This window comes from Rosa rugosa, chromosome 3 (assembly GCF_958449725.1).
Source record: "Rosa rugosa chromosome 3, drRosRugo1.1, whole genome shotgun sequence".
Lineage (NCBI taxonomy): Eukaryota > Viridiplantae > Streptophyta > Magnoliopsida > Rosales > Rosaceae > Rosa > Rosa rugosa.
This window is the reverse complement of record NC_084822.1, coordinates 12397610-12456004: the sequence shown is the minus strand read 5'-3', so window position 1 is coordinate 12456004 and position 58395 is coordinate 12397610. Positions and strand designations below refer to the sequence as shown.

Here is a 58395-nt window from a genome sequence, read left to right as displayed (position 1 = left end):
GTAATTAAATGTTTTTTTTCTTTTCGAAAATAGTAAATTTTTTTCTATCACACACTCACACTGTAAATATAAGGTATGGCAGCCTTGCCACCAAAATCTGTGGTACTGAAGAACGGGTTTGACCTCAACCTTTTTGGGGCTATTACGAAATATTCATTTTATTTTTTCCCAAACAAATAAAAAAAACGCGGTTCGATGATTTTGAAATGGTCATTTACACATTATGTATCATATTTAACGGAAAAATGACAGAGATATCAAATTGTTTTGCACAAGTTACATAACCATGACAGCTCAAGGACCAAAATACTTGGATGTTAGTTAGCTGCAGTGTCTGTAACTTTTACGAAAATATATATATTTACAATAAGAAAACAGAAGAAATAGAAAAATATTTTCACTTCTCCCGATCTGTTAAGCGTAATTTAAAAGTCTTTTGATTAAAATAACATAAACGGTAACGGCCTCATTGAAAATTTTAAACCTTGCTCAGATAAAATCCGTAGGAAAAACTCTTAATCGAAAACAGTATACCATCTGCAAACAACTAAGGGCTAGTTTGGGATTGCTGTGACTTTTTAAAAAGGTGCGGATTTCCAGTTTTTCCCCACTTTCCGATCATATTTTCACATCTTAACCGTTCAATTTTTAGATCCTAATGTATAGATCACTTCTGCAAATTTTCAGCCAATTTGATGATCGTTAAGGCATCCAAAACTGCAAGGTTGTATATATAGATCCTATCCAGAGCGGAGCTCCGCTTTGAAATTAACATGTGAAGTTCGAGTTTTTGGTCACTTTTCGGTCGCACATCCACATCTCGACCGTTCAGTTTTTAGGTACTAGTGTATAGATCATCTGTGAAATTTTTTAGCCAAAATGATGATCGTTAAGACATTGATAACGATCCTATCCAGAGCGGAGCTCCGCTTTGAAATTATGATATATATATATCTGTGAGGACAAATGCATATTAACCACATGTATTAAATATAAAAGCAGAAATTATAATAACTTAAAACTGTGCATTTATTTTCAGCCATCAGATTCATTTGTCCCTCATAGTCCCTTAAAAACTGTCCCTTATGTAAGTATGCCTTTATTATATATTATATATATGCATTGTTGCTGCCAACATATTTTTTTACTGCGAGAGAGTGAGACAATTAACCTAATATACTTTGGGTAGACATTTTTTTCTCAAACTCTAGTTGTATTCTCTTCAATTGATTATAGTGGAATTTCTCGCCGGCTCCGAAAGTGGACGTAGCTCAATCGTTTGGTTGCTCATCTAGTTCCATATCAATATTGTGTTTGTTACGCTTCCGCACAACACTTCAGAGCGTGTTTTGATCCACAGCAGCTTCTAAAAGCAACCTTTAGGCTGCTTCTAAAATCTGCTGCCAGCGACTATAATTTTCAATTAAAGCTGTTTTTTATTTATTTACCAAACAAATAAAATTTAAAACTTTAGATAAAAGCTGATTTTTTTTTAAAGCGAAGCAATCCCAAACGGAGCCTAAAACGAATTATACAAGTGTAGTTCATATTCACTAGATAAAAACTGAAACATCACAGTGCATAGACCAACTCAACTGCTGCCACCAAATATCAATGGCATTTGATAGGGACAGTATAACCAAATATCAAAGCACCATGGAACAATTCAGCAGAAATCAAAATCGATGATGGTGCGCATGGAGATAATAATTTAAAGCTCGCGCACTGTGCTTGAAAGTGTAAGTCTTCGAGTTTGATTCCAAAGGAAGCAATGAAGACTTGTAGAAAGTCACTGTAGTCTGGAGACTTTTGGTCATGCAAAAAATTTAGTCTCTCTCTCTCTCTCTCTCTCTCTTTTTGGGTCTGAACAAAAATTCATAGTTCACGGGTAAGCAAAATCATGTGGTCATGTGGAAATTACTTCAGTGACTCGAACCTTCTTAAACTCGGAAACAATTCCATTTCTATGATATAAGAATGCTCTACCAAAATAAGCAAAAGAACAAACCGCAGCCTCTTACTTGCTACGCATGCTGAGTATGTTTTAGCCTTCAAGGTAAGGAAGAGAGAAAACATATTCATGCAGGTGTGAACGATTTGACATGCATGATGTTTAATGTTGATTCTTTATCAAACTATCAACATGTCAATACATCTTGTAGGAAAAGTAGAGAATTGACTCATTTTTATCTATTATACATACATAACACTCACAACAGAGGGTAGCATAATCTTGTAGGAATTGGAAGAGCTTCATGATTCCACATAACACTAAATACATACAAACAGATGACAGACGTGATACGATACAATACGAAATGGAAAGTTACCAAAAGTGCGAGTACCATATTTCTCGGGCTACAAGACCTTAAAGATCACAAATTAGCTCAAACTGATGTTACAGTTGATCGATGGCTTCAGTTGTTCAATATGTGAACAACAATTCTGTTTTCCTTTAGGAACTGAAATTGGCACTGACTGCCCACCTTGACTTGGTTAGCAACTGCAAAAGCACCCCACCCTTTAGTCATGAAGACCGTGTTACGGTAACGGGAAAGCTTCACTTTGTACCATTTTGTTCCCTCAGAATTTTTCAGGTAAACAACTTCACAGTTTCCTGAAGAAAGATTTTCCCCATAGAACGGTTTGGGCATGTACTGCATAACCAACACACAATCAACACAGAACCAACCAGAGAAAAAGAAATTCAAGTAAACATTCAGAAGACTACAATTCATTCACAAATGTAGTTGCCTGGCTTGCTTACCACTTGACTTAGCCTGTTGATTTTGCATGTAAAGTATTGCAATTTGGATTTGAACAGTTCACCAGATCCTTGGTAATCTTCTTCCTCTTCTTTGACCTCTCTGAGTACATCAAATTCAGAATTTGGAATGTGCTTACCTGCAGCTTCACATTCAATATAAACAAGCAGAATCAGAGAGAGCCACAAGTTACATGGGTATTCCAATAGTATGTATATATAATATCTGATTAAATTACCCGAGTCTTTACACGTGACAGGATATTTTCTTGGTCTACCACGAGGCCTCTTAGTACTCTCAAAAGTAGTTTTTGCTGGTGTAACAGGAGGCCTCTTAGTACTCTCAGAAGTTTTTTTTGTTGCTCTAACAGGAGGCCTCTTAGTACTCTTAGAGGTAGGTTTTGTTGGTCTACTGAGACGCCTCTTGGTATACTCCTCAGTAGTTTTTGTTGGTCTACCACGAAGCATTTCAGTACTCTTAGAAGCGCATTTGTCTGTAGTGTTATTGCAATCTACTTCCTCTTCTTTAACCTCTTTGAGCTTATCAGCTTCACATACAAAGTATAACATACAAAAACATAATCATGAGTTGTATGAGATCGAGTAGTAATAATCTATATAGCAACATTTAACCACATACTGACATACCTGAATTGCCTGTGCTAGATTTTCTTGGTCTCCTAACAGGCCTTTTAGTACTCCTAGATGAGGTTGTGTGTTGGTCTGTTTTGATGTCAGGAAAATCCATTCTCTCACACCCATTCTTGTCGTAAACCTTTATGCTGAAACGCATTTTTCCGTTGTATATGAACACTAAAAACTCTTTGTCACCCAAGCAGGCATCTCTCAGAAACTCCTGCCATCCATCTTTCAAATACACATCTCCTCCCGATTTTCTCACTTCAACCTTCCATGACCACTCTTGGGATCGCTTCAACTTTAATGTCACCCTTTTAGAAAGTTTGTTCACAATGTGCTTCCGGAGGAATCTCGGTGGGATTCTCTTCAAGACACAACAAAAAGAAAGGAGAAACCAGTATTACAGATAATGAAATTCAAGGAGAAGTGAAGAATGCTTATAACATTCTAAATTAAACAGCTGCAAAACATCAACAGCATTTAAGAAAATGCATGAAAATTGATTACCAAATGCTCAGTGCTGTAGCCAGGTAGAATAACCTTGAAGAAGCTAGGCTTTTTCTCCTCAACACCATTCCTGGATATCTTCACCATTTCTTTTCCTATGTCAAAGTAATTGACAATTTGTTTAGAAAGAAAAAAAAAATAAGATACAAAGGGGAAGATCCAACCCAAAGCACAAACAAACCAGCAATCTTTCTTTCTTTGGACAGAAATCACAAAACAAGAAATCAAACTGGAAAACTCAGTTACTTGACATGATATTAGCGCCCTCTAGGAAAAACAGAACCAGAAGAACATAGTATACTGAAGAATTAAACATCACAGAACAAGAAAATTCACTTGATCATAGATACTATTAATGCCCTGGAAATTAAAAAGTATTTGAGGCATGGAGGAAACAGAATAAGCATTCAAGACCCAGAAAAGAAAAAGTTCACTAAATTAAAGAACTCACCCAACAAGGCTTGAACTTGAGAGAGCAGATAGTGAAGGGGTATTTGACAATGGCTTCTTTGTTTGGTGAAAAATTTGTTATGAGTTTGAACTTGATCTACTGCAACTGGGGAGACCCCATCAGAGTTTAAAGGGGTTCTCTCCTTCGTGGAAAAATGACAATTCACTCATAATTTGCAGTGAAGAAATGGAAAATGGGAAACATGATTAGGGACCCGTATAGGTTACTTTGTTATTATTTATGGTAATTGAACACATTTATGGCAGTATTTCCATAAATGTACATTAGCAGCCTAAGATTCCAATTCATATTAAAGATGGGTAATTTTAAAAAGCAGTGAGAGTAAAAAGTTAATATTATCTTTTCCTAGATGCATCACATCTCAGTGATCTCACATGGGGGTCACTGTTACATGATTTTGACCATGCATATGAATTTGCAAATATTTCTGCCTGATTTTATGGTACTGAAATGAATAATGGAGGGCATGTATGAAGTCGAAGGGTGGCTATTCCAGAACAGAGTGGTTATTTCATATGGCTCACCAAATCTAAATTAACACTTATAATCTCATACACCATTTCGACACTAAATACAGCATAATCATCCCATAATAAGAAATAATACCAACATATTAGGTGGTGAGAAGAGAACCCTAAAGTTAGCTCACAAAAAAAAAAAAAAAAACTGCTTAACTGCAGCTTCAAAATGATCAGTGGTTTTGCCTAATTATGTGAACCACCATCTTGCTTTTGCTCTTGAGCTCAAACAAGCAATCATCTCCTATTTCAACTCCGTTACCCCGTGCAAAAGAAACCCATCCACATGACAACATAATTGTATTATTGCTAGGAACACCATTCACTTCCCATCTGTCTCCCTCTGTATTTTCCAGGATGAATTTGTAGTAGTCAGGAGGAAGAAGATGCTTCCTACAGAAGCCTGTGGGCAAATCCTGCATGAAGAGCATCAAATCTATCAATTTAACATGTAAAGATCTAATATTCATAAGATTTTTCTAATGTAAGGTTATGAATTGACTCTAAGGGTACAAATTGAAGGCTGATGGGCAAGAAGTCAATCTGTTTGAAGCTTACAGTTGTACTAATGAAAAATGAAAACAAAGTAAACAGGTTGGATTGCTTACCACTCCATAGACTTTATTAATGGTTCGGATAAAAGCGGGGGATCTTGATTCAGTATGCTCTATGGGAATACTGGATTCACCATTTGGAGTGTGTTCAGCTGCAGTTTCACATATGAAACTAAACCCTCAGCAAATACACGAGTTATTTTAATCTACTAATAATATGCACTTAGCAACATGTGGTCACACAAATATACCTGCATCACCGCTCTTTCTTGGTCTACCACGAGGTCTTTTAGTACTGTTTCTGGATTCACCATTTAGAGTGTGTTCAGCTGCAGTTTCACATATGAAAGTAAAACATTAGCAACTATATGAATTAGTTTGATCCACTAATAATATGCACTTAGCAACATGTGGTCACACAAATATACCTGCATCACCGCTCTTTCTTGGTCTACCACGAGGTCTTTTAGTACTGTTACTGGATTCACCATTTAGAGTGTGTTCAGCTGCAGTTTCACATATGAAAGTAAAACATTAGCAACTACATGAGTTAGTTTGATCCACTAATAATATGCACTTAGCAACATGTGGTCACAAAAATATACCTGCATCACCGCTCTTTCTTGGTCTACCACGTGGTCTTTTAGTATTGTTAATAAAGGTGGATTGTTGATGCCTTCTCAAAGCAGGAGCTTTGGTTCTCTTACAACAATCCTTCTCAAAAATATCTATGCTGAAATGCATATTTCCATCATATCCAAACACCAAGAACTCTGAATCACCTAAGGAATTATCTCTTAGAAACTCTTGCCAGCCTTCCTTGAGATAAATATCCCTTCCTATCTTATGGACTCTGACATTCCATGAAGAATCTGCAGAACTGCTCAGAGTCAAAGTTGCCCTTATAGAGAGTTCATTCAAGATGTGCTTCCTGAATGCTGGTGGGATTCTCTTCAAGAAATAACAAAAAGAAAGAAGAACTTATAAAATCAGATTATGCAAATGGAGGAAAATGCATTAGCAATATTTTAGGAAAGAGCTAACATTTCACACTGATCAAGAGACAATATATATAGTTTAACCTTAATAAAAGGAAAACATATTATGCAGTAAAAATCACTACAGATCCTTAAAAATCAAACACTGCTGACAAACCCACAAGATCTCCAACAGCAAATATGTTATCATCAAAGAAATATAATGTCACGCCCCGAATTTTGAATAATCAATTCAAATCCGAAACATGAATAATAACAAATTACAACTAACATCCTGAATTTTTTTCTCACAAACAACCACACTTCACAACTCTCAAATTTACAATAACCCAAATCCTCAAGTTATTTATTACAGCACACTCCCACCAAATCAAATTGTAATGCTCAAATGAGCTTAACTCGCCTCACTATTACAATTGCTGTAAAACTATAACCATTGCTCTAACCGCACGATCACCGTCCTGGTTCTCCTGTCCTGTAGGATTACCCGCTACACAATTTGAATAGTGTACCGGGAGTTGCAACAACACAAAACCCGGTAAGCTTTTTACAGCCAGTATGAGTAAACAAGAAAGAACTGTTGATTTATTAAATTACAATTCAAGTAAAATTCAACAGTATTACGTCTGCAAAGAGACATCAAACCACTCATGGAAAACCACAAGGAATACATTTTCACAATCCTCAAATCACAATACACCACACTGGTCCTGCAAACACCCAACCCACATAACACCACTCTGGTCCATCCCAATAACACGTTAGAGCTCTAACTGCCTCGTTACCTCTGACACCTTGGCCTAGGGTCAAGCAACGGCAAAAATACTTCGGTTAACACTATAACCGTCGCGCTTTGGACATCCCCATCCTCAGCACCATATACTTCGGTTAATAATAAACCGTCGCACTTTGGACATCCCCGTCCTCGGTACACAACTTCGGTTAATAATAAACCGTCGCACTTTGGACATCCCCGTCCTCAGTACACAACTTCGGTTAATAATAAACCGTCGCACTTTGGACATCCCCGTCCTCAGTACACAAACACTCCGGTTATCCATAACCGTCAAACTTCGGACACCTCGTCCTCAGAATCCTACATTCTCCAACTCTATACATACTCCAATGTAAATCATGAATATTAACAAGAACTCATCAATCATGATCATCACATATAAATATGATAAGTCAAATTTCAAACCATAATAAATAAATCATCACAATTCCACACTCTTCAATGTCACACCATTCCACATATAATCACGTAAATATATATATATATACGTAATCACCCACTCAGGAATGACCACTAATACCAACTATAGTTCACACAAGAAAATCATGAAATTCATTTTGTATAATTAAATCATTTTACTTACCTATGGACCGTAGTTGATCAAGTCCATATGATTTAAAACAAATATTTATTCCATAAATATTTTCACACAATTACTACAGAAAATAAAGTAATTAAAGGTACTCGGTTCGTAATATGAACCACGTGAGGTTTACTCACCTCTAATCCCGCTGCGTCTTCTTAACAGCTCAAAATACGATTCACAATCGTCCGCCAACTCAAACCGTCAATCACCTAATCAAACATGACCTTAACTTAGCCAATAACTCAAAAACATAATCAAACGACAATCCAACGGTCGGATTGAAATTAAATGATGATCCAACGGTCGGATCCTCACGGATCGCCTTCCTAATCACTGTTTTGCATTTATACGAAGATCCAACGGTCGGATCTTCGCCCATGACCACACAAAGCCACTGGGACAGTCATAAGATCATCATATCAAAACTACAAGTCCATCTGACGGTCCTAACTTCACAGATCACAAATCTAACGATCGAAATCGATCTAAACTTAAAAATTCATAACTTAATCATACGATATCCAAAAATTGCGTATAATATATCGAAATGATCGTATTGAAATATAGAATCTGAAAATGTACAGAAACCATATTTTTGATCCCCGGAGGTGGCCGGAAAGGGCCGCCGGAGTTAGTGGCAGAGCCGCCGCCGACCACCACCAATGGTGTCGGGGCCGGGCTGCTCTTCTTCCTCTCATCATGCTTAACAACTTTCATAACTAGCACGAAGTCTGAAAATGACCGGAAGGGGTCGAAAATTACCTTGAACAGTATGAAGGTGGCCGGAATTTTCCAGAAACCGGCGAGAAACTGCAGAAAACGGCGAGCTCCAATTCGACGTAAAAACGTCAATTTAAGGCTTCGATTCCTTCTGAAGAGTTGTTAAGAAACTCAAGAAGAACTCACTGGTTCAAGAATCACAGAAAAATATGGTCTGTAGCTCGAGATATACCGATCGAAAGCTTCGGTGGTCGGAAAAATTCCAGAATTTTGCAGAATCCGGCAAGGCTCGATTTCGACGTCAAAGATTCAATTTCAGGCCTCGATGCCTTCTAGAGAGTTGTTAACAACATCAAGGGGAACCCACTGGAAAAAGAATCAATCAAAACGATGCACTACAGCTCGCGATATCTTGATCGAAAGTCTTCGTGGTCGGAAATTTTCCAGAATCCGGCGAGCTTGAATTCCGACGTAAAAACTTCAACCTCAGGCCTCGATCCCTTCTTGAGAGTTGTTAATAATCTCAAGGTGAACTCACCAGGCCAAGAATCACAAGAAAAGGTGGTCTATAACTCGAGAAAATCGGATTCGAAGGTGGTTTTCGAATTAAAGCCGGCCGAGCTCCGACGAACGTGAATCCGGTCACTCCAGGTGCGATCCTTCTAGGATGATGATCAGCATGTTGAGGTGAGTTCAGGGAGCTAAGGATCGTGAGTTTTGGTGGCCGGAATTAGGAGAAAACCGGCGTTGACTGTTTTTGGCTCAAACCTTGCAGCTCCGGTTTGCCGGATTTGAGGCCGTTCCGGGGAAAGTGGTCACGTCCAGTAGCTAGACGACGTCGAGGCGAAGCCGTGGACACCTCGAGAGCGGCTTGAGGTGGCCGGACGGTGGCGCTGCTGGCAGAGGAAGAACGCCCAGAAAGAAGAGAAAAAGGTCGGGGGAGAGGAGAGAGAAGAGAGAAAACCGGGGGAGAAAATAGAAAGAATAGGAAATTTTGGGATTTAAGAAAAATTCCAGAAATTCTCCATATTTATAGAAAAAAAATCCCGATTTTCAAATATTCATAACTTATTCATACAAACTCCGAATATTGCGTTCAACATACGCACGAGATCGTATCGACGAGCTCTACAACTTTCATGAAGAAAGTTTTCCCAAATTCTGTACGTATAAGAAGTCACTTTTTAAGACCCCCTAAATAACGTTCGTTTTCGAAATAAAATCGTTCGAACTAATTCCACAACTCCTTCAAGCTTCGTATTCGTGCCCACGCCTACGAAATCATTTCCAAAATGACATCGGACGTTAATTTGAATTTTTCGGGTATTACAATCTACCCTCCTTAAAGAAATTTCGTCCCGAAATTTAAGCGCAAGTTAATTCCTCTCGATTAAGGTTGACCTAACCATAGAATCTCCATCTTTTCCAAATCTGTAGTAATCTACAGAGCCTCAGCTCTTTGTATAAAAATACATTCCTATGGCCACTAAATCCTTTCATCACAAACGTAAACTCACACAACAACTGCTCAACAACACTCCACATCACATACACAAAATCGTCACATGGATCATCTCATAGATCCTCACATAGATCAACACTTTGTACTGGCATACAAGCACAGTAAACACTCCCACAAAGTGTTTCGCTACTCAATTAGCATCACGGTAAGTCTCTATAGTAAAACTCAAGCATGCACCATTCTACACAACAATAGAGATGCATCACTCAAAACAATTCGTCCCCAAAAGCATGCCAATAAAATATGTTACCCAGTGATGATGACTTGGGCTTGCTTAATCCTTGGGCTAAGCATTAGGGCTGGCCAATTGGGCCGAAGAAACCGAACCATCCACATTTCGAACCGGCCCGAACCAATTTGGGTTTAACATTTGGGCCTACCATTCGGGCCGAACAATTGGGCTTAACATTTGGGCTTACCAATCGGGCCGAACAATTGGGCTTACTATTTGGGCCTACCAACTTCCAGCTCGGCTACGGTATGAAATTGTACATACCGTATATAAGTATGTATACCGTACAGACCGTATATACGTATGCATACCGTACAGACCGTATATACGTATGTATGCCGTACATACCGTATATACGTCCGTATATCAAGCATATACGAGATCCAAAAATATTTGTAAGAGGTAAGGTTCGAACTCCCGACCTCGAACACGAAGGTTTTGCTCCCAACCACTGAAGCAAGAGCTGCCTTCATTAATATATGCTCACGTGTTATATTTATTATGTCATAAGCGACATAAATAAAATAACGGGAGAGGCAAGGTTCGAACCTCTGACCTCTTGTACAAGAGCTTTGCTCTTCAACCACTAGAGCACCAGCTGCACTCGTTATTCTCCATGCAACTCCTTTTATTTATTCTATCATAAGCGATAGAATAAAAACAAACTGTCGGTACACTCCACGTGCCACGACACGTCGCTTTCGTGATTTACGGAAAGCAGATCCCTTTCGGCGAAAGCTGTCTGCCACAGCGTCTCGAGATTCGCTCGGTCCCCCTACACGCTCTCCACGCGCCCACAACTTTTCCGTGTTTTTGGGCGACTTTAATCCAACGCGTAGTTTGAATCTCTGAGATCGTCCATCCAACGATGGAGATCTGCTCACCTTGTTCTATAAATAGGTGCATTCGGGGAATGAGACTATTCACACCAAAGAAAAGAAAATTTCCCCAGAGTTTTAGCCATCCTCTCTCAATTCTCTTCTTCCATCCGATAACTCAAATCTCTTCTTCCATTCTCACATTTTCTCAACCCTATCTTGTGCTCTATATAAACCTCCTTTTATCTCCTCCAGATTTTACTCGGTTTTGTCTAAGCGTGCAGTTTCAAATTCCTTCTCCTTCATCATGGTTCGAACCAAGATTACCGCTCGCATGAGCGTCAATCAACGCTGTGTTCTCTCTTTAGAAGAAGAGGGTCGTCAAGCGGCCGCTTGCGCTGGCCTCACTCGTCCTGGAGACCATCGTCCTATACGTGAGCGTAGCCGCAGTCCCCCTCCTCTGCCTCGTCGTTCTCCCAGACTGCATCCCAGCGAGTCCTCTTCCTCCCTAGCTGCTCGTGCTCCTCGGCCTGTGGCCACCCTGGAAAGCTTGTCAGACTCAATTGATGCACTGCGTTCCTCCCTCCGTGATGGTATTATGGTGACGGATTGGCGAGTCACATTTATGATCGATTACATCACTGACATGAACCTCTCTTTGATCCGTTGCCACACCGCAATGAACAAGCTTGCTCAGGAGGTCAATAACATGCAGTGTCATCCTCCTGGGTTTCCTTGCAAGGAAGTTGTTGCGTCACTCCACAAGGACCCTCCTCCTGCGGCTGAAACCAGCAAAAGGGCTGCCACTCGTCCGCGCACCGCTCCTCATGTTCCTTGGGAAGATCTTGACTCAACCAGTAGTGACTCGCAGGACAGTGAAGAGGTCGATGATCAAGTCACCAAACTCAGGGAGGAGATTGCTGAGCTTTCCCAATCAAAGGGGAAGAAGTAAAAACAATTCATCTTTTAGTTATTGTATTTCTTTTTCTGCATTTTAACTTTCGTTGTACAATAACTTTATTTTGCTTTTGACTTGTAATAAGACTGAATGTATGTGGTAGTCTTTTCTTTAAAAACAACCAACAACGCCACCAAGAATCGAACCTTGGTCACCCATTGCTCTTTCAAAATTAGCCAGCTCTGCTGCACTCGTACTTCTAGTAATTCCTTGAAGTTTTCTAGATTAGTCTCCAACCTTACGTAAGACATATCTTGATTCACCAATCAATACTGGTAAAGCACCTAATATCTCACCCTAACTATACCCCCGTTCAAAATCCTATTCTCACAACATCTGTTCCAAGGCATTGATAATACAACACTAGCACCCCTAGGGTTGCAAAACAACATTATCACCTCAGCTCATATGTCGACACAATGTCTCTTCACAATCAACCCTATCACAAGGTCGTATAAATTTTTCCATATGTCAAACCATACACAAAATCTATCATAGAGATATATCCCCAATAATCACTCTCAAAACGCAACTGTAAATCAAGTCACACAAAGGTCTAGCTAAAATCAAGGAATAATAAAGCTAAACACTTCCCAAGCTTTGCATACAACTTTTCTTTTCTTAGAATCTCCAGCACACACCATAGATGCTATTGCTACAGGTACCATACTTTTCCTCACATCGATAATAAACTCTACTACCCTCCTTATAGGTAACCTAAGTATCTCCCAAATTACATCACTACACTCAAAAATCAATATAGTCTTGAGAATTCTACCCCATAATCTCTCACCCTCCTATCATCTTGAGTTAGTGAGATCAATTCTCATTCCAACTGCTCATATATTCTCAATTTATACTAATAACTCAATCTCACACAAGATTAGTATAGTTACCTCAAAGCCACTTTAAACACATCACCCATGCCAATTACCAAAACCCCACTAAGACATCTCGTTACAAAACAAGATATCTATTATTTGACATGTACATCTCATCCAAAAACATATGTACGTCCAACTTAAGAAGGCAAACTTTCTATCCATTAATACTCGTATCCACACTAGGTACGTGCATAGGTCCACACCATGCCTTCAACCAAACACTTCAACAATCAAAAGAACCTCATTTCCATAAAACAATTCTCACTGACTCAACAGAGTTAAATCCGAAGGTTTCCATTCCTTAAAGATTATAACTCGCGGCAACTGAACTCATTCTAATACGAACTTCCAAAACAACTTTAAGGTTCAATGTACTACCCCTTTCGAATATCCATCACCTAAGAAGTATAGTATGCTTGGCTAATACACGTATAGCACTTAAAACATGGCATGAGTCAAATACAAGTCCATATTAGCCAAGTCAATACTACAGGGAAGGTATTCACGTTCCTAAAACGACCTAGCGGCCTAAACAACTCCCAACACTCACGCATACCCAATGACTTAGCCAATACCGAAGAGCACACGATGGGGATCCGCTGCAGACGGGCCATCACTCGGAAAGTATTGACACATCACCAAATATGCACCTTACGCTCTGATACCAAACTGTCACGCCCCGAATTTTGAATAATCAATTCAAATCCGAAACATGAATAATAACAAATTACAACTAACATCCTGAATTTTTTTCTCACAAACAACCACACTTCACAACTCTCAAATTTACAATAACCCAAATCCTCAAGTTATTTATTACAGCACACTCCCACCAAATCAAATTGTAATGCTCAAATGAGCTTAACTCGCCTCACTATTACAATTGCTGTAAAACTATAACCATTGCTCTAACCGCACGATCACCGTCCTGGTTCTCCTGTCCTGTAGGATTACCCGCTACACAATTTGAATAGTGTACCGGGAGTTGCAACAACACAAAACCCGGTAAGCTTTTTACAGCCAGTATGAGTAAACAAGAAAGAACTGTTGATTTATTAAATTACAATTCAAGTAAAATTCAACAGTATTACGTCTGCAAAGAGACATCAAACCACTCATGGAAAACCACAAGGAATACATTTTCACAATCCTCAAATCACAATACACCACACTGGTCCTGCAAACACCCAACCCACATAACACCACTCTGGTCCATCCCAATAACACGTTAGAGCTCTAACTGCCTCGTTACCTCTGACACCTTGGCCTAGGGTCAAGCAACGGCAAAAATACTTCGGTTAACACTATAACCGTCGCGCTTTGGACATCCCCATCCTCAGCACCATATACTTCGGTTAATAATAAACCGTCGCACTTTGGACATCCCCGTCCTCGGTACACAACTTCGGTTAATAATAAACCGTCGCACTTTGGACATCCCCGTCCTCAGTACACAACTTCGGTTAATAATAAACCGTCGCACTTTGGACATCCCCGTCCTCAGTACACAAACACTCCGGTTATCCATAACCGTCAAACTTCGGACACCTCGTCCTCAGAATCCTACATTCTCCAACTCTATACATACTCCAATGTAAATCATGAATATTAACAAGAACTCATCAATCATGATCATCACATATAAATATGATAAGTCAAATTTCAAACCATAATAAATAAATCATCACAATTCCACACTCTTCAATGTCACACCATTCCACATATAATCACGTAAATATATATATATATATACGTAATCACCCACTCAGGAATGACCACTAATACCAACTATAGTTCACACAAGAAAATCATGAAATTCATTTTGTATAATTAAATCATTTTACTTACCTATGGACCGTAGTTGATCAAGTCCATATGATTTAAAACAAATATTTATTCCATAAATATTTTCACACAATTACTACAGAAAATAAAGTAATTAAAGGTACTCGGTTCGTAATATGAACCACGTGAGGTTTACTCACCTCTAATCCCGCTGCGTCTTCTTAACAGCTCAAAATACGATTCACAATCGTCCGCCAACTCAAACCGTCAATCACCTAATCAAACATGACCTTAACTTAGCCAATAACTCAAAAACATAATCAAACGACAATCCAACGGTCGGATTGAAATTAAATGATGATCCAACGGTCGGATCCTCACGGATCGCCTTCCTAATCACTGTTTTGCATTTATACGAAGATCCAACGGTCGGATCTTCGCCCATGACCACACAAAGCCACTGGGACAGTCATAAGATCATCATATCAAAACTACAAGTCCATCTGACGGTCCTAACTTCACAGATCACAAATCTAACGATCGAAATCGATCTAAACTTAAAAATTCATAACTTAATCATACGATATCCAAAAATTGCGTATAATATATCGAAATGATCGTATTGAAATATAGAATCTGAAAATGTACAGAAACCATATTTTTGATCCCCGGAGGTGGCCGGAAAGGGCCGCCGGAGTTAGTGGCAGAGCCGCCGCCGACCACCACCAATGGTGTCGGGGCCGGGCTGCTCTTCTTCCTCTCATCATGCTTAACAACTTTCATAACTAGCACGAAGTCTGAAAATGACCGGAAGGGGTCGAAAATTACCTTGAACAGTATGAAGGTGGCCGGAATTTTCCAGAAACCGGCGAGAAACTGCAGAAAACGGCGAGCTCCAATTCGACGTAAAAACGTCAATTTAAGGCTTCGATTCCTTCTGAAGAGTTGTTAAGAAACTCAAGAAGAACTCACTGGTTCAAGAATCACAGAAAAATATGGTCTGTAGCTCGAGATATACCGATCGAAAGCTTCGGTGGTCGGAAAAATTCCAGAATTTTGCAGAATCCGGCAAGGCTCGATTTCGACGTCAAAGATTCAATTTCAGGCCTCGATGCCTTCTAGAGAGTTGTTAACAACATCAAGGGGAACCCACTGGAAAAAGAATCAATCAAAACGATGCACTACAGCTCGCGATATCTTGATCGAAAGTCTTCGTGGTCGGAAATTTTCCAGAATCCGGCGAGCTTGAATTCCGACGTAAAAACTTCAACCTCAGGCCTCGATCCCTTCTTGAGAGTTGTTAATAATCTCAAGGTGAACTCACCAGGCCAAGAATCACAAGAAAAGGTGGTCTATAACTCGAGAAAATCGGATTCGAAGGTGGTTTTCGAATTAAAGCCGGCCGAGCTCCGACGAACGTGAATCCGGTCACTCCAGGTGCGATCCTTCTAGGATGATGATCAGCATGTTGAGGTGAGTTCAGGGAGCTAAGGATCGTGAGTTTTGGTGGCCGGAATTAGGAGAAAACCGGCGTTGACTGTTTTTGGCTCAAACCTTGCAGCTCCGGTTTGCCGGATTTGAGGCCGTTCCGGGGAAAGTGGTCACGTCCAGTAGCTAGACGACGTCGAGGCGAAGCCGTGGACACCTCGAGAGCGGCTTGAGGTGGCCGGACGGTGGCGCTGCTGGCAGAGGAAGAACGCCCAGAAAGAAGAGAAAAAGGTCGGGGGAGAGGAGAGAGAAGAGAGAAAACCGGGGGAGAAAATAGAAAGAATAGGAAATTTTGGGATTTAAGAAAAATTCCAGAAATTCTCCATATTTATAGAAAAAAAATCCCGATTTTCAAATATTCATAACTTATTCATACAAACTCCGAATATTGCGTTCAACATACGCACGAGATCGTATCGACGAGCTCTACAACTTTCATGAAGAAAGTTTTCCCAAATTCTGTACGTATAAGAAGTCACTTTTTAAGACCCCCTAAATAACGTTCGTTTTCGAAATAAAATCGTTCGAACTAATTCCACAACTCCTTCAAGCTTCGTATTCGTGCCCACGCCTACGAAATCATTTCCAAAATGACATCGGACGTTAATTTGAATTTTTCGGGTATTACATATAAAATTTGGCCATATAACCTTATCTCAGAAATATAGTCCTTTTCCACTTCACCCTTTCAAAGGTAGTGTATATCAAAAAGTTAAAGATGGACTTTACACAAGAAATAGCCGGGAAAGGTGAACAGAAAACAGACATCTACACCTCATCAGTTCATAATCAACAGACAGATCTCATCATATGGCCAAAAAGAAAGGAGTTTCATTATCAGGACGAATATGGTTTCTACTAATTTCTCCTCAGGTTTCTTGGTATTCAAAAGAGAGTATCTACATATTTTACTACATAAAATCCAATTAGCGAGAATGTATTTTAAAGAGATCTAAAATCTAACGGTGATAGCTACTGTCCGAAATCCATAAACCTTTTTTGTACAACATCCAAACCAAAGAAAGACACAGGCACATACATGTTAAGACATGATCTAGTAGTAACAAAGTAATCAGAAACAAAAACAGGAAATTAAAGACATGGACTTGTAAAAACAGGTAGAGCTTGAAATTACCAGATGATCTGTGTTGAATCCGGGCTTGATTATCTTGAAGAAGGTACGACCCTTCTGCTCCTCCATACCACCATTGTTGAATCCTGCTCTCGCCATTTCTTGGATGCCTTGAACAGACTCAAAGTTTTACTCTTATATCTTAGTTACTACACGAGAGAACAAGATTGAGAGAGAGAGAGAGAGAGAGAGAGACCCGCGCAGGGGGTTTCAGTTTGGATTGGGTTAAATATTACAAAATGCATATTCAAGACTTATAAGCCTAGTTTAATTTAAAAGACATGAATAGCTTGGTACTGCTGTTAATGATTACTGCAGATTTAAGAAAGGAGTGAACAGAATCAAAAACCTAAAAAAAAGGAGCAGTGTCTTAAAACTTCTCTGATTGCACGAACATACTTATCAATATATAAGTACCAGCACTCATTAAAAAATAATGCTATTACAATTCCAAACAGACAAAACCCAATTTTAAGCGTCAACAACAATGAAAGACCCTCTCGATGGGGTCTAGATGAAACCAGAATTTGAACCTTGGTGTGCTATAACATCAACCATGACATGAGGCAAACCACAAACAATAATATCAACTTTGCCAAGACCTAAAATTAACCATCAGCAATTATTCAAGATGCGAATAGAACTACGCACCAGGAAACATGGCACAACAAATTCACCAACACTAATATGTCGAACACGATTTGACTCAATGGAAATCAAGAAAAACATTCACAAACTTACGTAAAATTTGAAATCTTGAAATTGATTGCAGTTGTTTACTAAATATATCCTAAATACCAAAGTAAAAGGAAGAAGAGCATACTTGCAGTGAAGAGTGCAGCTTTCAAGTTTTCTTTTGCTGATGGATTGTATCAGTGAGTAAGAAATTTCTTGCAATGAAGTTGTATCTGGAGGATGAGCCAAAAATGGGGGCTTTAGGTGAGGCCTGACGACGTCAATGCAACTGGTAAAAGATGTGGGACGGAATAATATCATTAAATCAGGAAATACAAAGCAATTGTATTTGGAGTAAGCCCCTTGCTATTGTAGAACTCAATCAACCAATAAATCCTTCAGAAGACAATTTACTTTGAATATATGAATTATTGCTTCCCTAAAAAGAAATCTAACTCATATATGAGTTCCCTACAAGGGTTTATATACAGTAGTGAAACTAATAGATATTGATCAGTCTATATTAGCCCATGATCTTATCTAAAGCACAATTATCAACACAGCACATGAAGGAATCCAAACCAAAACTTATCTCAGCTACAAATGGTTGAGTGGGATATTAATACAGCTATCCCCCATTCAAACAACAAAACTAGAAAACAAAAAATGCCCATAAAAATTCTAGAGAAAAATTCTTGGAAAAAAAAAAAAAAGAAGAAGAAGAAGAAGGTCAACAGGCCAGAAACACTACCATGAAATTACCTGAACAATTGCTGGTCTGTGTGCAATTCTGGGTGGTTGCTGTTGTGTTGTGTTGTGTTGCTGAGACAAAGCGGGTGGGGAAGATGAGGGAAGCAACACATTCCTCAGTCTTAGGTTGTCCCTTGCTTTCAACCCTACTCTTGACCAAAACAAATATAAAACTAGGCTCAGTTCTACTCTACTCAGAAAGCAATAAATGCTTTTCTTTATCCAGTGAACAATAATTTGAAGCTCTAGCAGGTGGCACTGCAATTACTACTCATAAAGTATTGAAGAGTGACCCATCATCCGCAGAGTTGGTTTATGTCATTCTAATTTGGGTAAGCATCTAACCATAATGGAGACAACCTCTATGCAATAAACATCGGTTACCTTTTTGGGTAACAATGTGACCATGACGTTCTACAAGTCTGACTAGTCAAGTCATGGGCTATAGACTTGTCATCACTAAAAAGCAGCAAGGTGAATTCACATGTAGATTTTATCACCCATTATATATGTCTTCATGAACAATGTGGCTAACTTGGTTTTTTGACTAAAAGATAAACAGGTAATGCCATCATCTTAATTAGGACACAAACAACTCTTAATTCAATATATGTTCAAGACTATAAAGGTAAGCGCAAGTCTAAAATAATAATTACATATTTGATGTTTTCACGATTAAACGTCTGCAACCCTATATTAACTCCTACATTAACTTGGTCCAATACATCATTGAAAAGTAATACAAGTACTAATAATGAAAAGAAAAGAAAAAACTTCAAAATCTCACACCTTATATTACCATACTGTCATTAGCTACAAACTCATCGGTTTTGAAAAATGTAACTGCCATCTTGTCTCTAATCACTAGCTCAAGTAAATCACCCCAAGCTTCATTTGGTTACCATGTGAAAAAGTAGTCCGCCCAGCAGAAAATTAGTGCGTTCAAATGGAAGATGGCATGTACTGTCTAGGTCTCTTCCTTTGAATTACTTTTGAAAGCATTCTCCGTAGACCTTGTAGAGATAACTCTGGGGACAGCCTGCATGAGTCATCAATCCAAAAGGTTATATATCATTCATAAGACCTTTATTTTTCTATATGGCAAGGGTTTATAGAAATACGAAGGGGACTAATTGTGTCTAGAACATAATGGCTAATTACAGTTCTCACTCGAAGATATATGTTGATGTTTTTGGAATCAGTCACATACATAAACTTATATGAAAGGAAATGAAAACAAAGGAAAAGGTTGGCTTGCTGGCTTACCAGAATATTATATTTTCTAATAATGCTTTTAAAATGAGGGAATTTGGATATGATATATCCAGCAGCTTCCCAATTCGCAGTTATGCTGTCTTGGTACTTTTCTTTCTAATGTCTTTGAATTTATCTGCATCTGATTTCACATGATATGATGTTAGACACCACTGATCCTCAAAAACTTAAGCTTTAAGGGTAATGGAATAACAATCTATCTCAATCTAATACATGAATGTGGTTCTGATACCTGGATTATCATAGAGGTGCTTACTGCTGCTGACGGGGAATTTTGTTGTCTACCACAAAGGTTTTTTTGTTAAGCATACACTTTTCTTCTTGGTCAGCCACAAAGTCTTTTACTCCTCGTGGAGGTGAACTTTTGATGTACTCATGGTATCGAGAAAATTGACTCTCACATCCACTCTTTTCCAAAACTTGGATGCCGAAATGCATATTCCCCTCGCATCTAAATACTAAAAACTCATGGTCACCTAATGTGTTATCGTTTATAAACTCCTGCTAGCCAAACTGAATACTCATAGCGCCGAGGAGGGGGATAACGAACCTTCAAAGTGTTGTTTTGTCATTACCAGATTCCTTTCTTGATTTCATGTTTGTGCCCCTCGGATATTTTGAACACTCAAGTTTGTCCTCTCCCAAGTCATCACCAGCCATGCCCTCGTTCCCAAACTCATCACTCCTATGCATAGGCATGTTGAACCACACATTAGTCTGCTCTCATTCTTCTTGTTTTTCACAATTTGAAGAGCAAGACGAACACGATGGACTGCAGAATTAAACTGAAACCAACCAACATTTATTCAATGAAATTCTCCATGGTAGTTCTAATATATGCACATGCAATGCAGTCAGAAAGCGAATAGCCATATTGAATCAATGCTCCCATATCATGAAATTCCATTGTCTCCCACAATTCGCTTTGTGCCTTATAACATAAACACTACAGTCACAAGTGTTGTTCTGTCTTGGATTAAAGTCAGGAGTAATGATAGTAAATGTTGCGAACTGAAACACTAGGTCCAAAAATACCATGATATCATCTTTGTAAACAAGGTCCATGTGAATCAGCTGATAGTTAAACAAAATTATAAACAATATTTCATGAACAATCTGAAGAATCCTTCAATTTCAGATCATCACTTTCAGACAGTTTAGTCACTGTATACTTCCAGAATCCTAACGGGATCATCTTCAAGAAAGATACAAAAAACAAAGAAAGAAAGTAAACTTTCAAAACTAGGAAAATTTTCATATACAAGTTAAATTATGAAGTAGGTAGCTCTATTGTTTTGTTTTTATGTAACTTGTCTACACTACAGTTAAATGCATGACCAGTGACCAAAACATAGAAATAAAGTTCTATCCATTTTAAGATTTTGGCTCTCACCCTATATTCAAAAAAGACTTCAGTTTCTCACCTTCTTTTTCTTAAACTTTTCCTTAACCACCTCATGTAATGGCCTGTAGGGATTAGGACAAATTATACTTTCTTTCTGAAGATCTGTATAAAAATTATAGAGATGGTTGCTGAGAGTGCTATATTTCTGATAAGGCATAGTGAATAAGCAACAAAGACAGAAACAATAGACAATGGATTAATGACCATCTAAAATTACTCATAGGTTACCTGTTTCCTTAAAATTAGAATGAGGTAAATCAGGAGCTACCTCTGGATCGACATTCATTCTAAGAGTTTTTGGCACTCCAGACCTACAAAGGCAATTTAAAGAGTAAGAAATTATACGTCATCAAATCAATTCTACAGTGTATCCTCAAAGACATCTTCAAAATGAAAGAATAGGGAGAAGGAGCAGACAAGAACTGAATACATTCTAAGACTTTAACTGAATTAACCGTGTGGATAACCATTAACAAGAACTGAATACCTAACAGAGTTTATACAGTGGATCACCAAACCAACCCAACTAGGATAAAAACCGAACTTAAGAAGGCAAGGGAATTTATCAAATCACTTGTTCTTAACACTGACAAGCAAAATGGAAAGATCTATTTCAAACACATTTTATCCTGATGGTTTATCGAATCTATAAACAAACATCAATCAGTACTATATAAAATTAGGCAAAAGAAAATAGTGCAAGCATGAATGGATGGAAGGATAGATCAAACACGTTTCATCCCAATGATTTATAGAATCAATAAACATCAATCAGTAGATTCAGTACCATCAATCTCGGATGTTAATGTTCTTCCCACCATTCTCCAACTTTTTTCTGTCCTGAAATTCAACAAGCGTGCATTAAATATTGTGACAAAGCATGATGCTATTTCAACAGATAATGAATCACATGCAGTTCCCTTCAAATTGAACACCATAACATCTCATTTGCAAACTGAGATCAACTAACACAAGAAACTGAGTCTTGATATTAATTATTTGCAAAGACTACAAATATGGATGTAATTACAAGAAATGCAGGAATATCAAATATTGCGAGAGAAGTTTTACTTTGCATTGTTCCTAGTTACTAGGAATTCGAGGTACTGTTTCACCATTCCTACATGTTCTTCCCTCCATTTTTCAAATGGGATGATGATGATCTTTGGAATTGAATGATCGAACAACAAAAGAATTGAGACGAACGGCATCGGAAGAGATCTAATTTTAGACAAACTAACTAGGAGATCATAGAACAGAAAGAAGTGTGTGGATGAGCTGCTCTAGAAACTAGAGTTGTACAGAAAATGGACGTGAATATATTGGCTGAAGTGAACTACAGAGAGTCAGAGAGAGTTGTTAAACAATTGACATAAAGCTGCAGAGAACAGAGAATTGATTCTCTGCGTGAATCGGACAACTGGTAAGAGTTGTTAAACAATTGACATAAAGCTGCAGAGAACAGAGAATCGATTCTCTGAGTGAATCGGGCAACTGGTCTTTTGACTTTGCTTCGTACAAGTTGACCAAATCAGAAGTAGGGTTTGGGTTTTTTTTAACCAAAGAATCGACAAATTAAATCGAACCAAACTGACAAATATTTAAACCAAGTTAAATAAAACTCCCGGTTCAGTTATTACAGAGACCTGTAAATGGACTACGTTTGGAACATATCAACTTAAATCTAAATCTGTTTATTAACAAGAAAATCCAACTCGACCCAATCCGATAACTTGGCGAATCATCAATAATTCAATCCAAATCCATATCTAGCTAATGGATACGCAGTCCACTAGTTCTATCTAATTATTATAATGAATATTCTTTAATTTTAAATAATAATTTTATTTTTATCATGATAGTGATGATACTACATAAAAATTCAATAAACATTAAAAAAAATGAAGAGTGTCACTGAATGTTGAACAATACACTAAGGTAAGCAAAATATTGTGTTTATAATATATACTAGCCTTCCTGCACGCGCGATGCGCGTGCGGAAGGGCCGCGCTCGCGCGTGCGTATTGTCCTTCCTCTTTTGCTATGCATATTTGAAATGTTACTCATGAGTGCTATACATTTTTCTGTGTTGCTTATGACCTAACTCTTACCCCATACAGATATTATAAAATATTGTATATGTATTTAGCAATCCATCAGTAAAAAACATAAATGGTTGGAACAAATATGTCTTTAGCAATCCATTGTACAAAAATATGCGCTGGTATATACAAATATATATAATTTTAATGGTTGGAACCCAATCTACTTATTATTGAAATTGGTTAACTACCACAAAATAAAAAGATATTTAAAGGATTTTAACCAAATAGTAGTGTCCTGTGGTCTAAATAGTATATGGACCACAGGACACTACTTTCAGGTTATTTAAAGGATTCCAAATAGTATATGGATCCCTAATGGATTGGTTATTATTCCGTTAAAATCTTGACGTTGTCCGAGACTTCGAAATGTTTGAACAAATGGATTGTGTTGATTAAGAATTTGTTGTATCTTTTCAACCATTCCCCTCTCCAAAACTTCGCTTTCAGACAATCTATTCTCAAGGTCATGCTCAGTGTCGTATATATAAGCCTGTAGATATCGTGGTCTTCTCCCGTCAATTGGTAATAGACCACCAATTTTATGATATATAGAACCTTGTGCACGAAACGTATAAGGTCCACGGCCTTGGATATTAATTGTTTCATCAACATGTACGCCCATTGAAGTGAATGCAAACACATTGTTGTAGGCCCTAATATTTTGTCTGAATTTTCTGCCCTCATCCGTTTGATCAGAAAAGAGGTGAACCATTTCTGGGGGAGACTGTATTAGTGGTAGAACAATATTCCCCTTCAAGCAACACAAACTAAAGGTCTCTCGATTAAACAACAATGCATTGCAATATGGGCATGTTTTTAGTGGGGGCAATTGACAATCATGGACACCCATTTCCTCATGAAAATCTCTAGCAAAATTATTATTTATTCTTGCCCTCCTCATACGCCGTACTTGATGAATGTTGTTACGACGCTCCTCATGATTATTCATGGGCTCACTTTCATTGTCTTCCTCAATGTTGTTGGTATGTTCCTCATCATTATTCATGGCCACATTGTTGTTGTTATGCTCCTCATGATTATTCATGGTAGCATTAGGTAACTCTGGATATAAGTAAAAATATTGATCCTTATCAAAAGTTGTTTACAACAATACATACACATGATTCGCTATCAATAAGTTTAATATATTAAGCTCACCATAGCGAGTAGAAATTCGTCAACTCCATCGCTTGTTTCTGATCTATTCGAACGTGCCATTTGTCTTATGCGAGTTAAGCGAACCCTTGAGTAGTCTTGTTCGGGGTTGTTGGAATTTGAAGAAATTCTTGAACTTGTGCCTTGATTGTCAAATTCTTCTATTAACACAAATGAATTAGCAGTTTTTTGGAGGAAATTCCTATGAGTGCATAAATCTTAACAGTGTAATTGTATTGAAGAAGTTCATGTAATTGAACTATAAATTATAGCTATAAAATTGAGCAATATACTTGGAACATTTGATTAAAGAAGTACCTGGAGCTTGTTCAGCTCTGTTACTTGGGCTAGTTTCCACCACGGGTCGCTTTTCTTGAGCTATTGCGCGTCGTCGTGCCAAGTATGCTTGACGTTGTGAAGAACTCATTGACTCTCGCCATTGTCGGTGCCGAGCATGCACACGCTCCATTTGGTCCATGAGTCGTTGGCGTTTGCTTCTACAAAAAATAATAAATCTCTTTAGTTTTTTTTTTCAAATGATTTTTGGTATAATAAATTTTTCCATTCTATACATCGCAACCGGTTTGCATTTAAGAGTTGCTATATATTTTTATTTTATATTTTATTTTGATCAGAGTCTTTTATTTTACTTTAGTTATCTTACGTTAGAAAGGAAAAATTTTATGAGTTAGAAAAGAGAATAAATAGTCACGTCAAAAAAAAAAAAAAAAAAAAAGGAAAGAAGAAGAGGTAAATCCTTCCCATCCACCGGTAGGAATACTTTTTTTTTTTACTTTCTTTTTTTCTTTGTTTCGTCCATATGTTTTCATGGTCTGTTTTCTTTGTTCTCACCATCACTTGTTTGTAAGCCCCTAGTCTTCCACGTTTGATAAGGCCCAATTCATTCCCTTCACCTAATCATGAAATATTCCCTTCATTTCCCTTTTGGTTCGATTTGGTTGATCTAACCAACCATGATTTATGTTTTCTTATTTTCTCTCCCACCATGAATTCAACCCCACCCTCTTTCTCGTCTGTAGCCACCTCGTCCCCTCCCCCACGATCACCCATCAAAACTCTGCTATGCTTCCTCCTTCATTATATGGTCATTTTGGGGACTTGACTGACCACCACCACCACCTGACTTTGTCCTCCTCCGCCGCCAACGGCAACATCGACCGCGTCCTCTTCCAAGAGCTCATCGAGATCATCCCTCTTGTCCAGTCCCTCATCGTAAGCCCACTGAATCCAACACTCAATTTCGCAGAGTTGAAGTTTTCCATCTTCTAATTTTCAATCTGATTATTCAGGATCCGGAAGCCAGCAGTTCATTTACGCGGCGCGGTTCGGTCACCTACAGCAAGACACCTTCGAGAGGCTCCTTATCCAACAAAGTAAGAATGATTTTTTGTTTGTAACTTGTCAAACAACACTTTGGCAATCCCAAATTGCTTTTACAAATTTGTTAAATCATGTAGCCATTGGACTAAAATGTTCTACATTGGCAGCAAAATTAAAACGAAGATGTTGGAAGAAAAGGCCGAACCAATAAAGCATGTCATTATCAAAGCTTACAATAGAGTACAGGATCAAAAATAGAAGAAATATATCTAAATGCTATCTTCTGTATGAGTAAGCATTGACCGAGAAGGTACGGGTTCATCTTTCTCTGTTATGTGATCTGATTACTTTGTTATCCACCACCTTAATAAAACTTTCTATAGTAGTATTACAATAAAATAAATAAGGCCAATATGATTAACCTGTGTGCAGATAAGTGTCCCTCCTTATGTAATTGAGTAGTAATGCAAATTGAAGTGGAACTGATGTGATTCACTTTTTGCACCCGTGTCGAAGCCAAAGCCAATCATTCATCTAAATAACCTGAAAGAACAATATATAGTTAGTAGGAAAAACAGCAAACAGAAACCTCCTGAACCTTAAGGAAGTAATGATGTAAGAAGAATAATTTAGTTCGATCCTTTTTTCTTTTCTTTTTTCCCCTTTAGTTTCTTTCTTTGTTACCTGCCATCAAAATTGGATCTGAACCGTTATGATTCACCTCCATAACCCGTCAAGAAGCCAAAGCCAATTATTCATTTAAAGAATCTGTGTAGAAAGAACAGTCTATAGTCAGTAGCAGAAAGATAAAAAAGAAAGTAGACATAGTTTGGGATGAGGAATGAGAAAATTCATCTCAATAAGCTGCGCACTAAAAACTGGTAAGCTATTGAATAACATTAGATATGCATTGAAACTTATTTATATTTCTATTTTGTATGCAGAAGGTGTGCAACACGTTAAAAAAAGGGCTGGGCATTGGTCGAAAGATTATCAGAAGATGGAAGCTTCAAAATTGGCCATGTGGTTTTCTTTGTGACTCACCTCCAAAATCAGTGAAGAACCTCTGTAAAAAGAACAATATAGTTAGTAGCAAAAACAAATAAAGACGTGCTAGCAGCTGTGAAAAAGGTCTTCATAGATATAGTTGGTACCTTCAAATGGTTGTGTTTGCAGTGAGAAGGAGGATGAACGTAATTACTTAAATTTGGGCATAAATAAATGAATTGTGGCAACTGGTATGTAGTTAATTGTGGATATTTGTAATCCATTTGTACTTGCAGTTGGAACTGCAACTTGCAGTTGAGACTTGGACGTGGTCATAAATCAAGGAACGTGTATATGCTCTTTCTGTTTTATTTTTTTTTTAGATTTGGACGTGGGAATGGCTGATTGATTTTGTTATTATCTGCTTTTTTTTTTTTCTTTTCTTTTTTGTTTCCTTAATACATGGCTTATCTATTCGGAACGTGGCCAAGGTTTGACAGTTTGACCTATTTTCTAGCATGTCTGATATCTTTCTTTCAAACATTATCTAAATCCATACGTTTGGTTTACTTGTATGCCCTTGAAAGAATAATATTTTAAGTTTAAGCAATTTAATAAACGAAGGGCAATTGCTGGGATAAAACCATTAACAGCTGCGAATAATGATTTTGACCGTAGTATGGTTTGCATGTGCATCACATCTTCATTTCTAATAAAAGCCAAGTACCTAAGATTGACAAATATTCTACCAACCTTACAATTAATCAAGATTTGATAACTTGGCCTCTTTACATTCTCTTCGGTTTTTTTCCTTCTTTTTCATGCTTCTTCAACCGTTTCTTCTCGGCATCATTTGTTTTCTCTTCTAATCTCTTTGGTTTTCTCCTCCCCCTCTTCTTTTGCTTTTTTTTTTTTTTTTTTTTTTTTCTATTTTCTGCAATGACCCAAATGATCTCACTATGAGAGGGATTTTTCTAAAGGAGGATCAGAAAAAATGTGTTCAAATCAGCATTAATTACTTAGGTAGTGTATAATCATATTAAAAACAAAAACAAAAACAAAAAGACATTACAGACCTGGTTAAGTCGAAGGATTATTTGTCCATAGAAAAAAAGCCCAGGCAGGCCATGATTATCATATATGCAGTTTATCCTTATATCAATGAAGGGGCTACCAAGGCAGCAACTCCAAACCTCAGAAGGCAATATAACATAATTAAGGCAGAAACATAATACCTCTAACCCCTTCCCACTACACTTAATTAAGGCTCACGAACTGAAATTTCGCCATAATGAAAGTCTAAAACCATCATTTGAAGAACACTAATTATATTGGAGTTTCCTGTAATCAAATTGTTAACTTTCGTCAATAGAGTCACTCGTTGCTTTAACACTACCACAATATCTGAAGCACAAATCAAAGCCAAAGTTAAAAAATATCATTGTTTGAGATGAAATTCGAAACTGTTGGCACCATTCCTTTGCCAGTCACTACTTAGTTTTCTCATTTTTAATATGCTAAACAAAAAAAAAAAATCAGCAAAACCAACCTTATATGAACAATCTTCCTCTCCCAGAACCCTTGTGAATTCCACCTATCAAGACAAAAAAAAAAAAAAAATTGTGCAAGATCAGTTCAAGGATGATTAATCATCCCAACATAACAAACAGTTGCAGTACCGTAGAGAGATCACACAACCAAAATTGATGACGCAAAAGGAAACCAAAAGGGAAAGAATTTCTTATCTTAAAGTACGTAATTGCCATCAATCATTTCACCGGGAATTTGCTAAACACAATTGTGATGGAAGAGGTTAAAAGTATAGAGCTATACAATACAATTGTTACATGTAAATTAGACAAAAGAACCTAGAGCTTTGCATAGTCTATAGTAACACATCACCCGTGGCAATGTTTCCATCAAGAGGACGAAGTTCTATTTGATTAATTTTCTCGTTGGGGACTTATTCTATCGATTGAAGTCTACGATCTTGAGCGAAGATTGCTTGGGAAAGAAAAAGAAATTGTTTTCTGCTCGCCAATAACAAATCTTGCAAGGAGGAGAGAACGTAAGAGAAGAAAACTGCAAATCAGTTTTTATTCCTCCAACTGCTTGTGGGAGAGTTTGTGGGAGAGAAGAAAACTGCTTGAAAGTGGTTTCTGTTTGTTATCTTTTTACTCTTTTATCCTCTTTGAATAAATTTCTCTATATTAAGCAACTAATAAACCAAGGGCAATCGCAATTTCAAAATCAGTTGCGAATTATTGGCGAAAACGGAGAAATCACACGTGCGACTATCATCAGTTAACCAGTTCTGATTTACCTGATTACCTGCATATACTGTAACTTATTAGTCTTTAATGTCATAGCAGGTAATTCTTGTACAACGGACAAAATCATGCCTCATATATGCAGTTTAGCAAATCTCTAATGTTCCTGTTAAATTGTTCAAGTACTCCATTTAAATCTTGTAAGAGCCTGTTTCGGTTTGCAATATCACCAGATGAAGGATAATCTTCCACCATAAAAGGAAAAAATTCAGAACTGGTATAAACGAACCAACATAAGACTAATGTTTTCGGCTAATTTAACCTTTAGCGTAAGGCTTATGTTTGCTAAAGGCAGACTAAAGATACTATGTTTGCGTAATTTAACCTTAAGCCTTACTGGCTTAATTAAGATACTATCATCAGTTCTGATTTCTCACCTTCAGATGGTGAGACGCTGTATATTCGCCCAATAACCTTGTAGTTTCTCCTTCTTTTCACCCAAATTTTGTTGCTACTATCCCACCTGTAATGTTCAGGAATTTCTCGATACAAATATGCTCTGGCATCCTCATCCATTCGATTTATGGTGAAAAACTCAGTAAGCATTGACATTTGTGCGTGCTCATCTGCCAGAATATTCTCTACTGTTTCATCAACATCGAATGTTATCTGTTGCATGTTGGGAAGATGTATTTGTAATCGCTCTACTGTCGGATATATTCTGTTCATTGCAAATTTGAAGATCCTCCATAAAGCCTCCGGTGCACAGACCCACCTTGCATCAACAAATTGTCTAATTTCATCAAACTCTGGGTTTGATTGCAGCTCAAGTGCCACTCTGTCAGGACCTTTGTAGATATACTTATATAAGTACTTGACACTTTTTATGCTCCCACATATTTCAACATTGATGTGACAATTATACCGTAATAGTAACCATGGGTTGTAGGGAACTACCCAACTGTTATCCACCATCACATCTCCTCGTCTACGCAAAGGTATCGGTAAACGACTTGCCCGTCTCCGATATACAGGATATGCATCATTTCCTTGCACAGTGAAATTTACAAATGGTTTTGGGTAGCCTTTATTGCAACTCCCATTTTTCATACATGACTGCCTTGGGTTAAGAGTTCCACATGGACCATGAATCATATGTGTACACACTGCATCATAAAGTTGAGGCTCCTCGTCCTCATATGGTATTTCAGCTCTAACAATGCGATCATATTCATCAGGGTTATTAAGCTTGTCATTTTCTTCTAACATAATCAGCATATGAACATGTGGTAGGCCTCGTTTTTGAAATTCAACAACGAAAGCATGTGCAGCCACTTTTCCCAGCACCCCCTTGTTGATGATGTCTTCTTTTAATTGCTCAAATTTGGCATGAAATACCCTGGTGACTAAATCCGGACGGTCTTGTGGCGTTTGTCCAGGGAGTAGTTCACTTCTAACTTCTTCCCAATTGGGGTTACAGGTCATGGTGATAAAAAGATCTGGCCTACCATATTTTTGAACCAAAGCCATTGCATCTTGATATCGTTGGTACATGTCACGGGGGCTTCCAATAAACGATGATGGCAGAATTGTTCTACGACCAACGTTACCTGTAATGTCTCAAATTACATTTAATTTGTCTTTCTACAACTATAAATAAAATGACGCTAATTATAAGATCTTAACATCAATCCAATACTAAATCAAACCTGCATTATTTTCTCCTGCATGCAGAGAGTCTTGAAGTCCTTGACGAAATTCTCTCCGAAATTTTTCTTGATTACTACGAAGCCATCTGAGCTTCTGTGATTCAATCTTTACATAATTATCTACAACATACTGTTGTAAGAGGCGTCCTCCTCGATGTAGAGGATTTTCATAACCTTGACGCATCTACAAAATCAAGATTTTAAGCATGCATTTTAATGCCATATTCTTAGTGATAGAAAATTTAAACTAAATAGAGTAACCAACCTGTAACATATATGCGTAGTAGTCGCAACATGACATTGGTCTTCCATTATTGCCATGAGTATTAATGTCCCATCCGTATGTTCCATAAGGCAATAATAACGGATACTGCATGGGGTCATAATATCCAACTGAGTCTTTGACATTCCAAAGTTGTCCACTAATTGTTTGAACAATAAAATCTCTCCCATTTGGATTGATATCGTCACCCCCTACTATAATAGCAGCAACTTGTGATGCAGATGGCAAATTATACTGACGGCGGTTGGAAGGCTGCTCTCTGATGATGAGTCTGCAATTGGGCAAATCTTGACGCTGTCCGAGACTTCGAAATGTTTGAACAAATGGATTGTGTTGATTAAGAATTTGTTGTATCTTTTCAACCATTCCCCTCTCCAAAACTTCACTTTCAGACAATCTATTCTCAAGTTCATGCTCAGTGTCGTATATATAAGCCTGTAGATATCGTGGTCTTCTCCCGTCAATTGGTAACAGACCACCAATTTTATGATATATAGAACCTTGTGCACGAAAGGTATAAGGTCCACGGCCTTGGGTATTAATTCTTTCATCAACATGTACGCCCATTGAAGTGAATGCAAACACATTGTTATAGGCCCTAATATTTTGTCTGAATTTTCTGCCCTCATCAGTTTGATCAGAAAAGAGGTGAACCATTTCTGGGGGAGACTGTATTAGTGGTAGAACAATATTCCCCTTCAAGCAACACAAACTAAAGGTCTCTCGATCAAACAACAATGCATTGCAGTATGGGCATGTTTTTAGTGGGGGCAATTGACAATCATGGACACCCATTTCCTCATGAAAATCTCTAGCAGAATTATTATTTATTCTTGCCCTCCTCATACGCCGCACTTGATGAATGTTGTTATGGCACTCCTCATGATTATTCATGGGCTCACTTTCATTGTCTTCCTCAATGTAGTTGGTATGTTCCTCATCATTATTCATGGCCACATTGTTGCTGTTATGCTCCTCATGATTATTCATGGTAGCATTAGGTAACTCTGGATATAAGTAAAAATATTGATCCTTATCAAAAGTTGTTTACAACAATACATACACATGATTCGCTATCAATAAATTTAATTACTAAGCTCACCGTAGTGAGTAGAAATTCGGACAACTCCATCGCTTGTTTCTGATCTATTCGAACGTGCCATTTGTCTTATGCGAGTTAAGCGAACCCTTGAGTAGTCTTGTTCGGGGTTGTTGGAATTTGAAGAAATTCTTGAACTTGTGCCTTGATTGTCAAATTCTTCTATTAACGCAAATGAATTAGCATTTTTTTGGAGGAAATTCCTATGAGTGCATAAATCTTAACAGTGTAATTGTATTGAAGAAGTTCATGTAATTGAACTATAAATTATAGCTATAAAATTGAGCAATATACTTGGAACATTTGATTACAGAAGTACCTGGAGCTTGTTCAACTCTGTTACTTGGGCTAGTTTCCACCACGGGTCGCTTTTCTTGAGCTATTGCGCGTCGTCGTGCCAAGTATGATTGACGTTGTGAAGAACTCATTGACTCTCGCCATTGTCGGTGCCGAGCACGCATACGCTCCATTTGGTCCATGAGTCGCTCGCGTTTGTTTCTACAAAAAATAATAAATCTCTTTAGCTTTTTTCTTCAAATGTTTTTTGGTATAATAAATTTTTCCATTCTATACATCGCAACTGGTTTGTATTTAAGAGTTGCTATATATTTTTATTTTTTATTGTATTTTGATCGGAGTCTTTACTTTAGTTATCTTTCGTTAGACATGGAAAAAAAAATCTCTATTTTTTATGAGTTAGAAAAGAGAATAAATAGTCACATAAAAAAAATAAAAAATAAAAAAAAAAAGGAAAGAAGAAGAGGTAAATCCTTCCCATCCACGGGTAGGAAGACCTTTTTTTTAAATTTGTTTCCAGTACACGTGTTCATCCATATGTTTTCATGGTCTGTTTTCTTTGTTCTCACCATCGCTTGTTTAGTTGTTTGTAAGCCCCTAGTAGTCTTCCACGTTTGATAAGGCCCAATTGATTCCCTTCACCTAATCATGAAATATTTCCTTCATTTCCCTTTGGGTTCGATTTGGTTGATCTAACCAACCATGATTAGAGAATTCAACCCCACCCTTTTTCTCGTTTGTACCCACCTCGTCCCCTCCCCCACGATCACCCATCGGAACTCTGCTATGCTTCCTCCTTCATTGAAAGTGGCATTAAATCCAGGTTGCTGCTGAATCCGGAATGGCAAACCCAACAACAATTATATGGTCAATTCGGGGACCTGACTGACCACCACCACCTGACTTTGTCCTCCTCCGCCGCCAACGGCAACATCGACCGCGTCCTCTTCCAAGACCTCGTCGAGATCGTCCCTCTAGTCCAGTCCCTCATCGTAAGCCCACCGAATCCAACACTCAATTTCGTAGAGTTGAAGTTTTCCATCTTCTAATTTTCAATCTGATATGTTCAGGATCCGAACGCCAGCAGTTCATTTACGCGGCGCGGTTCAGTCACCTACAGCAAGACTCCTTATCCAAGAAAGGTAGATTGATTTTTTGCTTGTAAGTTGTGAATTTTGAGGTTTTATACTTGTTGGCTAATTTGGAATAACATGCTGGAAATTTTGAGGTTATATGTTGGTGCTTTGTTAAACAACACTTTGCCAATCCCAAATTGCTTTTCCAAATTTGTTTAATCATGTAGCTATTAGACTAAAATGTTCTACATTGGCAGCAAAATTAAAACGAAGTATATTGAAAGAAAAGGCAGAACCAATAAAGCATGTCATTATCAAACCTTAAATAAGGCATGCCATTATCAAAGCTTACAATAGAGTACATGATCAAAAATAGAAGAAATATATCTAAATGCTATCTTCTGTATGAGTAAGCATTGACCGAGAAAGTACGGCTTCCTCTTTCTCTGTTATGTGATCTGATTACTTTGTTATCCACCACTTTAGTAAAACTTTCTATAGTAGTACAATAAAATGAATAAGGCCAATATGATTAACCTGTGCAGATGAGTGTCCCTCTTTATGTAATTGAGTAGTAATGCAAATTGAATTGGAACTGATGTGATTCAGTTTTTGCACCCGTGTCGAAGCCAAAGCCTATCATTCATCTAAAGAACCTGAAAGAACAATATATATTTAGTAGGAAAAACAACTGGCGATACTTCCAGAACCTTAAGGAAGTAATAATGTAAGAAGAATAATTTAGTCCGATCCTTTTTTCTTTTCTTTTTTCCCCTTTAGTATTGGATCTGAACCGTTATAATTCACCTCCGTAACCCGTCAAGAAGGCCAAGCCAATTATTCATTTAAAGAATCTGTGTAGAAAGAACAGTCTATAGTCAGTAGCAGAAGGATAAAAAAGAAAGTAGACATAGTTTGGAATGAGGAATGAGAAAATTCATCTCATCCTTACTCCTGTTGCCATATTCGAAATTCATGTCTCCCACTCCATTGTCTTCCCGTTTTCTCTCTCTCCTTAGTTGTGGGAATTTGGGAATTCGTCTGCCTTTAGAAAGTTAATCACAATAACCTGCGCACTAAAAACTGGTCAGCTATTGAATAACATTAGTTATGCATTGAAATTTGTTTATATTTTCATTTTGTACGCAGAAGCCAGAAGGTGTGCAACACGTTAAAAAGAAGGGCTGGGCATTGGTCGAGAGATTACCAAAAGATGGAAGCTTCAAAATTGGCCTTGTGGTTTTCTTTGTGACTCACCCCCAAAATCAGTGAAGAACCTCTGTAAAAAAAAAACAACATAGTTAGTAGCAAAAACAAATAAAGACGTGCTAGCTGCAGTCAAAAAGGTCTTCATAGATATAGTTGGTACCTTCAAATGGTTGTGTTTGCAGTGAGAAGGAGGATGAACGTAATTGCTTAAATTTGGGCATAAAGAAATGAATTGTGGCATTTATAGTTAATTGTGGATATTTGTAATTCATTTGTACTTGCAGTCGGAACTTGGAAGTTGGAACTGCAACTCGCAGTTGCAACTTGGACGTGGTCATAAATCAAGGAACGTGTATATGTTGTTTCTGTTTTTTTTTTTTTTTTTTTTTTTTTTTGGGATTTGGACGTGGGAACAGCTGATTGATTTCGTTATTATCTGTTTTTTTTTTCTTTTTTGTTTCCCTAATACATGGCTTATCTATTCGGAACGTGGCCAAGGTTTGACCTATTTTCTAGCTTTTTTTTTTTTTTTTGAGAGATACCTATTTTCTAGCATGTCTGATATGTTTATTCCAAACATTATCTAAATCCATACGTTTGGTTTACTTGTATGCCCTTGAAAGAATAATATTTTAAGTTTAACCAATGTAATAAACGAAGGGCAATTGCTGGGATTTTAGAAAATTTAACCTTAAGGGTTGTTTGCTTAATTAATAAAGGTCCTGACGCAATTAAGCCAGTAAGGCTTAAGGTTAAATTACGCCAACATAAGCCTTACGCAATTAATAATGACTGTAAATCAGAACTGGTAACTAAAGATTTGCCCTTCTGCACCTGGTAAACTTATTGCACTAATCAGTTACCAGTTTATCATCAGTTTACGATCTCGTTGGGGACAATCATGATTTTGAATGTACCATACTCTTTCAAAATCAGCTCACCTCTTAATTACTAATTTTACCTGCGTGTCCTTCTTAATCATGTAAGAGGTCCAAGATCATTTCGTGATTTGCTTACTGTTAATGGTGTTCTACAACCAACATTCAAGCAAGCAGCAGAGAAACAAGGTTTGCTAGAAAATGACAATAGTATCCGACAGTGTTTGTTGGAGGCCTCTGCAATTAGGATGCCATCAACTTTGAGGAGATTATTCGTCACAATTTTGGTGTACAATGAGCCAATCGGTGTCCGAACATTGTGGGATGAATTTTTTCCTTTTATGGTGGAAGATTATCCTTCATCTGGTGATATTGCAAACCGAAACAGGCTCTTACAAGATTTAAATGGAGTACTTGAACAATTTAACAGGAACATTAGAGATTTTGACCTGCCTGAAATGACAAGGGAGCCAGAAGAAAATTCAAGAATGCCGAGGTGTATTGAAGACGAACTTTCCGTACATATCTCTCAAGAAGACATTGATGCAATTGACCGCCTTAATGAAGACCAAGGGGTCGCCTTTAACACGATCATGGATGCAGTTCAGAGAAAAAGAAGTGCATTATTTTTTGTTGATGGTCCTGGTGGAACTGGGAAGACATATTTAACCTTAGAAGCCTTATTTAACCTTAAGCCTTATTTAACCTTAAGCCTTATTGAAGGACTAATTTATATATATATTACATAATTAAAAAAAATATCAGATCATTAACCAATTCAATCAACCTAAATCTGTGTTTGATCCGTAAAATAAACACAGTAACGGGTCCATAGCATTACAGGATCAACGGATCAGATTTTCAATCCAAACTCGTATAATAATCACATATCCGGACCAAAGCCAAATCAAAATCTAGTCCATTAACATGTCTATTGTAATACCCCGAAAAAAATCCAAATTAAATTTTGTGGATTTTTAGAAATGATTTCACAATAGTGGGAGCGAGTATGAAGCTTGGAGAAGTTGTGGAATTAGTTCGAACGATTTGATTTTCGAAAACGAACGTTATTTAGGGGCTCGCGAAAGTTGACTTTTTATACGTTCACAATTTGGGAAAACTTTCTTCGTGAAAGTTGTAGAGCTCGTCGATACGATCTCGTGCATATGAGGAATGAGAAAATCGGAGTTCGTATGAATTAGTTATGATTTTTCGAAAAAGTTTCCAATTTGGTATAAAACTTCCATTTTTGGACGTTTCCAAAAATAAAAATCATTTCTGCTGTTTTTGGAAAACCGGTTTCTCTCTCTTCTCTCTTCTCTCCCCCGACCTCTCCCTCTCTTCGGCCAAAGCTTCCTCCACCGCCACCAACGCCGTTCGGCCACCTCAAGCCGCCCACAAACTATCCACAGCTTCGTCTCAACTTCACTGAGCTGCCGGACGTCGTCTTTTCCACTGGGCCGGCCTCAAATCCGGCGAATCGGAGCTGGAAGTTTTGAGCCGAAAACGGTCAACGCCGGTTTTCTCCTAATTCTGGCCACCAAAACTCACGATCCTTAGCTCCCTGAACTCGCCTCAACCTTCTGATCATCATTCTAGAAGGATCGCACCTGGAGTGATCGGATTCACGTTCGTCGGAGCTCGCCGGATTCTGGAAATTTTCCTCCACCACCGAAGCTTTTGATCTGTATATCTCGAGCTACAGGACGTCGTTTTGAATGTTTCTTGGACTGGTGAACTCAGAGTGAGGAGCTGAACAACTTTCCAGAAGGGATCGAGGCCTGAGGTCGAAGTTTTTACATCGAAATCATAGCTCGCCGGTTTCTGCAATTCTTCGCCGGTTTCTGGAAAATTTCCGGCTAAACCCAACTGTTTAGGTAATTTCCGACCACTTCCTTTCGTTTTCAGACTTCATGCTAGTTATGAAAATTGTTAAGCTTGTTGAGATGAAGAAGGGCAGCCCGGCCCCGACACCATTGGCGGTGGTCGGCGGCGGCTCTACCACTAACTCCGGCGGCCCTTTCCGGCCAACTACGGGGGTCAAAAATATAGTTTCTGTGCATTTTTAGATTCTATATTTCAATACGATCATCTCGATATATTATACGCAATTTTTGGATATCGTATGATTAAGTTATGAATTTTTAAGTTTCGATCGATTTCGATCGTTAGATCTGTGATCTGTGAAGTTAGGACCGTCAGATGGACTTGTAGTTTTGATATGATGATCTTATGACTGTCCCAGTGGCTTTGTGTGGTCATGGGCGAAGATCCGACCGTTGGATCTTCGTATAAATGCAAAACAGTGATTAGGGAGGCGATTCGTGAGAATCTGTCAGTCGGATTTTCGTATAAATTTGTGAAGATGTTAGTAAGGGACGATTCAGGAAGATCCGACCGTTGGATCTTCGTGATAATTTTGGAGGATAATCCTAAGGGCGATCCGTGAGGATCTGACCGTTGGATCATCGTATAATTTCGATCCGACCGTTGGATCATCATTAATTTAGAATCCGACCGTTGGATTTCCATATATGTGTGGTTTATGAATGATTCCTAAGTCAATGTTTGACTAGGTGATTGATGGATTGATTGGTGAACGATTTCGGATCGTTGTTTTTGGGATATTAAGAAGACGCAGCTGGATTAGAGGTGAGTAAACCTCACGTGGTTCATATTACGAACCGAATAAATTTAATTACTTTATTTTGTCGTAATTGTGTGAAAATATTTATGAAATAAATATTTGTTTTAAATCATATGGACTTGATCAACTACGGTCCATAGGTAAGTAAAATGATTTTAATTACAAAATGAATTTCACGATTTTTATGCTTGAACTATAGTTGGTATTAGTGATTATCCCTGAGCGGATAATTACGTATATATATATTTACGTGGTTATATATAGAATGGTGTGGCATTGTGGTATGTGGATTATTGAATTGAACATTTACATATGTCGGAAACATATATGTATTGGTAGAATTGTTGTGATGCAAACAATATTTGTGAGTGAGTTCATATATTGTTTTTGGGTATGACTTTTCGGGAAACAATATGTCGTGGGAAATGGTATTTCTATTGTTTTGAAAAGTGTTTGAGGATTTGGGGAGTTGCAGGTTGTGATTTCTCCTTTTGGGTTGGGAAACATTTTCAGGTCCGGTATGACCATTTTAAATGTTTTAATCTGACGACCGGTGGTCTGAGGATTTGAGAGTCACAGCTTGTGATTTCTCCGTTTGATTTGTTTTAACATTTTGGGTCCAGTGCGACTCGTTTAAATGTTTTGATCTAAGGGTCAGGTTGGCCTAAAGATCCGGGGTTGCAGGTTGCATCCTCAGGCAATGTATATCGTAAGATTGAACCTTGGCCGAGGTGACAGGTTACGATATATTCAGTTAGAGCTCTAGTCTATCTGCCAACGTGTCCAGGTTGGACCGGATTTTCATAATGATTTGTTAGGTTAACATTTCCTATGATTTTGTCACGATGTGACTTGTAAGAGTCCTTTTGGTAAAAGGTGTTGAGTTTTGGATGGATTTATTAGTGTGAGTTGATGATGTCTTTAATTAATTTCCTTGTTAACTCTTTTGTTTAAATTTCTATTCTTTTTATCTTTTCTTCTTTTTCGGTTATATTGTTTATTATCTCTATTTATTTTCCTTGATCATTTCTATGGTTCGATTTCCCGTTTATTTCTCTTTTTCATTTTATTGTTTGATTTTAATGTAATCTCTTGAACTAAATTATATGCAGGGATTACTATGACTTCTGATTTTATGCGTGTTGGTTATTTCCTGAATTAATTTTCTATGCATGATTAATGTTCTTATTAGTTTAATTGGGGAGTGCAGTGATGGGTGAGACTCGTAGAAAGTTGAGAAATATTATTCCGTATTGTGGGGATAAATACATCTTGTTAAGAGGAGAGATGAGTGATTCATTTGATTTCTTTGTTTGAGATTTCAAATGATTTGGAGTTAATGATTTTGGTGATCGATTATTGAGATTGTGGTTTTCTTGGTGGATGTTGAAATTGTTGGTTGTTACTTGAGTTAAAAGTATTGTGTTATAATAAATCAACCATTCTTTCTTTTTACTCATACGGGCTGTCAAAAGCTTACCGGGTTTTGTGTTGTTGCAATCCCGGTACACTATTCAAACGGTGTAGCGGATAATCCTACAGGTTAGAATATTGATTATTCATCATCGAAGCCAAGGTGGACTTTCCGGGAACGGGGGCGTAGAAAGTGCTTATAGTTGTAGTCTTCCGCTGTGTAGTGAGTTGGTGAGTGTGTTTACATATTGAATTGATATTCGGTTATTTGTAAACTCTGAGAATTGAAATACGAGTGGCTTTATGCTTGGTTTAATTTTTTAAAAAAATTCAGAGCATTTGAACAGGTTAGTTGAGTTTCATGTTTTCGGATTTGAATTTGTTATTCAAAATTCGGGGCGTGACATCTATATTTAACGTGTGTTTCACACATGTCAATTTTTTTTAGGAAAAAAAAAAAAAAAAAACACACACACACACAGTTTTAAATAGTTTGTTAAGGACATTTCTCTTTCCCATCCTCTCCTAATTTTGACGGGAACTTGTCCTTGTATTGTCGAGAACTCAAGATAATACATTTATTTTTATTATTATTTAATTATATATTATTGAATTACTATTGTGTCTTCACATTGTTTGGACCCAAAATGAGCATTTTGGCCTGACAAGGCACGTCTTGGAGAAATTGAGTCAATGTCAATGGCTCAAGCTATATATTGTCGACAAGTTCGAAATATATATTTAGAGGCTAAATAAAGCCTACTATGGAAGCATGAAAGCATGAAAAGTCAACTTTAGCACATTTTCCTACTTCGGCTAGGAGAAACCGAGCTAAACAAGGAAGGAGGGGCGGCAGACTAACCAAACGAAATTCAAATGAGCTGAAACTTTCCAGATTAAATCTAGAAAGACCAAGGATCATTTCTTATGAAGAGTGCCAGAGCTAGTTTTGAGTGGAAGGCCTTCAAACAATCAGTCAAATTTTCTGCAGAAGCAAAACTGGAAAACTGGACCTGTAAGAGGTCCAGCAGCGTTTCCGGCCCAACCACTATATCAAAAGCTCTGAAATTTTACCAGGATGATCTACACTCATAGTGGAACATTTCTTATGAAGAAGTCACGGTCAAAATCTGAATGCTTGATGGAGATATAATTGAAGGAATAAAGGAGCAGAAAGTGCTTCCTTATCTCCAAAATTCATCATTCCTTATCTCCAATTGTGCCTCCTTATCTCCTTATCTCCGAAATTCATCATTCTTTATCTCCATTATGCTTCCATATCTCCAAAATTCATCATTTCTTATCTCAAATTAATGCTCCACTATCATTTGTTTAATGCTAAACACTTTGGCATGGTAGCCTATAAATAGAGGTTACAATGAAACACTTAAACACACAATTCACAACAACAATCTCTAAGATTATCCAAGCCTCTCTAGAGAAACCCTCTCCTTCTCTTACCGGTAGTCATACTCAAGTCCTAGCCTCCTCACGAGCCGACTGTTAGTGCTACCAAACCTTCCAGCCAAGCTAAAGTCACGCTTTAGCAAGTTCTCCTCACTTCCTAGTAGTTCTCGCTCTGCTCGATCTACAACATCGAGTATCGATTGTGATTTTGAAGAAGCTCAGCAAAATTCCTCGCCACGAGGCACAAAGAATCCCACGACGAGGTTGGTGCTCTCCTCGTCCACAATCGCTTGAAAGAAGTCAGGTCAAAGGACACCCCCGACGACCGCACCTGAACGGTGCTGGCACGCCCGCGCAGAAAAGAGACTGTTGACCAGCTGCAACAAAATTGGAGCCAAACACACATAAATAGTTTATTTAATTGATTTTTGATTAAAAGGGTATTTGTGGAGGTTCAAAAATTTAGCCATCCCTCTATATACTATAGAATTGGCTTAATTAATAAAGAGTACATCGAACTTACCCTTACGGTGCAATTTTTTGTAAATTCTTATGAAAATTGAACTACATGCCGCTAGAAAATAATTAGTTAAAATTTATATTATTATTAACCTTATTAGTTTTTAATTTAAAAAATTACACACAAATGTCATTTTGAAACTTTAATTAGTTACAAGGCCACCTAATTTTTTTTTTTCCTTTACGCATAAGGCCACCACTTGCATCTTTAAATGATCTCATTTCTAACAATTTAACCCTTCCACCTAAGAATACTAACCGCTCGACCTGTCTCTCTCTCTCTCTCTCTCTGGCGAAATCTTCTCTCTCTCCGTCAGACCCGTCTTCTGTTCCTTGTTCTGGTTTTCTAGGGTTTTCTTCAATTGGAGTCGTCCGGCAAGGGATCTGAGAGTAGCTTCGAATGGCGTCGAAGCTGTGGAAAATCAACTTCAACGAAGCACTGAAGTTCGATTGGCCAGGCCAAGGAATCAAGTGCAGCAATCCGAGTTGAAGTAGGCCGGAGTTGGAGCTGAGTTCGGATCGCCGTAACAACAATTGAATTCTACAGCTCACAGAGGTTCAATTGGCCAAGCTGGGGAAGCAGGTCCAGTTGTTAGAGTCGAAGCGGGTCAAAGCCTAAGTTGAGTTCCAATCACCGCATAGACTCAATAGAACCGTCGAAGCATGCAGGAGCCGGAGCCGGAGCTTTTCTTCTTTAATTGCTTCGCAGATCAGGTTAAAATCTAGAATTCTAGTGGTCAAAGGCTGTTGAGCACAGGAGGCCAGAGGAAGGAGACTTAGCCCGACCTCTCCTATTATCCTCCAGTGGCGGCAGCGACAACATGAGCAGTTTCTTGGGCTTATGGCGGACCCAAGCCTCCTTGCTCTTCTCTGGCGAGCGACTAGCTCAAATTTTTTTTTTTTTTTTGGAATAATTGGGACTACAAGTCCGTGATTTGATTTGGTTTGATTGGGAATAATTGACAACACGAACATGTCCTTAATTCTTTTATTTTTGTTTAAGATTTGAATTGTTTTGTATGAGGATTGGTGATCTCTTCTTCTTTGGTTGATGATGAATGTTCTTCCTGGTATGAAATTATAGATTTTGTGGTGATTGAGTTTCTTATTTTATGTGTTCATTTGGTGTATGGTAGATTCAGATTCATTTGGATGTTCACATGTTTGTGTCGATTTAGATTCATTTGGATATTCATTTTAATGTTCTTCCTTATATGAGTTTGAGTGATTTTAAAAAAGAAACGAAAATTTTCCTTTCCTAATGGACTAGTTGTTCTTAGTTTCGGACGATTTGGCTAAATTTGTGCCTAATTGCAGTGTGTTTGGTTGAAATGAGATTGTGTTTCCAAGTAGCTTTTGTATGAGTTAGTAATAGCTATCTTAGATGATAGGAGTAGCTTTGATAGCTGGGAATAACCTTCTCAATCTACGTAAATAACTTTCTTAGTTCGGTGAGCAGCTTTTGTTTTACTTGGTAGTAGTTTTTGGTATCGGTGATACTAGCTTTTGAGATTGGTCAGAGTAGCTTTTAGTGTTGGTGTGAGTAACTTTAGTTGATGTTGACAGTAGCTTTCTGATCTTAGTGAAAGTAGCTTTTGGTGGCGACAGTAGCTTTTGTTACTAGTAAGAGTAGCTTGATGTTGTTGGTGAGAGTAGCTTTTGATGCTTGTGAGAGTAGTTTTTGATGGTGATAGTAGCTTTTGTTACTAGTGAGAGTAGCTTTTTGTTGCTCATGAGACTAGCTTTTAGTGGTGACAGTAGATTTTGACACCTCAACGAAGTTCTTGCTGGAAATTTGGCCAGAGACCTCACCTGAGTCAGTAGTTTTTGTTGCTGGTGATAGTATCTTTTAGTGCTGATAACAGTAGCTTTTGTGACCTTACTGAAAATGACCGGAGATCTCACCGGAGTTGGCTGGGGGTAGGCCGAAGACCCGCCAGAGTCGGCCTCAGCCCCGCTGGAGGTCAGCAAGAGACCTCTCCGGAGATGGGAGAAATAATAATTGTTGACATTTTACTCTAATGGTAATGTAAATGTTAGTTTTTATATCTAAAATATAACACAATTTTTAATGTAGTGGCCTTATGAGGGGGAAAAAAAAAAGTTAGTAGCCCTATAGCTAAGAAAACATTTAAAAATGGTCATATATGTAATTAGCCTTTTAATTTCTGTTGTTGGATATAAAGTATGGAAAGTTACCAAACAGTCCAAACTGAATAGGCATAAAGGTATACAGCTAAGCATAAAGGACTCGGATCATTTCCTAAGCACATTTCTCTCTTAGCCTACCTAAGCTTTCACATGAGATGATGACACGTGTTAATTTTCATATCCAATGATCTACAACAAAGCTATCTTTTCTTTTCATTTTCTATTATCTATGTTATTCTTCTCTTCATTTCACGCCAAAGTGCTGATCTCCTCTCTCTCTCTCATTCTTCTTGTACTCCTTCTCTCAACACCAATACTTACACGTTACACCAACTGCTAATCTAGCGGTTTCCATTAGATTTGGTCTTATGAAAATAAAATACAACAACCAAATTAATGGGTACGGTTGATCCCGCAATGCTTGAAGAAAGAAATTCAAGGATCAATGAATGAAATTTTACAGGGAAGAAACCCATCAATAGAACTTGATAATATCTTTTTTTGAAATAAGAACTTGATAATATCTTAATCTTCCAGACAGAATTTTGGAGGGATGATCCTTTGTGTTCTAGACTATACCCAGATCGACAAAAACCCGGCCACCACAGAAAGTCAAAAACTGATCGACAAAAACCAATTTGAATATAGAGCTACATTGTATCTAGATTTATACATGGATTGCCTTTTGTCATTGAATTGTCTATGACATCATCATTTATGCAAAAGGGTAAAAGCCGCAAAGCATACATGTTATAATAAAGACTTGAATCATATGCATCTATTGATTCTGGAGAGAGGGAGGAAGAAGAGTGGGTGATGGTTTATTAGCAGCATATAAGATTGGGTTGTCGGGGTTGTTATTATCGAAGAATTTTCTTTGCTCTTCGATCAGCTCAAGTCTGAATTTCCGTTTTTGGTTTTTGCTATAGGATTGGGTGATGGTTTATTAGCAGCATATACATGATGGGTTTGAGGCGTTCGGTTAGCTCTCTTCTCTCTCTGTGTTTCTGCCTTTCTGGGTTTGACAGTAAGGATGATAAAGTTGTCTTTAATATGGAGAGAGGGAAAAAGAAGATAAGAAAGAATAGAGAAGACTCAGAAGAGAGAGTGGGGGAGAATACATATCAACAAATTTGTATTTGTAGATCTAAAATTAACAACATGTATGTATCTAAACATCTCTTTTACCTTAGATGGTTTCTCTGTATTAGCTGCATTTGATGGAGATGATAGCGGAGCATCCTTTGCCTTCGGTGGAGATGACGGCGGAGCATCCTTTGCCTTTGGTGGAGACGACGGCTGGACCTCGGCTATTTTTTCCACAGTAACGACCAACCTTGAAAATTCCGGAGTGGAGAGCTGAAACTTGACAAACGTGTAAATTCTGATACAAGATGTGGACATTACTGTGAATAGAGCTTGGTTCCTTTCACACCACCCTTTGAACCTTGACCAGATGTGCCGATGACGGGCTTCTTCACAGCAGTGGCGAAAGTTTTCACCCCCGACGACCAGTGATGGATGCCTTCTCGAAAAACCTCTTCCACCCCTCGTGCCCCGCCATTTTCCTAATTCAGTGCAGCTAGGGTTTTAACATCTGACTATATATGCAAGAAAGTAGACACAGTCACACAGAGGTTTATGTCTTGTCTTTCTAACTATGGGCTAATGTTGGGGCTCATTCTAATTTGGACAATAGAACGGGCCTGATTTTAAGCCCAGATTTTTTTGCTGGATTCATAGTTCTCCTCCAAGTGCTACGTGCTGATGCATAATATAATTTAGGAAGTTATCATTTAGTGACATTATACATATATCTAAAGCTCGGTTAACTGTTCATCGCTATGAAAAATGAAGTGGCACTTTTGCCCTTTCTGTTTCGCTCAATTACAAGTTTGCCATTCTGACGGTGGTGTTTTAGAATAGAAGAGACTGGAGTAGTGGGAGGCGATAATATACTGTTGGAATCGAGAGAGTCTGCATTTTGTTTGGATCGATCTTGAAAGCTTCGCTATCAAAGGTTTTTATGTGTTTTCGTTTTGATTGGATTTTTTGTTGTTCTGTTCTGATTCGGGTTATTGATTGTGGGTTTCGGAAATTGGGAATTGAGTTATGTTGGGTTGGGTTGGGTTGTGGTTACGGGCTTTATTTTGTTTGATTAGCTTTCACGGTTAGGGTTACTGAATTGGGGGTTTTCTTGGGTGATTGAATTTGACTTCTAATTTTAGAGTTTCGACTCCGAGTTTGCTAAAAAGCTGGGAATTGAGTTTTGTCACTTTGCTGTCTTTATGCTTAAATGAAGAGTTGGCTAATATGATTAATTGAAATGGTAATTGAAGTGAAGTTTTGTAATATGGCAGTGTCCTTTTTTTTTTTTTTTTGGATAATAATATGGTAGTCCCCCTTCTACCCATATATATCAGTATATGTGTTCGATCTCTTTCACCAAAGAGTCTAAATAGCAACATGTAATGGTGATGTCTGTTCTTAAAATAAGAAATAGAAGAATGAGTAAACATGTCCTGCAGGAAAATGCAATTGATTGAGAGTATTTGGTTTTTTTTTTTTTTTTTTTGAGAAGAAGAGTATTTGGTTGAAATTTGGGATTTTGAGTTATGGATTTGATGTAAGGTTTTTGATTTTGATGGTAGATCGTTGGGGTAAGAAAAAGAAGAGGAGAGATTGAAGATTTTGGTTGACTTTTGGAGGAAGGTTTGGGTTTGTCTTCGAAGAGGTTGCTGGGTTTTCGAAGAGTTATGTGTTTAATTTGGGTATATCTTTGGTAACATGAAAGAAGATGTCAAAATTGTTTGAACTTTAAACATTTAGTATTGAAAAAGATAAAATTTGAAAGGAAGCTATTTCTGCAATTTTGGTTTTAGTTTTGAGTTTAGGATCATTTTCTGGACTTTGCCCTCAAACTAAATCTGTGAATTTCAACTGGTGAGTTTTCTCTCCAAACTCTTTTGCCCCTTTGATTAGTAAAAATATATTCTCTATTACTTCTCCACTTTCTTCACATTAAAAATATGTGATCATGTATCTAACTTTGTTAGTTTTCATTGAAAGTAAATTGTATTCCTCCAGTTAGGTGGGTATTGATAAAAATATGATATATAAGCATTTCAATGATTTCATGTTGTGTTAAATTCTGGGATAAAGAATTCTGGATCACTGGAACTTCATGTGCCACTATAGCTTGCAGACACGCTTGGCAACTGAGTCTATTTTATCACTGGTCAAAATGGGGTTTCAGATGCCAAAATCAAAGTATAAAACTTTAGAGCAGAATTACATATCAGAGTTGCCAGAGCTGCGTATCGACAAGCGAAACTCATAAGGAGCTTCAGGGTCATTTCCTCATATCTTTAAGATCGTAGTTATATTAGGATTGAAGAACAGCAGACTTGATGAAAACCTATCTATACTGACATTCCAATTTAATAGAGTTTGTCTGTCTTTAATTAAGAGTTTATTGGTCTACATTTGTCACTGTATTATAGATGATGAATAAAAATTCGAATAATGATACTATATTTGTTTTTGTGTTTGAGGTAGAGCTGTGAATGAATAAATCAAAGTTCAAATGTGAATAAGAAGATCTCAGTAAATTCTACGCCTTGAAAAGCCTACTTCTCTCAATTGTGAATAAAGAGACATTCTGCTTATTCTTTACTTTTGGGTTTAGGGTTGAATAGAGTAAATTGAGAAAAGCATCTACAACAATTGTACTTTTTGTTAATGTATAACCTGTTGTTGCTGTTTAGGGATGTTGAAAAGTACCTAAACTTTGAGAAGTTATAACTAGAGAAAGACCTGCAATACATAAGTTTAATGATTATTCAATGTCTTTGTATTTGAAGCAAGTGAAGCTTGCAAAAATCCAAAAAGCATATTACTTTGTTAACTGGGGACAACAATAGAGAATGAATCATAGTAGCTAAAATTTTTTCTTTTTCGATATAATTAGGATAGACATGTCTGGTTTATTACTTTTTTTCACAACCGCCATATAACTTTTGGTTTCTGGTTTCTCTTCCTTTTACCAAGACCTGTTTTCATGTATTTATGTGCAGCTACATCGTATAAGTAATTCTACTGACGAAGTCTTCAACATCAGTTGCTTTCTTAGTTGATTAACATACATTCTGCTATGTAATGTTATAAGATCAATTGTATTATCATCTATTAAAGCAATTCCTCTTTTGAACAACCTCCACCAATAACTTTAGCTAAATAAACTTCAATTATCCCAATAACATATAACAGTAATTCCCGCAGCAAAGTGCGGGCAAGTTTGCTAGTTATAGTCTAGTTACCAGTTAAACAAATGTGCAGATTAAACAAATGTGCAGATAATGTTGTATGAAGAATACACAAATTCGTTATCCGTGGGTGCTATGTCTATGAAGAATACAATATACATGAAATTCATCAAAGAAAAAAATTATATCAAAAACATGGGTAAAGCTATGGTATGTTAACATTTCTCATACATCAACTATTTTTACCACTTTAATGACTCATGTTACCACTTTGAGGACTAATATTACTATTTTGAGGACTCATATGGTAAACTAAGAAAATTTACCACTTTAAGGACTCATGTTACCACTTTGAGGACTAATATTACTATTTTGAGGACTCATGTGGTAACTAAGAAAATTTACCACTTTAAGGACTCATGTTACCACTTTGAGGACTAATATTACTATTTTGAGGACTCAAATTACCACTTTTAAGGCAATTGTATGCATGTCATACGTTAACATTTTGTAGAATTTTCCCAAAAACATTACCAAAGTCTATAAGCATACTCATACTCAACAGCTTTAAGCACTTCATATATTGCTGTTATTACTTATCACAAATTATCCCAAAGTGCGCAAACTTGAAAAAAGCATACCATTATAAGCTGTCAAGGAATGAAATTCTAAAAATTTAGACTTGGCCAGTGTAATAACAATTTAGAAAATCATGCTTTTCAGAAAAGTAAAAATATATGTTCCGATTTACCTACTACCCAAATTCGTCCCCTTCCTTCCCAAATCAAAACCCAATAAACAGAACACAAATTGATGAAAGGTTTCAAATTGCAAAACATCACAACTTTACGTTGAAACCGTTCCAATCAATCACCTAGATCTCAAACTCCAGCACAAACAAAACCCCTAAAACATGAAAGCCCATATCAAGTCAAAACTAACGGAAATCAAAAACCCAATAAAAACCAAAGGGTCTTTCTAAATGTACCCAGCAAATTTCTAAATATACCCAGCTATTCATTTATATTTAAAATATTTATTAAACCCAGCAAATATTCCCAAAATACCCATCCAAATAAACTGATGCTCATGCGATTTGTTCCCAAAATCAAGAAAACAAATCCCAACCTCTCCAATCAACGTTAGATTCCACCAACTTGATGAGATTACGGCTGTGTTAATTTCCTGCGATTTGTTCATCTTCTCCAATTTGATGTTCATATACCCAGCAAACTGAATATATATGTGAACAAATAGCAATGAGAGGAAAGATGAGATTATGGTTGTTAGAAAAGAAAAGGAGGAGTAGGGACTCGTGATGATGATGGGATAGACACCCAGATCCAACCACTGCAACAGCTAAAAGACTTCTGCTAGTTCTAGTTTATACCCATAATCATGATTATCCATGAGCTCCATCAAATTCTTATATATATATATATATACAGATTTTATCCAGAGCGAGGCATCGCTTTGAAATTTCAGAGCGAGGTTAGGGTTTAGGGACACTTTTTGGTCACATATCCACATCTCGACCGTTCAGTCTTTAGGTACTAATGTATAGATCATCTATGCAAAATTTCAGCTAAATTGATGATCTTTAAGGTATATAACTCACTTAAACCAGTGGAAGAATTGAATATGTTCAACCTAAACCGTACTAGCTTTAAGGCAGTTATCAATGCCTTAACGACCATCAATTTGGTTGAAATTTTGCAAAGATGATCTATACATTAGTAGCTAAAAATTGAACGGTCGAGATGTGGAAATGCTCTGGATAGGATCTGTATATATATCAGAGCGAGGCATCGCTCTGGATAGGATCTGAAATTACATCAATTTGGTTGAAATTTCAGAGCGAGGATCTGTATATATATCAGAGCGAGGCATCGCTCTGGATAGGATCTGAAATTACATCAATTTGGTTGAAATTTCAGAGCGAGGCATCGCTCTGGATAGGATCTGTATATATATATATATATATATATATATATATATATATATATATATATATATATATCGCTCTGGATAGGATCTATATATATATATATATATATATATATATATATATATATATATATATATATTCTGAAAAATCTTCTTCATTTCAAGAGATTAGAATTCAAAGTCTCTATCCTTCTTGAACAAGATCATACAATTTTAAAACAATACCAGTATCACCAATTGAGTAGAGGGAATAGGTAAACCTAAACAATTTTTCTTTTTTCCCGTCCCGAAGAGTGTCATTGATGAAGAATACTGGAAATCATGAGATTGTTTTTGCTGGGTGCATGGTTTTGTTAAAGATGGAGGGTACTCTGGGAAACTTGTTGAATTTAATTAGATGTTTGAAAATAATATTTAAATATAGGATTAAATACTGCTTACTCCCTATACTTATAGGGTTTCGTCGTTTCAGTCCCTGACCTTCGAATTTCACCTAAAAAATCCCTGAACTCTCAATTTCCTCCCAATTCGTCCCTACCGTCAACCCTCCGTCCAACAGTCCGTTATCTCGCTGAGGTGGCAGTCATTTCCATGCCAAGTCAGCTGGGTGCATTAAATTTCAAAGGAAAAATGACCAACTTACCCCGTGCTTCAATTTTTCCATGTTTTCACTCCTAACTCGGTCAATTTTTTGCTCCAAATCCCCAAATCACATAGATCATAAACCAAAAAATGATTTCTGCTAATTTTTTGTGGCATAATAACCCAAACAATCAGAGCAAGCTGGAAGCATAAATTGAGCAATTAAGGTTCATCAACTATGAAGGTTCAAGACAACCATTCACCTACATTCATAATAAACTCAAAACACATGGTATAACCCAAACAATCAGAGCAAGCTAGAAGCATAAATTGAGCAATTAAGGTTCATCAACTATGAAGGTTCAAGACAACCATTCACCTACATTCATAATAAACTCAAAACACATGGTATTTTCAGCAATAGCAAGCCACAAAACAGAGATCTAATTTACCCAAAATAAGAAAAATCTGAGCATTACATCCTCAATAATTGTTCAAGTACCAATTCTCCTAGAATTGAAGATAGCTCTAATCATCTTATCAAAAGATTAGAGCTAGCAACCAAGTGTCACAGCACAAGGTTGCCCAAAAAAAGGATGCCTAAAAATTAATAATCTGCTTGCTAATGTCAATTCCATTTCGACAACTATTTTCCATCTCCTTTACCTGAGTATTGCTTGATCCTTTGAGAGGACCTTGTAGCTGTTGCATCCTGCTTCCTTGATGCCTTCGAAGATTGGACTGGCCTTGAACCTGCTGGGGCAGATGCAGCTTGAACAGGCCTCGAAGTTTGCTTAGCAGATGCTGCAGCTTGTTGAGGCCTTGATGCTTTTGGAGCCGACCTATTTGCTTCCAACCTTGATGCCTTTAAGGCAGCCATTTTTTTCTGGAAACATACACAAAAACCCAATAGAAGTACATGAGCAGAGTTTTAAAAAGGTTGAGCATTACATACATGGAGATATAGAAAAGATAATCAATTAGGTTACCCTTTGGTACTCTGCCCTTTCTTTGGCTTTTTGCCTCAATTCATTATTGGTCATGGACTGTTTCTTGGCTTTCTTGGACTGCAACAAATAAGGAACAAGTAATAACCATGTTAATTGACAACAACACTTTAAATGACAATTACTTGAGTCATATAAGTACTTTATACTCCCATTTTACCTGATTTTCAGAAGTTTGTCCCTCCTCATTGGAATTCTTCCTCTTCCTATTCAATGCTGCAGTCTTCTTTTCTTTTGGGGGTAAATGTCTTTGACAACTTTTGATGTTGTGACCAACTTGGCCACAATTACGACACCTCAGCGATCTTTGTACCCTTCCTAGTTTAACACCACCATCTGTCACCTTTTCTGAAGCATGCTTGAATCTTTTTGTTTTTGGTCTTCCAGGTTGCCTTGTATATTGGGGGGGTAAGATAGGTGGATCCTCACCTCTAAACCATAAATCCATGCTATTAACAGGCTGGACCAGGTTGCTATAGATACTCATATAGGTCTTCTTGAGATAGCAAGCTGCCACATAATCATCCGGGTCTTCCCTCTTCATGTAAATGGCAGAAATAGCATGCTTGCAGGGAATTCCAGTCAAGTCCCACCTCCTGCAAGTGCATGTCCTCATTGCAAGGTTCACAACATTCTTTGATCCCTCAATATTGTCAACCTCAGCAATGTCTCCACCATTGAATGTTGCAATACAATCCACAGCCGCCTTTTCCTTGTTTGTCTCTATAATAGCCCTTGGCTTGGGGCAGATATTCCCATGGTATCCTTCCATTTTTTCCTTCCTCACTGCAATCCGTCTCATTAGCTTCACCCTTAATTCTTCAAACATAGTCACAGGGGGCTTACCCCTAGCATCTAATATCCAGGCATTGAAACTCTCACAGATGTTGTTAATCATGATGTCACAGTCCACATCTGTGTTGAAGAAAGCCCGACACCAATGTATAGCTGGTCTCTCGGGTGCTGCAAAAATAATCCATTAGGTTGTGATAAAAAACATCATATTGTAAAGAAAATAGAAAAATGGAACATTGCAAGTAAAAGCACATAAAAGTACCTGTCATCCACTTGTAGGCATCATCATCTAGGCTTTTCATCTCATTCATTTCTTTCTGAAAATAAGGCAAGGTGGTTGCCTTGGCACAAGCCCACATTTTATCCTTCATGACCTTTCCCGGAAAGAGCTTTGTGAAATTTGTCCACATATGCCTCACACAAAATCTAATGTGAGCCCTTGGGACTACCTCTTCAAATGCAGGTATTAAACCTTTCTGTTTATCACTTATAAACACCCAACCCCTTCCTTCATGTTCAATGTCCAGATCCTTCACCAATAACTCCAGAAACCAGATCCATGCATCCTTGGTTTCCAGCTCCACCATCGCATATGCAACCACCCATGATGTGTTATTTGCATCAATTGCTACAGCTATTAACAGTTGCCCCCCAAAAGGTCCCTTCAGGTGTGCCCCATCTAGTCCAATGACAGATCTGCATCCAGCCTTGAAGCCATTTTTTAGAGCTCCCAAGCAAATATACATCCGTTTAAAAACTGGCCTCTTGCTACCCTTAGGAAAACTACACTTAATATCAATAGAGGTTGCTGGATCAACCCTCTGAAGCTCCCTGCCATAATCACAAAGCCTTGCATATTGCTCTCGAATGCTTCCCTCATATTCCAACAGAGCTTGCCTTTTAGCTTTATATGCCATTGAGTTGGAAACCCTTGCTCGAATGGTTGAGGACATTGTTTTTGCAAGAGATTCTGCAAAAACAAACAGTCAACACTTTAATATATGGTAAAGCAACACAACTGCAAACATAATTAACCAACACAAATGGACAACACATTTAGACTTTGAACTTTCATACCTGGCTTCACACTTTCATTAACCACAATATGGTCCTTAAACTTTGCTGTCAAATATCTAAGCTTCACCATGCTATTGTTAAATTTTCTTGTGCACTTGTGTGTACCATCATATCCCTTGATCATGAGAGTGCTCTCATGCTGCATTTTGGAAGCAAACAGAAAGAAGGGACAATTGTCCTCCTTGCATACAACCCGCAGCCTTGTCTTATCATTCTTGATGAAGATATATTCCCATCCACCTTGAATAGCATGCTCCCTCAATGCATCTCTCAATACTTGAACTGTGGCAAACTTCTGTTTTAGTTTAAATTCTGGTTTCTTCATGTCGGATTTGGGATTGAATTCCAGTCCTTCATCTTCAAGCTCCCCATCGGAATTTATGGTAAAACCCAAATTCTCATCATCAGAATCTTGAAAACCAAACATGGCCTCATTATCTTCAAACTCAGTCACATTTTCTTGCTCACTTTCCCTTTGACTACTAGTAAACTTTACACCAGCCTTAGGTGCTCTTTGTGTAGCTTCTTCATGCACAACTCCTTCCATCCAATCCTCATTGTCCTCATCACCATACTGTTCATACTCCTCATCATTGGCCTGCGGGTCATAGTCATCATCCTCACTGCCATCTTCACCAGAACTGACTTCCTCACTGTCATCTTCATCAAAAACCCCTTCCTCACTGCCCCCATCATCAGAAACCCCTTCCAATCCACCAAAGGTCTGAATAGCATTGAAGTAATCGATATTTACATCATGAAGACCTGAACTTTCATTCTCTACACCACTAGACAGCCCCTGCACACTAGACTGCCCTTGCACACTAGATTGCCTTTGGACGCTAAACTGCCCTCCACCACTTGTGACTTTCCCTCCAGTTGACCCTTGCTTACCACTTGAAGTATACTCCAACAGCTTCTGTTTTCCCTTGTCCTTTGGATTAAGACCACAAGCTGTGCTTGCTTGAGTTGGTACATGGTCTTGGTCAACCTCTCTGATCTCAATTCCCTTGCTTCTTCTTGGTATTGGTTCATTTGATATCTCCTTAATCACCACACCTGGCTTTTTCCTTGGTTCATCCGGTAATTCTTCTATGACCACCCCACAGCTACCTTTTTGACTGAAAAAGAAATCTTCAAATATGAAGCAATCCTCATCCTCTTCCCCAAACACCCCTTTAAGCTCCATGTGGTCCAAATAAAGTATGATCAACCGCCAATGGGGAATAGCTGTACACATAACCATCACGTCTGCATCTGTTTCCAATTTCATCAACTCATCAGTTTCATCCCCACACCTATACCAGTAATCGATTCTTTGGTGTTCATATCCCGGATTCAGTTGCTTAGCCATGTTGTCAACCTCTACAAGGGACATCTTGTCCTTGTCTACGTTATCAAAGTAATCCACCTTTCCAGCAACATATGTGCCCTGCCTCAAGCACCCTCCATGATAAACTTTAACCGTAAAATAGTCTGCATGTTCTGCAAATTCAACAATGAAAATGGTTGGTCAATGCATATGGTCAATTAAAAATAGTTAGTCAATGAAAATGGTCAACCAAAAACATTTAGTCAATGCAAAAAACACTTAACCAAACTGCCTCCATGAATAGCTGAAAACAAAAAGGAACCAAACAAAAAAGGCTTTACAGGGCCAATATTCTTCACACATGGGAGACAAAGACGAGCACAATTCTTTACTTTACTAAAAGCCAAACTAGGACCACAACCAGAAACCAGACAGAAACAGCAATATTAAAAGCCAAACCTACACATCCAACCACAATTTCGACAGTATTAAAAGCCAACCTAGCAAATTCAACAACCACCGAATGCAAATCTCAATTCACTAAACCCACACACATAGTAGGCACAATCTCTATTACCACTCAATACAATAAGCCATCTTTCTCGAAACCCAGAAAGGCAGAAACCCATAAAGCATACCATATCCTCAAATTTTAATCAAACCCTAGCACTCGAAACCATCACCACACTAAGAAAAACCATTTTTAGCTACCAGCAATCCCATTGCAATAACCCAGAAACAGAAGGCCTAACCAATTAAAAAACCCCCAATTTTGTATTTCAAAACCCTAGATTTCGTCATCTTTAATCCCTTCATATCGGAGATGAATAGTTCCCCTCCAAAACTTACCATAATTCGGGATTTCATCCTTCTCATTCTCCCGGTCTGTAGCTCGAGGAACCCACAAATCAGCATCGTTCGCGACCATGTCGCCACCACAAAACGTCGCTCTTCTTCAACTCAGGTTGCCTTCCTCGCTCCTAGTAACATGATGGGTTCTGGGTTTTCGATTTGCAATGTTGCCGGATCTGGGTTTTTTGGGAGTTTGGAACTTGGAAGAGATTAGCTCCGTTCTCACAAAATCGATTCGACTCAGGTTGCCTTCCTCGCTCCTAGTAACATGATAGGTTCTGGGTTTTCGATTTGCAATGTTGCCGGATCTGGGTTTTTTGGGAGTTTGGAACTTGGAAGAGATTAGATCCGTTCTCACAAAATCGATTTTTTAGGGTTTCTTGGGAGTTTAGGATCTGATTTCGACTATATCAGATCGAACGCACCGTAATAGAGGCAGGGCTGTTTTCGTCATTTTACAACCGACGTGGATCCACGTGGAGCCAGGTGTCGACTCAAGTGGCGCCAGGTGTCGACTCAAGTTGCCACATCAGCATCTTAACAGACAATTTTGACTGAAGGTTGACGATTGGGACGAATTGAGAGGAAATTGAGAGTTTAGGGACTTTTTAGGTGAAATTCGAATGTCAGGGACTGAAACGACGAAACCCTAAAAGTATAGGGAGTAAACAGTAATTAACTCTTAAATATAAATAATTTGCTGGGTTTACTAAGTAATTTGCTGGATACATTTAGAAGCACCCAAACCAAACCACACAAAAATTAACAAAATAATAGCAGAAGGAGATTTCCAGACCTCCAATCTTTACTCTCGGCAAACCCACAAAAAAGACTAATCTATACTATTATTAAGAGAATAGACTTTGTTAGCCAAAGTGGGTGTGAAAATACAATAAAATCCTTAGACCTTATATTAATTTTAAATATTTTTTAATAACTTAGTGGTAGTATAGTAAATAGCAAAATTAAAAATCCAAGTTAATTAATTTTCAGAAAGTTAATTACCCATGTATGCAATAATCACCCACAATTCAGATAACCTATAATAAAATAATATGTTGTGAGTAATAAATGCAAGGAAAGAATGAGGGAAAGTGATTCCTTTGAAGTTTAGAAGGAACCAGTTTCCCCTTTATTTTCCCTTCATTAAGGAAATGATTTCATTTCCTTTTGCATCCCAAACGCAAGAAAGGAACAAATTTCCTTTCCTGATGCTTACTTTCCACAAATCAAACGTGGCTTTTAGGGAATAAAGAGAAAAATGGGAACTATTGGCCTTTTGAATCTATAACCAATTAGACCAGTTTTTAAATATTGAATCTTCTTTTATTTAAATTTAGAATTGCGGTGACTTGTAGAAAGTAAAGGGAACATGATATTGTGTTTTTCATTATTTGAATCCATAATTGCGGTGACATTTACGGAGTAATGAAAAAAAGGGTAATTATTGGTTTTTTGAAGCTATAAGCCTTGAATATTGGAATTTTATTGACAATGTTTTTTTTTTTTTTTTTTATAAATAAAAAATAAAAAAAAACCCTTAATCCACCACAGCCTTACATATGTCCGTGAAAATCGAACCTATGACCTCTACAATATTGAAATTATAACGACTCCACCACTCCTATTCCCCACACTTGGTTATGATTTGGCCAGTTACTTGGATTACGACCAATTGAACTCCTAAGTATTTAGGAATCGATTCTCGATAAGGAGGTAAGACCTACACGCATTCCGATTCATTTATGTGTTAGTAAATGCATGAATACATTTATTCGGAATCATTTCGATTTCTCTATGTGTTAGTAAACGCAGGAATATTTTTAACCCATAATCATTCACTTCCATTCCAAGTAAGTAAACGTGCCCTTAATCTGTCTCTCTCTTATTTGCCCTACCAGTCTACTGGTTAAGTCACTCTCTTCCATTCCAAGTAAGTTGATACGCTCGAAATGAGTGTCAATTTAAACCCTGCATCAGATTGTAGTATAGAATAAGTAGGGTATCGTTCTAAGCCTGGGATTGGGGTATACTTCCTGTCAAAAACGTTAAACAAATTAGTATTATTCACAAAGTATGAAACAAAAATAAAACAAAGTATATATTTACAAAATTACAAGATAAGGGGATTTTCGAAAGTGTTTTTATTTCTAATCTAAATTAATTAATTTACAATGATCAATCAATCCATGAATCAAGAAGAGATAAAGGAGACGGCAAAGATGCATGATGTAGTCAACCACTATTAACACGAAAACAGAACACCAAATAATAATTCACGAATCAAAACATGCAATTGGAAGAAATCAATCAAGAACAGAGATGAACGCATACAAAGTCCTTATTACTTCCCTTAATTAGATTAACTAGATGAACGCACCATAATTAACCCTATTAATCATGCAAAGCTAGTGAATTCCCTAAATTAGATTAACTAGATGAATGCACCATAATTAATCCTATTAATCATGCAAAGCTAGTGAATTCCCTAACAAACAGAATCAATGCATTAAGAACATGTGGAAGTTTGATTG

The 58395-nt window shown here is 37.6% G+C and overlaps 5 protein-coding genes and 3 long non-coding RNA genes across 24 annotated transcripts; 1 reads left to right on the top strand and 7 right to left on the bottom strand.

Moving 5' to 3' along the window:
• Positions 1 to 2103: 2103 nt before the first annotated feature.
• On the bottom strand, positions 2104 to 4580 carry LOC133736488 (B3 domain-containing protein REM23-like). Of its 3 annotated transcripts, none has more exons than XM_062163986.1 (6): positions 4362 to 4580; positions 3911 to 4005; positions 3413 to 3767; positions 3004 to 3312; positions 2768 to 2910; positions 2104 to 2657 (listed from the first exon to the last, which is right to left on the bottom strand). In XM_062163986.1, exons 2-6 carry the CDS (start codon positions 3995 to 3997, stop codon positions 2418 to 2420), a joined length of 1134 nt encoding a protein of 377 aa, XP_062019970.1. In that variant the 5' UTR covers positions 3998 to 4005; positions 4362 to 4580; the 3' UTR covers positions 2104 to 2417. The 3 variants fall into 3 exon arrangements, with proteins under 3 accessions (XP_062019970.1, XP_062019971.1, XP_062019972.1); XM_062163987.1 differs by having other exon boundaries at positions 3911 to 3999; XM_062163988.1 differs by having other exon boundaries at positions 2768 to 2904; positions 4362 to 4579.
• A 308-nt stretch (positions 4581 to 4888) lies between these two features.
• LOC133736489 (B3 domain-containing protein Os01g0723500-like) lies at positions 4889 to 23003 on the bottom strand. 12 transcript variants are annotated; one of them, XM_062163992.1, is made up of 16 exons: positions 22550 to 23002; positions 22266 to 22318; positions 21707 to 21789; positions 21498 to 21580; positions 20624 to 20858; positions 20306 to 20531; positions 20065 to 20194; positions 19588 to 19837; positions 18811 to 18944; positions 18197 to 18337; positions 17377 to 17522; positions 6060 to 6405; positions 5883 to 5960; positions 5706 to 5783; positions 5509 to 5606; positions 4889 to 5316 (listed from the first exon to the last, which is right to left on the bottom strand). In XM_062163992.1, the coding sequence occupies exons 11-16, from the start codon at positions 17470 to 17472 to the stop codon at positions 5074 to 5076; spliced, it is 939 nt and encodes a 312-aa protein (XP_062019976.1). In that variant the 5' UTR covers positions 17473 to 17522; positions 18197 to 18337; positions 18811 to 18944; positions 19588 to 19837; positions 20065 to 20194; positions 20306 to 20531; positions 20624 to 20858; positions 21498 to 21580; positions 21707 to 21789; positions 22266 to 22318; positions 22550 to 23002; the 3' UTR covers positions 4889 to 5073. The 12 variants fall into 12 exon arrangements, with proteins under 12 accessions (XP_062019976.1, XP_062019978.1, XP_062019980.1 ...); XM_062163994.1 differs by having other exon boundaries at positions 20306 to 20524; XM_062163996.1 differs by having other exon boundaries at positions 17377 to 17493; positions 20306 to 20858; positions 22550 to 23003.
• Positions 6688 to 9885, bottom strand: LOC133736493 (uncharacterized). The gene is made up of 3 exons (XR_009859587.1): positions 8597 to 9885; positions 7969 to 8043; positions 6688 to 6942 (listed from the first exon to the last, which is right to left on the bottom strand). It is a non-coding gene; the product is annotated as an uncharacterized LOC133736493 (long non-coding RNA).
• LOC133736492 (uncharacterized) lies at positions 12899 to 16854 on the bottom strand. Its single transcript, XR_009859586.1, has 3 exons — positions 15582 to 16854; positions 14954 to 15028; positions 12899 to 13925 (listed from the first exon to the last, which is right to left on the bottom strand). It is a non-coding gene; the product is annotated as an uncharacterized LOC133736492 (long non-coding RNA).
• A 1189-nt stretch (positions 23004 to 24192) lies between the features above and the next one.
• On the bottom strand, positions 24193 to 27253 carry LOC133739431 (uncharacterized). Of its 2 annotated transcripts, XR_009860623.1 has the most exons (5): positions 27124 to 27253; positions 26502 to 26847; positions 25057 to 25235; positions 24742 to 24899; positions 24194 to 24645 (listed from the first exon to the last, which is right to left on the bottom strand). It is a non-coding gene; the product is annotated as an uncharacterized LOC133739431 (long non-coding RNA). The 2 variants fall into 2 exon arrangements; XR_009860622.1 differs by having other exon boundaries at positions 24193 to 24881.
• On the top strand, positions 25595 to 34239 carry LOC133739430 (protein MICROTUBULE BINDING PROTEIN 2C-like). Of its 3 annotated transcripts, XR_009860621.1 has the most exons (4): positions 25595 to 25971; positions 26049 to 26132; positions 26247 to 26389; positions 27024 to 27437. XR_009860621.1 is itself a non-coding variant. In XM_062167210.1 (3 exons), the coding sequence occupies exons 1-3, from the start codon at positions 25720 to 25722 to the stop codon at positions 34064 to 34066; spliced, it is 345 nt and encodes a 114-aa protein (XP_062023194.1). In that variant the 5' UTR covers positions 25599 to 25719; the 3' UTR covers positions 34067 to 34239. The 3 variants fall into 3 exon arrangements, 2 of the variants coding, with proteins under 2 accessions (XP_062023194.1, XP_062023193.1); XM_062167210.1 differs by lacking the exons at positions 26247 to 26389; positions 27024 to 27437 and adding an exon at positions 34058 to 34239 and having other exon boundaries at positions 25599 to 25971; XM_062167209.1 differs by lacking the exon at positions 26247 to 26389 and having other exon boundaries at positions 25599 to 25971.
• A 17179-nt stretch (positions 34240 to 51418) lies between these two features.
• LOC133735254 (uncharacterized) lies at positions 51419 to 53578 on the bottom strand. Its single transcript, XM_062162660.1, has 4 exons — positions 52883 to 53578; positions 51986 to 52788; positions 51808 to 51885; positions 51419 to 51704 (listed from the first exon to the last, which is right to left on the bottom strand). The coding sequence occupies exons 1-4, from the start codon at positions 53571 to 53573 to the stop codon at positions 51465 to 51467; spliced, it is 1812 nt and encodes a 603-aa protein (XP_062018644.1). The 5' UTR covers positions 53574 to 53578; the 3' UTR covers positions 51419 to 51464.
• A 72-nt stretch (positions 53579 to 53650) lies between these two features.
• On the bottom strand, positions 53651 to 55998 carry LOC133737244 (uncharacterized). Its single transcript, XM_062164846.1, has 2 exons — positions 55859 to 55998; positions 53651 to 55182 (listed from the first exon to the last, which is right to left on the bottom strand). Exons 1-2 carry the CDS (start codon positions 55935 to 55937, stop codon positions 53651 to 53653), a joined length of 1611 nt encoding a protein of 536 aa, XP_062020830.1. The 5' UTR covers positions 55938 to 55998.
• Positions 55999 to 58395: the final 2397 nt, after the last annotated feature.

What these genes read in the sequence shown, in the direction of transcription:
- LOC133736488 (XM_062163986.1), bottom strand. Translation starts at nt 3,997, where the DNA reads ATGGTGAAGATATCCAGGAATGGTGTTGAGGAGAAAAAGCCTAGCTTC. An exon ending in GCTACAGCACTGAGCATTTG is followed by an intron (nt 3,768 to 3,910) that starts GTAATCAATTTT and finishes TGTGTCTTGAAG; the next exon opens with AGAATCCCACCGAGATTCCT. An exon ending in TGTCACGTGTAAAGACTCGG is followed by an intron (nt 2,911 to 3,003) that starts GTAATTTAATCA and finishes TTGAATGTGAAG; the next exon opens with CTGCAGGTAAGCACATTCCA.
- LOC133736489 (XM_062163996.1), bottom strand. Translation starts at nt 17,472, where the DNA reads ATGGCGAGAGCAGGATTCAACAATGGTGGTATGGAGGAGCAGAAGGGT. An exon ending in GATTCAACACAGATCATCTG is followed by an intron (nt 6,406 to 17,376) that starts GTAATTTCAAGC and finishes TATTTCTTGAAG; the next exon opens with AGAATCCCACCAGCATTCAG. An exon ending in TTAATAAAGTCTATGGAGTG is followed by an intron (nt 5,317 to 5,508) that starts GTAAGCAATCCA and finishes CTCTTCATGCAG; the next exon opens with GATTTGCCCACAGGCTTCTG.
- LOC133739430 (XM_062167209.1), top strand. Translation starts at nt 25,720, where the DNA reads ATGTTTTCTTATTTTCTCTCCCACCATGAATTCAACCCCACCCTCTTT. An exon ending in CTCTTGTCCAGTCCCTCATC is followed by an intron (nt 25,972 to 26,048) that starts GTAAGCCCACTG and finishes CTGATTATTCAG; the next exon opens with GATCCGGAAGCCAGCAGTTC. An exon ending in GAGGCTCCTTATCCAACAAA is followed by an intron (nt 26,133 to 27,023) that starts GTAAGAATGATT and finishes TTTTGTATGCAG; the next exon opens with AAGGTGTGCAACACGTTAAA.
- LOC133735254 (XM_062162660.1), bottom strand. Translation starts at nt 53,573, where the DNA reads ATGTCCTCAACCATTCGAGCAAGGGTTTCCAACTCAATGGCATATAAA. An exon ending in GACAAACTTCTGAAAATCAG is followed by an intron (nt 51,886 to 51,985) that starts GTAAAATGGGAG and finishes TATTTGTTGCAG; the next exon opens with TCCAAGAAAGCCAAGAAACA. An exon ending in AAAGGGCAGAGTACCAAAGG is followed by an intron (nt 51,705 to 51,807) that starts GTAACCTAATTG and finishes GTATGTTTCCAG; the next exon opens with AAAAAAATGGCTGCCTTAAA.
- LOC133737244 (XM_062164846.1), bottom strand. Translation starts at nt 55,937, where the DNA reads ATGGTCGCGAACGATGCTGATTTGTGGGTTCCTCGAGCTACAGACCGG. An exon ending in GGATGAAATCCCGAATTATG is followed by an intron (nt 55,183 to 55,858) that starts GTAAGTTTTGGA and finishes TTGAATTTGCAG; the next exon opens with AACATGCAGACTATTTTACG.